Source organism: Cetorhinus maximus, chromosome 16 (genome assembly GCF_964194155.1).
Source record: "Cetorhinus maximus chromosome 16, sCetMax3.hap1.1, whole genome shotgun sequence".
Taxonomy (NCBI): Eukaryota; Metazoa; Chordata; class Chondrichthyes; order Lamniformes; family Cetorhinidae; genus Cetorhinus; species Cetorhinus maximus.
The window spans coordinates 59341039-59413127 of NC_135894.1; positions in this window are offsets into that span (position 1 = coordinate 59341039).

Sequence of the window (72089 nt, forward strand, 5' to 3'; positions counted from 1 at the left end):
CCGTACATATGAATACATCAGGCTGTTGCTCTAATAGCCTGTGGCTGACCCAAACTAGTGCAAAATCGCACAAGAAAACATCAGGCGGGTGTCCCGACGTCATAGCGACGTCACTGCATATCACGGTCAGTGGGCGAGCACAGGAGGCGGAAGCAAGCCCGTCGACAATCAGAGTTCCAATTAAGCCAGTTAAAGCCCCAATCGACCGGGATTTTTAGTGGCTCTTGTGCTTTTACACTTGGCACATGGACCAGGCGGCATTTACATGTTTGCATCATTCTCAATACAGGGTGTGTTAAAATGTCCAGAAGGTGTTTGAAGGTTGAGGAGTTATGTCTATTGCTGTCAGTTGTTTGTAGTTGCGTTAGAGGTAGTTTGTGACATTTTTTGCGTGCAAATATCCTTTGAACAATACTGCAGCTCCCTGAGGCAGCTCTACAGTAGTTGTCAGCCTTCAAGGAGCTCGTTTTAAACTGCCTACCTGCACCCTCAATTGTCTCGGCACCCGCCCTGCGCGCCCACCCCCACCCTCGACAGCGCTGACCCTCTCTCAGCGCACATTTCATGCTGGCTGCCAGTTAAGTGGCCAGCCAGCATAAAATCATGTATCAGTTGCGATCACAGCTGGAAGCGCATATCACTTCTGCTTCCGGGCCTGCCAATTGCAAAATTCAGGCCTACATTTTTATTAATTGAATTTAAATTCCACCAGTTGCCATGGTGGGATTTGTACCTATGTCCCCAGTGCATTAGCCTGGGTCCCTGGATTATTAATCCAGTGGTATTGCTACTACGTCACTGCCTCCCCTTGCTGTCTAATGAAATGCTTTTGTTCTAACTATCAAAGACTATTTGCGAATTAGAATGAGAGATCTAGAAGACATTTACCCTGGCCATATCTGTGTCCTTCAATGCCCTCTTCACTCTCATAAGATCCACACCAGGGTACATGATCACCACTGCAGTCTGCTTGTCTGGTCATTATCACATTGTATTTGTGCGTGTTTGGTATTCACAAATTTGCTGCTGTGTTTCCAACCTTACAACGTTGACTTCAAAAGCACTTCATTAGCTGTCAAGTGCTTTGGGATGTCCTATTGTTGTGAAAAGTGCTTTTTAAATGCAACCCTCTTCAACATGTTTTTCTCTGCCAAGCTCTCTGATGCCTTTCATGATGATGATCCTGGCATCGAGATCAGATATCGAATGGATGGGAAGCTGTGCAATCTGAGACAACTCCAGGCAAAAGACTAGTGTCTCCCAGGACACATTTCATGATTTCCTATTTATAGATGACTGTGCACTAGCTGCTGGTTCAGAGCTGTATGCAATGTAGCATGCACTTGTTCTCCAATGCATGCGACAATTTCAGCCTCATGATCACAAAGAAAACTGAAACAACGTACCAGCTTGCTCCAGGAAAAGCTCTATGTCAAGATCAAGGTTTCAGTCCATGACCAAAACTGTCAGCAGGGAGAAATTCAGTTGTCTGGCAGCACATTCTCTCAAACTGTCTATATTGACGATGAGACATATACAAGAATTGCTAAAGCAAGTGTGTCCTTCAGCAGACTTTGAACATCCATATGGGAATGAAGAGGAGTAAGTCTGCCTACCAAACTGCAAATTTATAGAACAATAGTCCTGCCCACCCTGCTCTATGGAGGCAAGGCTTGGACTGTGTACCGACATCATGCCAAGAAGCTCAACCACTTTCACTTGAGCTGCCTTCAGAAGCTTCTGAAGATCAGATAGAAGGACAAAATACCAGACACTGAGGTGCTCACCTGAACTGGTATGCCAGTATCCACATCATATTAAGACAGTCAAAACTGAGTCACACTGGTGATGTAGCCAGGATGCCTGACATTTATTTACCAAAGCGAATCCTCGATGGAGAGTTTGAGTATGGGGTGCACTCTCATGGCGGTCAAAGGAAGCCTTACCAGGACACTGAAGGCTTCATTTAAGGGTTTTGATGTCGACTTTGAGTCCTGGGAGAAGCTCACCCAGGATTGCTGCACCTGGTGCAACCAGATAAAAAATGGTGCATCCTCCTACAACAGCAAGCGCATATCAGAAGCAGAGAGAAGACACAATGAGAGGAAATCCTGAGCTTGCAATTTGTTCAAACTTAATCGTCTGGGGTGTCCTGTCCTATTTGCTGCCGGGAGCAGATCAGCCTTAGCAGTCACCTACATATTCACTGGAACCCGACTAAACACCACAGACGATGAACATGGTCAACTTCACCTGAAAGGACAAACAAGATATAAATTCAAGACTTCCTTTCTTGGATACAGTTGTTGACAATAAACATTGCAAATGTTTCCTCATAAAAATTGAGGGCTGTGCTGAATTTGATAGCCACTGGATGTAACTTGAAGCTCTCCCTGAAGATGATGTCACAGCTGTGTCACTGCCTTCTTGTTATACCTTGATCTATTTAAGCACATAGCTGCCGTCATTACCAGGTAGCTGTGCCTGGAAAGAGCAGACCAGTTGTGTAATAGAGAGGCAGTGTTGTTTGAATTTTTGTGTGTTTGTTGACATCATGGGCAGCCCTTTCCAATTCATTTTGAACTAGGAACTATGTATTTCTTCATATTGGGCAAAACCTAGAATATAGAAAAAAAAAATTTCAGCAGCTCACCTTCAAATAACCGGTTCACTCATTTCAATCTTTGTAACAGCTGATGTTTCATTTAATGGATTGTATAAGCAATGTGTTAATATGGCAACATGGGGCACATCGCTCAAGTGTCTATACTGCTTGGATAATTACTCAAAGTGATTATATTAGCACTCAAACTAAAAATTATTTCCATGGTAAATGTTGCAGAGGACAAGAAGTAAGCACCAGACTGCACCACCAATTCTGCAGGCCACCATTGTACATTTTCTGCTGGTGCTAGGCTTAATGCCATCAGTAATTTCTGGGCTTTGCTTACCACAAAACTATACAGCAGCAAATCAGACTGCATAATCTGTAACATCACATGCAAAATAACATTGATGAGGTAATGTTTAGATAAAAACATACAAGGCTTTTCAGATAAATCAATACCTTTACGTCGAAGGCCTTGTGAGTTCATAAATCATGTAGAAGATTTAAATAAGCAAGATGACCCGAAAATGATAGACAATGATAGTTATCTTTTCTGTATTATAGGTTCACATTTTCTTTAGTTCAAAGGAAAATAGAAAGATGCTTGGTTTAAGATACCTAGAAGAAGAGAACATTTAGTGGTCTGATAAAATGGAACTTAAGGATATAGATGTATAATAAGCAGTGTCACTTAATCAAGACCTCAAAGGAAGGAAGCATATGGTAACTCCTCAGGTCATACTCCAATCTACTCCAAAGCTTTTGCTAATGGTACTGAGAAAACAGAGTGCAAACTGTACACAAGTTTAGTTTGCTAACTCTTTCCTCAAAACTTTGTGCCTTCCTTAATGGCCTGGCTGGGAATAAGAGTTTTCCATTGTGGAATCCGGGGCAGAGTGTATTGTTGGACCACCTGACACAAGTATTGCTGCACCAAGGCACCAGGTTTCTGCGCATCTTAGTGTGTTTTCAATTTAGAACTTGAGGCATAAAACAAACCCGACAAATGGCAGCCTGTTCAAAAGAGAATTAGGCAGTCTATCAAACAGCAATTTGCACTGAAAAAAGGCTCTCAAATTTGCAGGGCTGTAAAGTATATGCTTTTTAAAAAAACTTTTGGCTTGCTGCGATTACGAAAGCTGAAGGCACATGTCATGTTTTCCATCTGTGTGTGCAGGTAGAGAAATTTGTTACCTGAATGCAGACATGAACAAATGGATCTCACAAAGAAAGCCATGATGGCAATGTTCTGCATTTTGTATTAATCCATGAAACAGCTGGAAGATTTGGACACTTCTGAGCTACCATGCCATAGTTAGAATCACTTGAGTGCTAGCACATGCCCAAGAGACACCAAACGTGATTCAGCTGAATGAACAATGGCCCTGAGTTCCCTCTAACACTTAACTTTCACTATTAATCTGGCCTTGTTGGCAGCCAAAAAAAGATTAAAATTATTATTGCGCTGGACACCTTGTATTGAGCTCAAAGGGGACTTGACTTCGGTCTTGGCAAAGACAAAATCCTTGCATAAGCGCTGGAATCACAACAGCAACAAATACCACTTGTATTTATATAGCACCGTCATGCAGAAAAATGCCCCAATCTGCTCCACAGAAGTAGAAGCAGGCAAAAATCAAGCTGAGACAAGGAAAGAAATGGCAGGAGGAGAACCTCTAACAGCAAGTGAGAGGAGTTCATGAACTTCTTTGAGATATACCTGAGAATATCTGGTCAACAGTGTCTGTCGCTTCTCTTCCATCTTTCCCACCAAGTCAAGCTTCCTACAAGTTCCTAGCTGTTCTAGATCGAAACTCACATCTTCCTTCAGCTTTTCTCTGATCTCCATTTATGCCCTCTCTCTATCTGTCCATGTGACCCATCTCCAAGCTCTTGACTCTATTCCCATTAAGCTGCTGATCATCTAACTTAACTTCCTGATCACCATACTAGCTACAATTGTAAATGTTTTCTCTCCTCTGCTACTGTCCCCCTCCCCTTCAAATCTGCCCTCATCAACCCCCTCCTCAAAAATACCACCCTTACAAGCTCCTACCCTATTTCCATCCTCCCTTTGCTCTGCATCATTTTTGAAGGTGTTGTTGTCACCCAACTACATCCCCAACAATTCCGTGACTCCATGTTTGAAATGCTTCAATCTGGTTTCCACCCTTCTCACAGCCTTGAAAGAGCATTTTTCAATGTCACAAATGACTTCCTCTGTAACTGTGACCATGGTGCGCAATCCCTTCTCATCCTCTCCAGTCTTTGATAGGGTTGACCACACCATCCTCCTCCAATGTTCATCATCCAGTCTCCAGCTGTGTGGGACTACCCTCCCCTGTTCCACTTTTGCCCACTCAGTCATAGCCAGAGAATCTCCTGCAATATGGCTTCTTTTCCCACCATAGCACTATTGGCTCTGGGGTCCCCCTTAAATTTCTTATCAACATGCTTTCCATCAGCAATACCTAATGAAGACCTGATATCAGGTTTCACATGTGTCCTGAGGATGCGCAGCTCTTTCAATCCCCTAGTTTCTCCGTGTTGTGACACTGATTGTCTGACATAAAGTGCGAGTTGAGGTCCAAGAACATGAGGCCAGCCAGGAAAACTTTGGCATAATCAAGTCCAAAATATGATTTCAGTAGCAAATGCATTGAGGCAGAGGCAGAGACAGGCAATGTTAGGGAGGTGGAAGTAGGCAAATGGAGAGGATATACGCCTGGAAGGTCAGCTTGGGGTCAAAAAGGATGCCAAGGTTGCAAACTTTGTCATTCGACCTGAGACAGTCTAGATGGAAGTTCTCCCTCAGATTGTCAGTATTCTAAATCATCAGGAGTATAATTGCTTGCTGGAGCTTCACAGATGTCTAATATTTACACATTGTGATGTTTCCTCTACTAATAATCTAATTTACACTGTCCCTATGATTTTGAATTTTGAATAAGCCTGCTCTTGTTATTGCAGCAAACAGAGGTATAATGGCCACAGAAATATCCAGAATTGATGATTACATTCATTGATGTTCATTCTCTGCCCAGTAATTGCCATCAATAGTGATTCTTCAAATGTAAATACTGAAAAAGCCATTATAAATAGAAAGATAGAAATTAAAAGGTTATAGTTATAATTATGAGCTACATAAAATTATTGTATTTAGAGTAAGTGAAGTGTGTCATGTGACCTGTTCTGTCTGACAGTAAGCTTGGGTTGTTCAATTGTCAGAGATCAAAGGAAGACTTAGATTGTTTTACTAAGAAGAAGGCATTTATACTTGGAGCCAATGGCAGCAGTTCATTCCTACAATGAATAGACTCTAACGCTCCCAAAGTCCCAGAAAAGTGTTGTCAGTACCAGGTTGTAAACAATTGTCCTGAAAATTGTCCATTTATTTCTAAAATGAAAGGGAGTTAAGCTCAAAGATAGCTAATCAACATTTCTACCTGGATGTAAAGTTAATTCACGTTGCCTTGGGAAAGAAGGCATGGGAAGTCATTTGTAAGATCAAGTTACAGGTTTCATACAAATTCATGAATATCACAGAAAGATGGCAGTTTTGTTTGGATGTGTTCTGCAGCCATCTGAGAGACAGAGAGATAGAGGCAGGCAGTTGAAACAGAAAAGGTGCTGAACAGAACATGGCTGGGAGTCCACAGATTTAAGAGACCAAGTTTGTGAGGATTTAAATGAGACTGGAAGGTTTGCCTACCTTGGATTAGAGGGAAGGAATCTACAGTTAAACTCAGTTCTTGGGTTAGAAGCTACCCAACTGGTAAAGTAAAAAACAACCAATCCATTGGAAGTTGGGAGCAACCGTGAACTATTTGCAAAAAGAACTGTGATTCCATGGAGAGTACTATAAGTGCTAAGTGAAAAGGGGGAATTCTCTTTCTGGAGTTTAAAGTATAATTTGCCTACAGAAGGAAAATAGTGTTTGGTCAATAGTGTTTTTAGTCATTTGTTACATTAGAAGTATTAACATGTGAAATATTGGTGTGTCATTCTTTTAGCTGTTAACTGGAGGTTTGAAATGATTTTTTAAAGTTATCATTGTTAACAGCGATTGTAACATTATTTGCAATCATTTATTTTGAAAAATAGCTGTCATGGTGACATTTACTTTACAAGTAGTTCAAGTGAAGAGAACTTGTTAATTTGTCACCATGATGCTTTCTTCCTGTTCCTATTAATATTCTTGGGACTTCCCAAAAGGATTGGCCTTTATCCTGCTGTGAATTGTTTCAGACATTTGGTCCCCAATAGATACTGCACTGGGATTGACTGCTGAGCAGTCATATTTCCTTCTGCCATATAACCTTCTTTATTCAAATTCGTTTTCAGGCTTTTTTTAAACATGGCTCTGTGAATATGCTCTCTCAGCACAGGTTCTCCGAATGCCAGTTCTGAACACACAGAATCTGCCCAACGTGACTAGCAGTAAGTGTCCGATCAGGATGCAGCTCCATTTTCAAGCCTTTTTTACACATGAAACAGCTGATGGGCTGCTTAACCCGTCTAAATATTGTGCAGCTGTGAGCCGAGAAAAGCAGACCTTTAACACAGCGACTGAGTGTTGCAGATGGCAAGCAATGTTTCACTGACAAGAGAGCTTGAAATGTTGTTGGACAGCAGCAATTCAAAACAAGGGCAGCTGTTTGGGGCTAAGAGGAAAGCAAGAAAATTGCTTTGTGGAAAATGATTGGAAGCATCTAAAACCCAATCCACGGTAAGAAGAACTTAGAAAGGAATAAGATACAAGGTCAATTATTGAGAACTGTCACAAAGGTCAGTGAATGTTATAAACCTGTTGATAGAGTGTAGGGATGACTAGCGAATATATTTAGCAACTTTAAGGGAGGTACTTAATAGAAGCACAAAAAGGAATATATAGAAATGAAAATGTTAGAATTATGATCATTATGTTAGGTTGGTATCATAGTACAATGGAGTAATTAATATTATTAAAATGCCATATATTCTACCGTTCCTATGTACACCACTGTTATTGAATCACAGAATGGTTATAACACAGGAGTCCATTTGGCCCATTGTGTCTGTGCTGGTTCTCTCAAGGAGCAATTCACCTAGTGCCATACCCCCACCTTCACCCCGTAGCCATGCACATATTTTCTTTTCAAATAATAATCCAATTCCCTTTTGAACCTGCCTCCGCCACACTCTCAGTTCCTAACCAGTCGCAGCATGAAGAAGATTTTCCCCATGTCGCAATTTTTGTCAATTATCTTAAATCTGCGCCATCAGTTCTAGAAATTTCCACCAATGGGAACAGTTTTTCCCTATCTACTCTCTCCACACCCCTCATCATTTTGAATACCTCCGTCAAATCTCCTCTCAACCTTCTCTTCTCTAAGGAAACAGTCCCAACTTCTCCAATTTATCTACATGACTGAAGTTCCTCATCTCAGCAACCATTCTCATGAATCTTTTCTGCTGTCTTCCTAATACCTTCACATCCTTCCTAAAGTATGGCACCCAGAACTGGGCACAATACTTCCCGTTGAGGCTGAACCAGTGTCTTACACAAGTTCAACATAACTTCCTTACTTTTGTACGCTATGCTCCTATTAATAATGTTGTATGCTTTGTTATCTGCACTCTCAGTCTGTCCTGCCACCTTCAATAATATATGCGCATATACACCAAGGCCCCTCTGCTCCTGCACCCCCTTTAAAATTGTGTCCTTTATTTTATATTGTCTCTCCACATTCTTCCTACCAAAATGAATCACTTCAAACTTCTCTGCATTAAAGTTTATCAGCCATTTGTCCGCCCATTCCACCAATCTGTCTAAATCCTTTTGAAGCTCTATACCATCCTCCTCACAGTTCACAATACTCCCAATTTTTGTATCATCTGGAATTTTTTAAATTGTGCCCTGTATACCAAGGTGTCAATCATTATGTATACGTGTATGTGTGTATATATATATATATATATATATATATATCACGAAAAGCAAGGTTTCTAACACTGACCCCTGGCGAACACCACTATGTAGTTTCCTTTCAGTCCAAATATCAGCCATTAACCACTACTCTCTGTTTCCTGTCACTCAGCCAATTTTCATATCCATGTTGTTACTGACCCTCTTATTCCCTGAGCTCTAACTTTGCTCACAAATCTGTTGAGTGACACTGTATCAAATGCATTTTGGAAGCCCACATACACTACACTACATCAACAGCATTATCCTCAACAACCGTCTTTGTTACCTCATCTAAAAACTCAAGCAAGTTAGAATTTAAACACGGTTTCCCCTTAACAAATCTGTGCTGGCTTTCCTTAGTTAACCCACATTTGCCCAAGTGACTATTAATTTTGTCCCAAATTATTGTTTCTAAAAGCTTCCACACCAAGAAAATTAAACTGACTGGTCTGCAGTTGCTGGGCTTATCTTTACACCTTTTTTGAACAAGGGTGTAGGATTTGCAATTCTCCAGTCCTCTGGCACCACCCCTGATTCTAAGGAAGACTGGAAAATTATGGTGAGTACCTCCACAATTTCCACTCCCCTCAGTATCCTTGGATGCATCTCATCCAATCCTGGTGCCTTTAAGTACACACAGCCTATCCAATACCTATTCCTTATCAATTTGAAACCTTTCAAGTGTCTGAACTACCTTTCCTTTCACCAGGACTTGAGAAGCACCTTCTTCCTTGGTAAACACAAATGCAAAGTATTCATCTAGTACTTCCAGCATGCATTGCCTCTACGTGTAAATCCCTTTTTGGGTCCCTAGTCCACCCTACTCCTCCTTCTATCACCGTTTTACTAGTGGAAAATATTGAGATCCACAACATTATAAAACACTTTGAGCAGAGGATGACTGCCTACTTTACTGTGGAGGTTGTCATTGGTGCAACCTGGCAAGTGTATAAATTCATTGGCAGACAAAACAGTTTGGATGATGTGTCAACTACCTGCAAGGGAGGTATGAGGGAGTACTAATTGCACGAGGTCCTGATCAGTTCCAGGGATAAGTTTTCCTAGTGAATTGTAAGGGGCCATCCCTAGCTACCCTAGTAACCTGCTGAATTTGTATGTTTAAAAACAAGCTGCCACAATGAAACAACCAAATCTTCTTTTGCACAAGGAAGTGAAATACACAAGTGTTTCTGAAGTCCCCACACCCCTACTACTGTCCATTGAGACATGGGAGAAGGCAGTGAATTGGAGCAAGGACCTGAAAAGCGTGATATTTTACCAAGGCACACCAGTGCATAAATTGGAATTGTCAGATGTAGAGGGAGTCAAGATAGAAGGTAGCATACAGATTCTGAGGGGGCAGAGTAGATGCTGTATTATGAAGGGCTATATAGTGTAGCTTAATGAATGTGACTTGTAAGTTGGATCAGGACCATGTTCTGCCTTTCCAGGTAAGGATTATGCAGGATTGGGAGCAATCTGAAAAGAGCATTTGAATGGTGTTTTGATGAAGTTTACTGTGCACAGAAGAACAGATTGCCTGCCAACTGCAATAACCACTTCAGCAACACAGGAGCAGAGTTGATTGGAGAATGATTGAAGGCGGCCATTGCAAAGTGATTCCAGAACCTCACAGAGGAACTGTGCTCTTTGCTCATGTGCAATGTTGCATGAGTGCAGAATCAATAGTCTGCAGCAGTGGCTAGGATACAGAGGCAAAAGAACAGTCAAGTCAGTGGCAACTCTGTGGCAGCATAAGGGTATGAATGAATTTTCATTACAAGGCCTGAAAGCACAGGCACTAGCAACTAAGGCAAAGGATACCCCTGGTAATCACAAAGGCATCAGGAGCTGTCATTCATTGAACCCTGGGTGATGCTGTGTCACAAAGTTATTTGGTGGAAAAGCTACCAACCACTTTTTCTCAATTATCTAGCAGAAATATGAAAGTAACAGGTCATGGGCTGAACACAATAGGGATTAGATTGAAAAAGTTCAATGCGTTCACTGAGGGAGTGCATCAGCTTTGGGCACAATACTGAACAGGAAATCAAAAATAAGTACGCACAATTGTCATTATGGAGCCAATAATATGACCTTTGCCTGTATAGTTTCTGTGCACCACACAACAGATTGCAGTATTACAAAGACATGAGGTACTCTACAGAGCAGATGCACACAGTGCTCAATAATGCAACACTGAAATTCCTTAGAGTGAATTTTCATCAGTTAACACCTCAATTTTAATGAAAATGAGGGGAGAGATCCATGATGTGAGGGAGCACCTGAAACAAATGTTGCAAGGGAGGGTCTTTCTTTCAATTACTCTTAAAGAAAATTAAAGATTGCAAATTATTCTCTTTGCTGTAGTGCTCTTGAACAAACAAACATAAAATAACTTCTTGGAGCCTTTCTGAGAGTTTCTTAAAATACAGGGTGGAATCTTAACCACCTTAGTATTTGGTGAAATGTTGGGCTGATCTTTTTGGTTGGGAATCCAAATTTCAGAATAATGCACCTTCCAGTAACTCTTTCCAGAAGGCAACCATCTCTGGGCACCCTGACCAATTAGGGAGGAGGGCAGGAATATGCGGCCATTTCGTCAGAGGAACAATTTCATCTTAGAGGGATTTGGTATGTTGCATAGAAGCTTCCAGTAGTTTTTTCTTAGACTGAAGCACCCACAGAAATGCTGAGGAGACCTGAGAAGGCTGCTACCCGGGACTCTCAGTCTTACCTGGAGGTCCTGCTGAGGTGCTGCAGTGAAGGACATGAAGAGGATGACCTCTCCAAACAAGTAGGCGTGGTGGAAGTGGCTGAATAATTGAGAAGCAACTGTGTGTTCCCTCCAACCTGGTGCAGTACATCAAGAGGATCCAGTGTCTCAGGAGAGCATAACAGCTGAGTGTATAATACTTCCAGGTGCCAAGCCCACACTATGATTACCCAGCAGTCACTTGCACAGCATTCTTCAGACCAACACACCCTGCAGCTCCACTCATTCCTCTCTATTTAAGCACCTCATATCCCTATCTAAGCAGCCAATGCTCTCACACACCTTCAGGCTACTGCCCTCTCACAATCGTGTCTCACTGATACCATCCACATATGGGCCAGAATTTTTCCCTTGTCGGGTGGGCTTGGTGCGAGCGGGTCAGGGGCGGCCGGGAAGCTGACCGCCGCCCGTGATCGGCTCTGATCCGCGATTTCACGCGGGTGGGCCAATTAAGGCCCGCCCTGCGTGGATTGTGAGCAGTAGCGCTGTGTGCTGCCTGTGTGGTTGTGGGGGAGAAAGGGAGAGCAGGCCTGGCACGCAGTTCGCTCATGTGTGTGAAAGTACTGCCTCAGGGAGATTGAAGTGCTTTTTAAAAAAATTAATAATCACAGTAAAAGTTTAAAAAACATGCCCCCACTTGTGACTGTGACAAGTTTTTAATTTCAAAATAAAGTTTTTATTTAATGTGTGGACCCGCTCGTGGATGAGGTTTCTTAAAAAACGTAAAGGCTGCTTGACCTTTTCGCCTGCCCGCCAACCGTTAGGTTGGACGGTGCGTAAATTTCAAGTTAATTACCATGTTAATGGCCTTAATATGCCTTTCAATTATCGGCAGGCACGCAGCCGACTCCGGTGCGCGCCTGCCAAAAGAAATTTCATGCGAATGCGCGATGACGTCGCAACGCATGCCTGATGTCATCGTGCATCATGTTACGCTCGGGCGTGTCAGGTCCGCACCCGCATGCCAAATGTAAAATTCTGGCCATGGTTGCCATCATTTCTCGCACTCAAACCATCCTGACCACTGACACCTCCCTTAAAGGAGAATAAATCACACAACTTGGAGATAGGCAGAGACACATGGTAGGGGAGGCAATGGGAGCGAGCCTTGGCAGGCACATTGATAGCAATAATTCACTCTTAGTCCACTGGGAAGGTGGTCGAGCACCATGAGGATGTAGATGTCCGCTGTGACCCAACATGAGAGCCTGAGGCTCCTGACACACTGGTATTTGCCCATATTGGGATAGCTAGTCCTCTGACTTTAAATCCTCTGTGGAGGGTCTTGCCTCCTTCCAGGTGCATCTCAGTGCCCATCACTTCTTCCATGTGGAGGTGCAGTTACCATGACTCGATGAGGATATTTGACCTCTTCAGGGACATTTCCACTGTCCTCCTTGGAGTCTCCAGTTGTGATCGAATTCCGAGTAGAGCAGTTGTTTCAGGAGTCTGGTGTCAGGCACACGAATGACATGTCCTGCCCAGTGCAGCTGGTTTTGAGTGATTAGCACCTCAATGGTGGGCTTGTTGACTTGGGAGAGAACGCTACTGCTGGATTGCCTTTCTTGCAGGATCTTGTGAAGCCACTGCTAGTGCTACTCCTCCAGTGCGCTGAGGTGGCAGCTGTAGGTCGTCCAGGCCTCCGAAGTATATAGGAGTTGGGGATCACTGCTACCCAGTAAACCACAACCTTAGTCTGAGGTTTGAGATCTTGGTCCTCAAATGCTCTGTTCCTCAGATGGCTGAAGAATGAGCTGGCACATTGAAGGGAATGATGAATTTTGTCACCTATGTCTCCCTCTGTTGAGAGTACTCTCCAAAGATATGGAAAATGATTCACATTTTCCAAGATCATGCCATTGATCTTAATCAGTGGAGGAAGGTGTTGTGCTGTGGGAGCTGGTAGGAAGAGGACCTTAGTTTTCCAGCTTTTTAGTGAAAGGGTCATTTTTTCATATGCTTTGGTGAAGGAGAAGACAATGACCTGGAGCTCAATTTCTGAGTGAATGTACATACAAGTATCATCTGCATGCTGAAGCTCTGTGACTGAAGTTGGATTGGTTTTGGATTGAAGGCGACATAGAATGAACAGTTTCCCATCTTTTCTGTACATTACCTCCATGCCTGTGGGTAATTTACTAGTGGTGAGGTGCAGCATTGCAGTGAGGAAGATGGAGAAGAGTGTTAGTGCAATGACACAGGATCACAGCTAGTATGTCATTGTGGATAGGCAGAGGATGGTGACAAATTTCTGAGGGCAGCTAAATTTGAGGAGGATATTCCATTAGCCTTTGTGGTTGGCAGAGTCAAAGGCTTTTGTGAGACAAAAAAAGAAGGCTATATAAAGCATTGGTGCTGTTCTGTGCATTTTCCTCAGGTTTGCTGCGCAGTGATGATCATGTCATTGCTGCCTCTCGATGGGCAAAAACTGGAATGTGACTCTGGAAGGAGGTCTTTGGCCACTGTGATTGAGGAAGATCCTTGCAATGATCTTCCCTGTGGCTGTCTAGTGTTAGGAAATAAAGATAATTTAAGTAAGTTATATTGATATTTGTAGGTGTTAGGAATGAGTTTTAGCTTTAAAGTTTAAGTTTGATTTGTATTTCTGTGTCTGTGTGTTAAGAAAGGTCAATTGGAGTTTTAGTTTCACTTTAAAAGGGTGCTTGCATTTCTAATGAGGTTTTTTAATGACTGTTGCATCTAATGTAAACAAACAAGGATAGAAGAATTGGACTGTTGCCTAGCAACAAGGTGCCAGAGAGGCAGGTCCCTCCCATAGACATACACACACAGCAGAAAAAGAAAAAAATAAGAGAAACAGCAGTTTGAGTTGGAAACAGTTAGAGTTCAGCTGGTTTGGAAGACAGCTGCCAAACAGAAGCTACCTAGAAGGGACAGATAGGAAGTCTCAAGCTAAAGAAAACCCCAAAACCCAGGGAAGTGGAAGTGGGGAAAGTTCAAAGCAGACCTTCTAGTCAAAGTAAGGACAGGAGTCTGGAAAAGGTCCTATTAAGTGAAGTTAAGAGTGATGGGCAGAGAAAAAGGCTCCAAGCTTCAGATTTAAAGAGACAAAAGCTGCATAAAGCAGATTTAAAGCGAAAACAGCTTGCAAGAGGCAAGAAGGTCCAAAGAGACAACGGAATGCCTGTAGCTCTTTGCTATGGGTATGTGAAGCAGTGTGTACTGTTGTCGACTGGGTGGGTGAGAGAGATTGTGTGGAAGACGGTTTAAGTGCATGTGGTGACCTAGGGAAGAGGAACATCGCAAGGAAAGTTCGAAACCCTGGAGGTGAAACCTTGAGGAAGGCTTCTGAGAGAAAGCATCAGTTTGGGAGAAGATTCCAGGGCGAATTCTTGGAGAGTGGAGATTGGAAACCCTCGTGTGAAAGACGGAGTGCAGTGAGGCATGGTGTGACAAGGATCTAGGGGAGCTGAGGAGAGATCCATGGTTGAGGTAACATCTATCACTTGGTTTTGGAGTGTGGTGTGTCTGACCACAGGTCGTCATAGGTGTACATGGACTGTGTACTTACTGTGGACATTAGAGTATAAGATAGCTTTTGTAACTTGTGTTATCCTTACAAATCTGTATATATCTGTAACAGTATAGTTGTGGGTGAAGGAATATTGTAATATAGTTCATGTTTTCTTGTTGAATAAATGTTTTATTCTTTTGTTAAAAGTTTATCATCTTGTGATGCTGTTCAGTAGCTATTCTCCACTATCTAAATAAACAAATAAAAGTTAGGATCTATCAAGCTGGGTTCCACTCTGGGATCAGGCTTGTCCAGCATCTACGAGGCACAAGTCAGGAGTGTGATGGAATACTGTCCACTTGCCTGGATGAGTGCAGCTCCAAATAACTCAAGAAGCTTGACACCATCCAGGACAAAGCAGCCTGCCTGATTGGCACCCCATTTTTAAAAAATTCATTCATGGGATGTGTGCTTTACTGGCTGGGCCAGTATTTATTGCCCATCCCTAGTTGTCCTTGAGATGCCTCCTTGAACTGCTGCAGTCCCTGTGGTGTAGGTACACCCACATTGCTGTTAGGAAGGGAGTTCCAGGATTTTGACCCAACGACAGTGAAGGAATGGCAATATGTTTCCAAGTCAGGATGGTGAGTGACTTGGAGGGGAACTTCCAGGAACTTCCACTTTAAACATGCACCCCCTCCACCAAAACATAGTAGCAGCAGTGTGTACCATATACAAGATGCACTGCAGCAACTCACCAAGGCTCCTTCGACAGCACCTTCCAAACCTGAGACCTCAACCACCAAGAAGGACAAGGGCAGCAGACACATGGGAACACCACCACCTAAAGGTCCCCCTCCAAGTCACAACCATCCTGACTTGGAAATAAATCGCTGTTGCTTCACTGTCGCTGGGTCAAAATCCTGGAGCTCTCTCCCTAGCAGAGTGGGTGTATGTACACCACATTGGCTGCAGCAGTTCAAGAATTAGGCTCACCACCACCTTCTCAAGGGCAATTAGTGATGGGAAACAAATGCTGGCCCAGCCAGCGATGCCCACATCCTGTGAAAGAATAAAAAAAGAAGCTTTGTTGTGTTTCAGATGCTGGATGGGTTTTTTTCAACTTCGCTCCAGACCAGGGTGGTGCTGAGGCTGAGCCAGATGGAGTATTCAGTATGGAGTTGAGGGCATTCAAGTCGAAGATAGAGCCTCAGTTGAGGGGTTCTTAAAAACATTCTCTCCAGCAAGCACCACCTCCCTGTCCATGATGAGCTCCACTCCATGCTTGGCGTACAGCTGATAGGCCCTTGAGTGCTTGGACCAGACATAGGCCAGAATTTTATATGCAGGTGTGACCCAAGTGCACATGAAATTGTGGGAAATGTTGTCGGCATGTGTCCAGACATCATCGCGCACGTGAGCAATATTGAGTTCGATGGACGGGCACGGGAGTCGGAGCCCCGCCCGCTGACAATTAAAGGGCCAATTAAGGCCATTAAAAACCCTATTGTCACAATTTTACGTTGCCCGTGTGATTTTGCGTTTGTCGCTTGGGCAAAACGGGCAGGTGGGCAGCCTGTTTTTAACGAAACCTCATCCAAGGTTGCGATAAAAAGGGTCTGGAGCATTGCCATTGTGAGTAGTGAGGAGTTTTGGAGATACTTTGCTGCTGGTTGCTTTGTGAAAATTGAAAGCCTTATCCCTGTTTTGAACTTCAGTCTTTGCATTGCTAGCCTTCATTTCAGGACTCATTGGTGTCTCCAAGTCTCCTGGAGGATTTATACCATGTAGACTCTTCCACTAACCAGGCAGCCTTCTGTAACCCCGGTAATGGGGATTGTCTACTCCATGGAGTGGTCCCTCCTCTGAGGAGGAAGAGAGTTGCAGAAGGGAGAGGAGGCCAGGTATCCATAGGCAGTGTTCAAGGGAGCAACCTGTGGGAGGAGAAGCGCAGGCACAAGGGGCGCGGTGCCAGTAGCGAGTCCAAGGTGGAAGGGGCCGCAGAAGACGCCATTATCCTGCTGCCAGGGTTTACAGGCAGCGATGCAACTACCTCAACATATCAGAGGTGCAATGCTGAAGGAGGGTCCGTCTCTCCAGGGAGACTGTGACTTCCAAATGTCAGATGATTGGACTGTAGATCACCTCCAACTGTATGGGTAGCCACTCCATGCCATTGGCTCTGAAGGCCAGAGTGGCCCTCAACTTCTATGCTTCCGGCTCTATCCAGGAGTCAGTGGGGGACCTTTGTGGACTGTCCCAATCAGCTGTCCACAGTTGCGTGAAGCTGGTGACTGACGCCCTATTCAGGTGGGTCATTACATTTATTCATTTCTGGACAGACGAGGCCAGCCAGGCTGAGCGAGCCAGAGGCTTTGCTGCAATTGCTTCATTTCCCTGCATCCAGGGTGCAATCGACTGCACACATGTGGCCATCAAGGGGCCAGCAGGTCAGCTGGGTGCCTTTGTCAACAGGAAGGGCTTCCACTCCATGAACGTCCAGATAGTTTGTGACCACAAGACGCAGATTCTGCAAGTCTGTGCAAGGTATCCTGGCAGCTCCCATTATGCTTACATCCTCAGACACTCATAGGTGCCAAGGCTGTTCATGGCTCCAGCTCGACTGGATGGGTGGCTGCTGGGTGACCAGGGCTATCCATTGAAAAGGTGGCTCATGATGCCTCTCTGGCACCCAAGGACAGAAGCAGAGCAGAGGTATAATAGGAGCCATTCCTCCACAAATGAGGTGATCGAGAGGACCATAGGTCTGCTGAAGATGAGATTCAGATGCCTGGCCCATTCAGGGGCGCACGACAATAACCTCCAGAGCGGGTGTCACTGATAGTGGTTGCATGCTGCACTCTTCACAATCTGGCACTGGCAAGGGGGCATCCACTGGAGGAAGAGGATCTTGAGGAAGCTCCACAGGCCACAGATGATGACTCCAGTGGTGGATCAGAAGAGGAGCTCCGGAAAGAACATGGTGAGGACATGGAGGCAGGCCTCTGGAACCTTCAGGGAGGCAGGGACACTATTGATACAACGCACCCTCAGCTAGGCTGCCAAGGCTCTGCTTTCATTTCCTTACCAAATGTTTGAAATGAAACATTCCAAAGTTCACTCAGTGCCTGTGCAATAAAGTTTAGAGTCCCTCATGTCCAGCATGAGATACTGGCATGCCCTGCACCTATAAAACAAGTGAAGGATACTCAGGCCATTAACACACCAGAAAACAAATTAACAAAAAAAGGCAGAACAGAAGATCATCCGTGAAAAGTCTCTCTCGTGCTCACAGAGCCTTAAAATTACAATTATCAGTGCTGCGTCTTAGTGCACCCCCCAACAGCCCCTCCTCCCCCCAAACCCACTGCTGGTACTGGCATTGGAGGCAGCTTGCTGACTGTGCTATCCTGCTGGCATTGGTGACCTTGGCAGTCATCCTCTGGCCAGTGGAGCCTAATGCTGGCCCCGCCCAAGAGGGAGTGTCCAGTGCCACAGCTGGGCACTCCTCAGTCATCGCAGCCTCATCAGATGCCACGGTCGCTGGCAGAGGGGCAGAGGAGCTGGTGCCGCAATCCAGAGCGCCCTGAGAGGAGCCCGCAGAGACGACAAGCAGCTCGTGCGCCAAATTGAGGCTGGTCTGGACCTCCCTGCACACCACTCATGGATAGGCATCTAGCAGAGATACTAGGTGCCTCATCCATCTCTCACATTGGCACTGACCTCCTGAGGTCATTGCCTGTGTGAGGACTTGCAGGTCCGAGCGCAACTCCAGGAACCTCTGATTCTGTTCCTAAGCTCCCTCTCCATGAGAATCACCACTCTCTCAATGGAGCAGGCAGTGCACTCCTGAGGGTCAAAGCAGTTCTCATGCCCCACATAGACTCCTCCACAACAGAGACCATGGCACGCAAACACTCCAGAATCTCCGCCAATCCACCTGCGCATCTTGCTGGACATCTAATGGACAACTCTAGAGGCTCGACATCTGCCTCGGATTCAACATGGTGCTGGTCTCCAGCAGTCCTCTGGCTGTGGCCAGCCTGGGCACACTCTACCTCCACCTGCTCCTCATGTGAGTTTGCTGTGCCCTCACCGCTGTGCACCGACATTATAGCCAACGATCTAATGCCCACTGAAGTGCTGGTATCTGCGCTGGTGCCTGGTGCAGAGAATGGGTGTGATGCAGGTGCACCTGACTGGCACTGGTGTCAAAGGTGGCTCCTCGGGATTCTCCGCTGGCTGGCTGAATAGCAGTCCTAGGGGAGAAAATCGACATGTCATTAGTATTAGTCATCACACTGTCACTGTGCATGCTAGGCAGGCTGGTGAGACAATGGAGAGCTGTATGATGGTGCCATCATCTTTCAATGAGCAATGGGGACTCCAGGTTTGATGTTTCCATTACATTACATTGCCCCTGGCACTGACCTCCTCCAGGAGGATTCCCAGGCACCCATCTGAGAGCCGGGGGGGGCTGAGTGCCCAATGGACTTACCCTCCTGCCTGGCATTCCCAGCAGGTGCAGATGAGACAACACAACAACGTTTACACACTCTGACACTCTCCCATCTGTGCACTGCACTCTTACCTTCGTCAGAGATCCCTGCCACTCCACGCCCGGTGGATCAGGCTGGGCGCTGGCACTCCATCTGTAAGGCTTCCACCTTGTACCTCGTCAACATGAGCAGTTTTGGGGGGCCTCCATCTGTCCTTGATCTCTCGTTGTTGTTATGGCTTCTGTTCTCTTGAAAGGACAGAGGAGCATTTATTAGTCCACTCTCTACCTGCAGCACCATTGCAGCCTGGCCAACCCCACCTGAGGAACACCTTGCAGGGCACATGTGAGTTATGGTCCTTGACCCACAAAGCAATGAGGCCAAGCAGCCAGAGCTCACAGCGCTGGCCGGTGCCAATGTCATTGACAGTTGGCACTCAGACCCTTACACCCCTGAGCACCACAGGGAGACAGCTAGCCATTAACACTTCTCCACACTGATCCATGCCAACTCGGTACTCACCTTTGCCAAGCGCAGCAGATCATTGAACCTATTGTGGCACTGCACCCATGTGCGCCACACAACATCATGGCCACTAATCTGGGCTGCCACCTCTGCCCATGCTTTCTTGGTCAAGTGCAATGGCCTCCTCTTGCAAGCCCTGGCAATGAGGGTGATCCGCTTGGCACTGACCTCCTCCAGGAGGATTCCCAGGCACCCATCTGAGAGCCGGGGGGCTGAGTGCCCAATGGACTTGCCCTCCTGCCTGACGTTCCCAGCAGGTGCAGATGCCATTGTGACTGAAAAAGAATGCTTCAGCAAACAACTCCAAAGCTGCCTCTGCTGCTTTTAAATCCCCCACCGGGTCACCATTGGATGTGGCGCCCGACAGGCTCCTGCCCCTGCCCAGCCCTTCCGACCATTGATCAGATGCGTTTCATGCTGGGCGGCCCTTAATTGGCCACCCAACGTAAAATTATGTTGGAAAAACGATCTCGCCCGGGAGCAGATTATCCGTTCTGCTTCTGCGCCCGCCGACTTGGCGCACACGCCAAGCGTGAAATTCAGACCATAATCTTGACAGTGCTGAAGAAACCGTGCATGTTGTTCATGTCAGTGAGTTGTTGGATCTCCTATGCTCTTTCTACCAACCATTTGTTCTTTATGTCATCGGTTTTATGCCGTACCATTGCCTTCAGATGCCTGTAAGACTGTTGCTTTACTCTTGAGCTGTGGTGAAGTTTCTAGCCTGTGAAAGCTTTTTCACTTAAGACCTGTACTTCTTGGCCATTTTTGTCAAACCAGTCATGATGTTTCCTGGTAGAGAGGCCAAGGACCTCTTGGTAAGTGCTTGTTATGGTGGACTTTAGGTTGACCAAGCACTATGGATACATTGTCACCCCAGTAGCTGGAGAGTGAGAGGTTGACAGTGAGGCACTGACTGAGAAGGGCTGCCTTGTGGAATCTTTGAGGCCTTTGATGTTAATATTTTTGCGGCATTGCTTCTGTTGACTCCGTTGTTTGGGGGCCAGACTGATGGAGATGTTTGATTGGATAAGGCAGTGATCTGTCCAGCAAGTATTGATACTTGCTCCATGGTGTGGGTGATGTGAATACCTCTGTGGTCCCTTGCTGGAATGATGGTGCAGTTGAGCAGGTGCCAGTGTTTGGCCTGTGGGTGCTGCCATGAGGTCTGTGCATCTCTCTCTGGCTGAGCAGGTTAGGAGAAGGTCATGTTCTCGACATTTCATCGAGTGGAGGACTCCATTGGAGTTTGCTTTCCCTACTCCTTATTGACCAACCTCACCCTTCCAGAGATTTGTGTCCTTCCCCACTGTGGTGTTGAAACCTTCAAGAAAGATCAGTTGGTCAACTGTTAGGCCTCAGGCTCAGGATTTCTCAAGTTTGGTGTGGAGTCCCTCCTTGGTCTCATCTGTTGCCTCGAGTATGGGAACCTATACACTGATGACAGTGACACGCCGATTCCTCATTGAGGTGCCTGCGTTACTGAGCTATGATGGTGATGTGGCACTCAAGTCTGCCACTGTTGAGTTGTCCATTAGGGTCCTGATGTTCCAGGTGCAAAACTTCATTTTGATGAGTGAAAGATGTATTTGTGTGATTTTTTAAATATGGAGTGGTCGTTGCACTCTGACCACCACACGGTATCGACAGAGCCGGGCCTTGGTCCAATAGCAAGGGGGTTTCCAAATTGATTGGAGGCCAGGCACTACTGCGAAACATTAACACAGTCTGAGAATGATCATAAATGATTCATATCAAAATGCATCCTGTGCAATCAGCTCCCTAGGGAAATCCTCATTATATCCCTCTAACCATGGCCATCAGTCCTATCCATTGCTCTTTCTTCCTTCTAAATCTTCACTTCTGCTGATTCAGTTCCCCTGATTCTAACAGTGGCTGCATTTTAACCCAGGTTAACTTCAATTTAACTGTTAGTTTAAACAGTCTCTGTTCAAAGATGATCCCACAACCCATCTTGTGAGCTCTGGTCAAGATCTGGAAAAAGCCTGGCTGTGGGTTCTTAAATCTGGCTTCAAATTTCTGGACTTCATTGGACATCTAGGCCACATTTCTGCACTGGACTACATTGGAAAAAAATGTAAGACTCTACTTCTGTTTAGAAGATGCTGCTTTTCTTTTGACCTGTGACCTGTGGGAAAGATCTGGCAAAATCTAGATCCATATCACCTTTCAAGCTTAACTTGAAATTCCTAAACTCCTCTTGACATCAAGAAGATGTTTCTGCTCTGGGCTACACTGGCCATATCGTAAAATTCTATCTCTGGCTTAGTGCTCTTTTGCAAATTTTTTTTAAGTCATTGTTTTAATGTAGGAAATACAGCAGCCAATTTCCACACAGCAAACTAGCACAAACTGCAAATTTTTAATGACCATTTAATCTGTTTTTATGATGTTGACTGAAGGATAAACATTGGCCAGGAAATTGGGATTAACTCCCCTGCTCTTCTTCGAAATCCTGCCATGTGATTTTTTATGCTCACTTGAGAGGGCTGATGGGGCCTCGGTTTAACTTCTTATCCAAAAGATAGCACTCCCTCAGCTGCACAGAAGTGTAAACCTTCATGATTTGGCTCAATCCTAGAATGGGATTGAAACCACAACTTTCTGACTTAGAGGCAGGAGTGCTACTAACTGAGCCATGGCAGCTTTCTGTGTACACAGCAGAAATCCTTCCTGCTGTGCTCTTGCCTTCTCCAATCTGTTGGGTTGGAGTCATTGTGGGGGATCAATCCCTTGTTGGGAAAGAGGGCATCTATCCTCAATTGCCTTCTCGCCTCAAACACAGGGGTTCCCAACTTCGCTCCCTGCCCACACCTGCGAAGATGGAAAGAGACAGAAGTAGATCAAGAAATTGACCCAGCAAATATTTTTTTTTAACAATTTTCCTAGCTTCCCCTGCCTCCAAACCTGCCTCCACCTGTCTAGGAATATTCCCCCCACTGTGCCAGATTTCTGAGTGCTATTTGTCCATCAAATTGTATTTGTGGGCTAATTTGTGAGGTGCAATGGGTATCTTGAGTAGTCATACCTCTTTCTTTTGTAGGATGTGGAGCATCGGTGTTTATATATCAGACAAGTGCAGTTGCACCCAGCACTTCATTGGAAACTATTTGTAACACTGTTTGTGTATCTTGCTACTCTTTCGTAACTGCACATGTCCAAAGACACCTTTCTGGCGAGGCACACTTGTTGCGTCAGTAAACAGAGACCATTACCAAGATTGCTTTAGATTTGAACTTCACAATACTTGATCATCTGGCACTTTACCATAAATGAAAGATATCCAATTTTCCTAAAGCAATATTTCAGAAAATTTCAAATCTTGCCTGCTTTGCCATTAAATTTCCAGTTCAGCCCTTTCTACAATGTTTTTGAATCTGATCTGCAAATGACTGTTCATACTGTGGTCTGGATTCGATAGTTCAGGAGCTTGATTTCAACAGCTAAGTGTGATTGGCATTCAGCCTGCTGGCATGTATACGCCAACTTCTATATTACACCAGAGTGGAAACCGCCACATTGTAGTGCTAAAACTGAATTATAAATGCTTCTTAAGCTTCCCAACGGAAGCCAACACACTCCTGCGCCTGGACTTGGGATTAATTTCTAGAACAGGACAACTCTTTTTATAGCTGTGATTGGTGTAACTTTGTTGTAAAGGAAAGATCATATTTTTCCCTAATATTACTGTGGGATACTTAAAGCAGCCTTGTGGGGACTGTGTTGTGTGTATGTTTGTGTGTGTGTGTATAGTTTAATTAAACTGCAGACAGTCAGATTGCAAGGTTTGAATCATCAAAAGGGGTTAGGTTTAAAACAGGCATTTGAAATGAAAATGGGTAAGCTAGGACGAGGTCTCAGCAGATAGGGTGTGAATGGAATTTGCACTTTTAGATAAGTTGAGAAGTTGCTTGATTTTCAAAGGGACATGATAAGATGTTTACAACTGGCAAGATAAATAAGGCAAAGTTATTAAGTTTATTTTTCCCGAAAGTGCTGCCCCTAATGACAACATGAAGGATTTTTATATTCTGGGAAAAATAACTTCCAAAGAAAGGTTGAAACAATGGGATTTACAGATCAAAAGGGAGAAATATGTTTAAAGAAAGATGGAAAGCTGTGTGGGGAGTGGCCATGTGAGATCTGGAAAGGTGCACTGTGTGAAACTACCTGTGGGATAAAATCTCTAGAAAGCAAAATTTTGTTAAAAGCTTTGGAATTCCATTGTCGAGTGAGGGAGAAAGAAGCTGTGAAATACCTCCTTTACAGCAGCAATGGGTGCTTGTGGTAATATTGCTGGGTATTTTATAGATTAAGAATCTATTTGGAGTGTTGTCTGAATGTAGTTCTGAGTTTAGTTAAGTAGAAATCTGGAGAGAACTGTTAAAAACTAAATGTAACTGTGTAACTGTAGCCCTGTGTGTTTAAGTTTTTGTAAATAAATGTTTTAAATTAATCTTTAAAATCTCTAAAAGTGGCAGTGGACTCTTTGCTTCTGACTTCAGTGCACAAACCTTCTTGTAATAAATATAAATTGCAAAATCGTTGTGATAGCTTAGCCAAGTTTCCTTTTGGGATTTGGTCAGCCTGGCACATACCGCCTGTCATATCATAATATTGTTGAATTTTCATATGTTAGATTCCTTCAAGGCAACCAATGGAGATTTCTCACACATCTCCCAATCTTGCATCATACAAGGTACGGAGGAATTTTTTGCCAGGACCAATGAATCATCAATTTCCAGAAGCAGGAAAGAGCCTTAAGAGCAATGCATTTGGCTGTGTGTGTCCCTGTGCTCAGTCGGGCTACATTAATTAATATAAAGAGCCAACACTATATAGATGTGCAGCCAATTGGCAACCAAAGGAGAGAGAGACTTAAACTCAATTACCTGTCCAATTTTTAATTGTTTGTCTGTTTGTTAAACAAAGGAAGTTGTCTTTTCTCTCCTAAATATTCCGAAAATTAACATAGGAGGTCACGTGTACAGGAAGTAAATGTCAATCAAGTGCCAATGCATTTATTTCACAACTGTTCTATAAAAATTAATATTATCCATTTGCTCATCTCTAAAAGTAGATTGTAATGAGCATGTCCTCTACCTATTTGCTTGTCTGGTTATTGGAGGCTTCAGTGGTTCCATGTGGTTCTGTTCATTCATGCCTTGCAGCTACAGCTTGTCCCTGAAGCCCATTATAAGATCCCCATTAATGGTAATGTAACGTTAACAGGGAGTAGATAGATAATGTTTTCTAATCTTTAACGAACATTAATCAGAAAATGCATCTGAACTTTTGGTTCACCACAAAACAATTTTGCTCTATGGTGACCTTGGTGCTTGCATCTGCCTTGCTATTCTTCTGTATGGTGTATGGGCTTCATCAGCGAGATGGGTCACCATGGCTTCACTGCACATCCAGATTAAGAAAGCACTCAACAATTCTTCCTTCTCCTTCAAACAGCTGGGTTTCATTTTATTGGTGCATAGAGGTTGGAAATATAACCTTTTAGATGGACATAGGTCTGAATTATTATTTGGTACTAAATTAATATATACGTGGATTCAATTATGTCTTGGACTGCACGGCAACTAACTCCTTATTTGCCTCTGGTAGCTACCTGTAATGTAATAGTATCACAAAAAAAGTATACTGCATTGACTTTCACCTCCGTTAAAAGTAGTGTTGATTCTTGACTGTCAGTCGATGGACAAAGTCCTCTCCTTGCACCTTTCCTAAGCCTTGGCCTTGTAATGTATTGCTTCCTTTTTAGCTTCAGGAACTTTTTCCTTGGGATAGTTGTGCCTTACCCAGGTAAGTTTCTAATAATGATGATATATATTTTTAATTTCCAGTAAACTGTTAACCACCCAACTTCATTTCCTGGCCCTTATCCGATGTTCTAATTAGTTGCCTCTCACTTTCAAAACCACCTTCAATATCCCCTCATCAAAAAAACCCTTGAAACCTCTGTCCTTGTAAACTACCACCCTTTTGCAAAGTTCTTGAATATGTTGTTACCTCTTAAATCAATGACCATCGTTCTGACAGTTCCAAGTTGGAATCTCTCCAATTGGGTTTCTACAGCATTGAAACAACCATAACCAAAGTCACAAAAGACACCTTCTGTGTCTCTCCATGGTGCATTACCCCTCCTTGACCATCCTGCAGCCTGTGACACATTCAACTACACCATCCCTCTCTGATATCTTTCCTCTGTTGTTCAGTTCAGTGAGATTATCCTTGCTTAGTTGTCAAAATATTGCCAGAGCATCAATATCATTCCTTTCTCTTCCTGTCCCTACACCATTATCTCTGGGGTCCTCCAAGATTCTGTACTTGCTGCCTCTTCTTCCTGAGCTACATTCTGCCCCTTGGTGATAACTGCTGCAGGAGTCAGCTTCCACATATATGCTGATGGCACTGCACCACCTCTCTTGGCCCATCCATTGTTTCAGCGTGGTCAGGCTGCTTGTCTGATATTCAACTATAACTTCCTCCAATTGAACATGAGGAAGCCTGAAATTAATGTCTTCAGCCCCTGCCACAAATTATGTACCTTCGTCACTGATTGCAATACCTTTCCCATCCATTGTCTTAGGCTGAATGTATTTGACCCCATGCCAATGTTCTGATCCCACATGTTCTTCATCACAAAAAGCATCAATTGTAATATTACCTGCCTCTGCCACTCCCTCAGTTCATCTGACATTGAAATTTTCATCAATGTCTTTGACACCTCTAGGCTTGACTATTTCAATGCTCTCCTGGATAGCCTCTCAACCATCCCCTTTCATAAACTTCAGCTCAGCCAAAACTTTGCTGCATATCCATAACCTCAACAACTTTATTACATCACCTTTATTGTGTAAAATGCCTCCCTCCAAAAACAACCTCTTGTTTTATTTTGTTTCATTACTGATACAGAGTTAGGAACTAACTATTATGGAAATCTACATCCATGGTGCTATATTTACTGCTGCACTGCAGCCAGGTGCCAAGGAGCAATGTATTAGTTTACCAGCCACATGGAGAGCTGAAAGAAATACACTTGAGGAAGCTCCAACATTTTGACTCTAAAATTGAGATTATTTCAAACTCTGGAAACCAGAAGACATAAGGAATCTTTGCCAAAACTTGAGCCTCTTCATTTTGGTCGGTATCTTAGATGCTTCCTCCTAGTACCCGCTCCTGATCTCAAAGTCTGTTGGGATTATCAGAAGAGGTTCCCAGAAGACTCATCTCACCATGTACTTCAGAATTTTCCAGAGCACAGATTTTTGAGACCTACTTTTTTAATATTCTAATATTGTTTGCATCAGTTGCCTGAATCATGCTCCACTTAATACATTATCTAACATTTAGTAACATATTACAAACAAAGTAAAATATCACTCTTGGACTTTAGTGTTGTTGCTTTTAAAGATATCTTCCCAATGTCTACTGACCCAATATATAGGAGTCAAGAGTGGAGGGGTTCTATTTTTATAACTCAGAGCAACACATCCTTTGTAATGCATCCATGGCCATTCATTATGCTATATATAATATTCCAGTGGCTGGTTATTTATGGTATCCTCAATACATACCACATGCATTTTTTAAACAGTAAAATGTTTGGCAGGTACATTACACAGGTTATCGAACCACAAAGCTATCATACTGAGGCAGGGTGGTACATTCGGTAATGGAACATTTGGCTCTTAACACCACAGTTTATATCCAAATCTTTACTGGCAGTCAAACTCTGCAAGTTTTCCCATTCATTATTTATCTGCCAGATAGAACCATATTCAAAAACAAAGTTTTCCATCTTTAGAATAGTTCACAGAATAGGAACTGGAAGAATAAGTCACTCTTTTGAAAAGGTCAATATATATTAACTCATTATGGAATTTTGAAGGGTCATTCGGACTCGAAACGTTAACTGTGTTCCCTAACTCTAGTCACACATGAGATTCTTCAGCCATTTACAAGGAAATAATAGCAAAAGTGGTTTTCTGTTGCCTTACCCAGGTGTTATAAAAATTTTTTGCAGTGCCTTTATTTGGTATCAGCTGTAGCTCAGTGGGTAACATTCTTGTCCCTGAGTTAAAAGGTTATAGATTCAAGTCCCACCCCAAGACTTAACTGCAAACATTTAGATTAACATTCAAGTGTAGTAGTGAGGGAGTGCTGTACTATCAGAGGACAGGTTAAATTGAGGCCCTGCCTGCTCTTTTAGGTGGATGTAAAGGACCCCAAGGCATTACTTAGAAGAGCAGAGGAGTTATTCCCAGTGTCCTGACCAATATTTTATCCCTCAATAAACATCACAAAAATTGATTATGTGGTCATTAGCACATTGCTGTTTGTGGGAGCTTTTTGCATGGAATATGGCTGTTCATTTGCACATTACACCAGTGGCTACACTTCAAAAGTACTTCACTGGCAGTAAAGTGCTTTGGGGTGACCTGTGGTTGTGAAAGATGCCACATAAATGCATGTCTTTCTTTTCTTTATGCTCTGCAACCAAAGCTAAAGAGCTCACCTGCGTTTTACAGTTTGGAGGGGGCCATCTACACCTGCCTGATGTAAGTAACCCCGATGGCCCCCCCAGCAGAGTGTTCACAGCTTGCAGTCTAGTCTCTACTCAATGGAACTCTTTAGAGTGTTGTCCAAAGCCCAGCACTTCTGACTCACAGGAGGGAATATTTTCACTGAACCAGTGACTGCCCGAATGTGAGAACCCCACAGAGGTGGCAACCCAGTGTTTAGAGGCTATGTTTTCACCTCCATTTGTGGGGGAAAATTATGTTATTGAGAAATAAAATGGCCAGTTATTTATTTTTACAAAACAATATATGGGGAAAAGCCAGCTGGTGGTCAGATTTTGTAATTAGAAGTGACTAGTTTTTAGATAATCTATTATAAAGATGGACAGATGGAAAATAGCTAACATGTGGTGAAAGTAGTGGCAAGTATTAGAATTTTTAGACAGGAAATATTCAAGGGCAGAATATTTTTAATAAGAGAGAAATACATGCAATCTTCCTTTATTTTTTCTTCCCTCTCACCCTATTCTTATCAGTTATGGCTATTTTTCTTAGTCACCTTTATTTCTCTTTATCTCTTGCAGGTAAACTCCAAATTTATTGCTGCATTATTTCCACAATATTAAATTCCCAGAATTTTTATGCTCTGAAAGCCAATTTACTTTTGGCTCTTTAAAGTTGGAAGGTGTCCCTCGATACAGGATTCCAAGCCACAGGAATGGTGAAGGAAAATTCAGGAGAAATAACTTACCCTCACTGTTATTTAAAGGGTAGAGGTGACATGCAGTTTGACATCTCGAGCAGTTTTTGCTTTCTGATGTGTATTAAATTAATCAAACCTCCAAAATCACCTCAGCTCCTGAGGCCTACATCTGCGCCCAGTTGAACAGAGCTGTGTTTGTCCTCCTTCCTCCGAAGGGGACTGCCCACAGCTCGTTGACACCTCCTCCGCACACTCGTGCCCTGCTCCTCACCTAGTGCCAGACTCTCTAACCCACCAAGGTGAGAGTATCTGCACTGGTGGATGGTGCATTTGTACGGTGTGACGGTGCTTCTTCTGTTTTTGCTGCAACTCTCGGGCCACTGCTTGGGAGGAAGAAGATCTCCTTGGGTGACACTTGCACCTGCGGGAGACACAAAAAAATATCATGAGAATCAGCCTTGGAGAACGGAAACCTCTGCAGTTCTGAGGCTTCCCAATGCATGCTGGCATGCTGTCGGAAAGGGTGGAATGCGATGTACTTCCTTAATGAGCACATTGTCCTCTGTAATCATCATCTCCACCACGATCACCCATTTTGCCAAGGCTGATGTCCTCCTGGTCAGTAATCCTGGCTATTTCCGTTGCTCCCTCCTCCATGGGTATTATCATGTGAAAATAGGGGAAACCTCCTCACATTTGAACCCTCTCCTTTGCATTGTGTACCTGTTTCTCCTGCATAGACAAAAGAGAGCAAGATAAGGCACTGCTGTGCCCTATGGCAAATGCCAGCTGCTCCTGTTCATTAACATCTGCATGTCTCAGTGGAGGCATGTCCTCTGTAGAGCTATGGCTCTGAGCCAATATGAGAGGTCATCAAGTGCCTTGAGCACACATCCCTCCCAGGTGCTGCATGCATCTTCAGGCTCCTTATGTGGTGTGTCTGCTGGAGAGTGAATAGATAGGGACCTGTCCTGATGGTTGGGGGTGGCACTTGCCTTGCCAGAGTGTATGAGGTCAATGAACCATTTTTGGCACTGGATCCTGGATCCAAGTGGATGCTTCTGCCACTCGCAATGGCAGCTATGTCCTGCCAGACCTGTTTTGTCTTTATGGATAGCCTCCTGCAGCCATCCTCTGGGAAGAAGACTCTCTCACGGCCTCCAACCTAATCTCAAGGTCTATATCAGAGAAACGAGAGACCGCCCTGCCCTAGAATCCAAGCCATCGGCTCTCTTGGGACACCTTGGAGGCAACAGCAAGTTGAATTAAACAGCAGCCATGGTAATGGCCAATGGGGATGGATTTGCGACCCAGAAACCCACTCCAAACATGAAAATTCAGCCTTTGAAGTATAAGTCAAATCACTAATTGTGTTGGTTGCAAATGCAGAGAATACAACAGTACATCCTGTCGAGTAGCATGTCTTGCGGACAACAACTTCCAGACTTCTGCGCTTTGACTGTACATGAGGACCCGAAACATTGCTATCGGTTTTCTGAAGAACCCTGCTTTGGACACCATAAAGTAGGCTTTGTAGTTTTGAGTATGTTAACAGCAGGTCTTTATTAACAACTCATAACTATATAGATATACACATTAGAGGGTACAATATGGAGCTGACCCCATCCTAGGTCTTTATACATTTCTTTCTATCTCTAGAGTAACCCTGGCTCTGGGTCATGTGCCTTCTTACATCATTGTGTGGGCAGTACTGTACTCAATCCCACATTAACCCTGCATGTACCAGACCCTACCACTACACCTCCCCCAAGTCTTTATCCCATGGATATAGAGTTACTTTCATTTACTTCAAGTCTTGCATTGTTATAAGTCTTGGACACTGACCTTATTGTTACAACATTAATGCTAATCCAGCATTATTGCTATTACAGTATTAACATTTACAACATTCTCACTACCCCACCTCCCCCTTCAACTCCATGAGGTTAGAAGTTCAGGCAGTCTGGAGGCCTTTTAACCCTTCCACATCTTGTTCGCTGTCCTGTCAGGAGAGTGGGAGGCTCTAGTTCTTGTTGTTGGCTTGGAGATCGGATTGACATCTGGGCATTTTCATCAATAGTCCTCCATCGTGCAATGGAGGGAGCCTGTCTTGGGAGAAGGTAGAGATTCCTCCTGCTGTGTCTGACTGTGCCCTCTAGCATGCCAATCTAGTAGGAGCAGGGTTGGTCCTCGTGCTGGTGGAGAACTGTCCCTTGTCCCCTGAAGTCTGGGACCCAGACCTTGTCACTCTGTTGCAGCTGCGGCAAGTGTCTAGTGTGGTGCTGTCTGTTGTAGGAAGAAGCTTGCTTGTTCGGCCTGGTAGTCTTTGGCTACCAGCCCTGGCTGGAGTTTTCTTTGGCAGGGTTGGCAGTTGGGTACGAAGTTTCCTGCCATCAGGAGCTCAGACAGAGACAGGCTGCACTGTAAGGTGGTGGACCTGTAGAAGAGCAGTACAATGAGGAAGTCCTCATTTTACTTCAGGGGGGCCAACGCCATGTGGACTTAGCGTTTTTCTTCATTGTTTGACTGCGCGTATCTTGGGGAGCTGGTGCAGTCATGGAAGCTGGCTACAAGTGCAAAACATGTGAAACATTCATTAGAGAATAACATCCGTTATCTGATAAGAGCTCGGCCGGGATGCCATGGCTTGCAAACATCTCCTTGAGTGCTTTGACCATCTCTCTGGTGGTTGTATGAAATTGTTTTACTTCCACCTATCTGGAGAATTAATCTACGATGATGAGGAAGGACCTAACAGTGTAGACAGCAGGTCTACGGCCAGCCTTTTCCACAGCATTTTGGGGAATTGAGTGGGGACGAGTGGCTCTCTTTGGTCTTGGTGGTCCAACACACAAACCTGACAATTTGCGATAGTGTCTTCTATTGCTTTGGAGATACCTCGTGTTACAATCGTAGCTGAGGTTATTGCTGAGCAAGCCAGGCCCCAGAGTGAAGCCTGTCTTGCTGATCATAAACCATTTTTTTATTATGAAAATGAGGAGGAAGAGCTACTGACCTCAAAAGCATAGAACTCCAGTAACCCCTGTAGAATTTTAAAAATTAAAAGGTTTTTTAAAAAGGAAAGAAAACTTAAGCACAGGTAAAAGTTACACAGTTAAAACAGTCTCACAGAACAACCCCCCAAAAAACATGCTTGGTCAAAAGTACACAATTAAACTACCTTTCTGGCAACAACCCCTTATAGATTTTTAACCGCAAAAATTTAGTAAACATTACCCAAATTAAGGGATTCTTGTTACTTTAACAAAGGTACACCTCATGACTTCTCAGACACTTACATTCTGATGTGGAATTCCAAAGAAACAAACTGTTTCCTAAAGCAAAGACTCTTGTGGCTTAACACTGGGTGGCTGCCTCCAATTCAAAATGTTCACAGCTTCTCAGCAGCTCACACACAGAGAAGTTGCCCTTCAGTGGGTTACCCTAAAGCAACTCTCAACAGTTAAACACCCCTTTCCTTAAATATCTTTTACCCTTTTACCTCAGGTTCCATTGTCCTCAAACCTTTTTGAAACTCCAATTCTCCAAACATAAAAAAAATCTTTCATGTTTTCTATTTTCCTCTACTTTCAGGTCAATAAAATTTAATATACCTTCCTCTGTTTACTCATGGAAGCCCTGTAAGATGCAAATGCTCCTTGGTACCTCTGAACTCCCTTTTGAAATTGAACAGCTGAAAAACCAATTTCTCCACTTATCTCACAATGCAAATTTCAGATCCAATCGATTTACTTGTAACTCAAACTCACAATAATCTCTCACTATAAATGCACAAACCTAAAACCTTTAACTTTTCATCTCTTAGACCTCACAGATAACCTGCCTCTAGTAACTTTCCCTCTTTTAATTAACCCTGGACACATCCCCATACCCCAACAGCTTTCTACACAGATGACATAATCACAAAGATATACATCTCTCATCATATTGGCCATCAGCCAGCAGATTGGACCCATGCTCTGCACTTAGAGATTCCCAGATAACCCTGGTGTATCTTCTGAAGGACATCTGCCTGCAGAGAGGCTGGAATGACCAGCCGTTCATCATAGGCCAGGAGGTCATCTATGATTGTGCAGTGGCTCTGCTGTCTGAACAATGTTTTGGCTGAACCGCTGCTTGGTCTCTGACAAGGCCATCCCTGTTAGCAGTAGGTGTGGATATTGGCACATTCTTCATCGTGGAGCTTCTCTTGGGGGATCTGACCGGTAGGTGCCTGGCAGGGGTCTGAGAGTAAGCCACCAGCGCAGTGACAAAGGCGACGTTGTATTTGGTCAGGAGTCCCACAGTGGCCCTTGAAAGTGCATCTCTGTAGTCTGATACTTTCCCTGGTCATAGACGGTCTCATATGTGAATCTCGTGAGGCATAGGCAAAAACTCTGGCTCTGAGGGGATATCTTTGCGATTTCCTTTTCATTTAACAAGGAGACCAGTGCTTTATGGTCTGTCTCGATTGTGATTTGAGGCCGATGATGTAGTTGGCGAATTTCTCACAGGCCATGTGACCGCTAGTGCTTCCTTCTGGATGAGAGCATACCTGGATTCCGTGTCTGATAGTCCTCTGGAAGCATAGTAGACAGGTCGCAGTGTGCCGTCCAATTGTTCCTGAAAGAGAGCCGCCCTGAGGTCTGTGGATGCAGCATCAGCCGCCATGATGGTGGGCAGGGCCGGGTCGTAGTGGGCCAGAATGTCGGTGGAGAGTAACATCTCCTTGATACGATCGAATGCATGCTTTTGCTGGGAGTCCCAACACCACACATGGTCTTTTTTGAGCAGGTGTCTCAATGGTTCCGTGACTTGAACTAAGTGAGGCCAAAACGTCAGCAGTTGGTTTACCATCCCTAGGATACGCTGGAGGTTGGGGTCATGTTACTGACGACGTGGCCCTGGGACTGGATGGAGGTTTTGGTGAGCTCACATTTATTGTTCAGCATCAGCCCTGCCTCTTGCAGCTGCTCCAAGACTGCCCTGAGCCTTTCGTTGTGTGTTTCCACTGTGAGCCCATGCATCAGGACATTGTCCATCTGGCAATTAACCCCCCTGAAGACCCCTTTGAAGAGCAGTGTCCATTGTCTTTTAGCCATGGTTCCTTATCTGACAGGACTGTTGTGCTGGCTCCTAAATCTCATTTAAAATTTGTTAGGTGACCATTTACCAGGATGTCAGCATTCCAAAATGAAGAACCTCAATCTTTGATCTCGCTCACGAAGTATGGCTGTGTGTCCACAGGGTTTTCGATCTCAACCTTGTGGGATTATCCTTTTGCTATCTGTGCGGTGCTGGGGTTTTGACTTATACAGTTTACCAAAGTGTCCCTGGTGGTTGCAGTGGAAGCTTTAGGCTGTACTCGCAGGACATTGATCTCTCCTGTGAGGGTGCTTCACACCGCAGCACTGGCACGGCCACTCTGCTGGGTGGTTCAGGAGTTGCTTTCCCTGACTTGGATTGTCCCTGTGTCTTTGTGGCCTGGTAAGCTGGACTAAGGGTTTGTTTCCAGCCCATGTTGTATTCTCTCCCCTTAGGATGCTCCCGAATTGTTCACATAGCTCAGGCAGTCTAACTAGCCGGATTGCCTTGTCTAGACCAGATAGCCTCTCACTTGCAGGTCTGCAGAATTTTTACTGAAGTCTGGAGCAACGCCGTCCCATAAAAATATTTCCCTCTCGGGACACCAATTCTGTGACATGTCTGGGACATGGGTTAATCCCAGTGGAGCTGGAAGTGTGGAATTGTGATCCATTTTGAAGATTTTTAAATGTGTGGGCACAGCTTTAAGAGATTACCAGCTTCCAAGATGGTGTCGCGGCTCACTGCCGAACCAGGGATCTTCCCATGCTTGCCAGCTTTTAGCAGGTTTTCCAAAATGGTGGTGGCGCACTTCTGCCTGAAGAAGAAGGGTCTGCAATGGCTGCGTGGGTTGGCCAGTTGCCAACGTAATTTAATCAGCGGTATAGCGTTGCAAGTTGGGATGCGTAGAAAAGATGTGTAGGCTTGCTGTTTAGGAAATTGGACTGTCACGAGGTACCCGAAGTAGACGAAGGGGAAGGGGGAGGAGTGTCCTGAGGCAAGGAAAGAGGCTGTACTGGGGAATAGGGGTATCCCAGTGTGTGGGGGCACAAGTTGATCTGTGCAAGTGGCCTCAAGATGGTTAGGGCTGAGTATACAGTCTCCAGAGGAGATGAGGCCAGATGTGACCATGTGTGTGAGAATGGGTGGTGATGTCCCTTGAGTTGGCAGTGAGTGAGATGCCAGTGAATGTGTGACGGGTTTGAGTGTGTGAGTTTGGATTGATGAGATGGCTGCCTTGCCTTGGCAGCACAGATGAGATAATTCATCCTCTTCCTACATTGAGTGGCAAACCTCTTCTGTGCAGCACTGGCACAGATCACCACTGCCATCGCCTACCAAGCCAGAATGTTAATGTTGCTGCCCCTCCTGTGGTCAGAGCAGGGGTAGAGGACATCATGGAGGGCCTCCACATCGTCCAAAATATGCTTGAGGGACATGTCACTAAACCATGGGTCTGCAGTCTTCTTGCCTTTTGGGGCCATGTCTTCTTAGCAGCAGTCCTGGGCTGGAAGCACTGGAGGTGTGCACAGGCTGGGCTTTAAGTGTGGCACCCGGCATGATAAAGCGGTGAGGTGACAGTGTGGCGGGCAAATCGGAGCCACTCCTTCATCGAAACAGCATGTTTCCTGGGAATGCATGATTAATGAGGCAGGATTGAGATGTTACAGCGTGAGAAGCCGCCATTGCGGCCGATGGGTAAAACATCCTTTTTCTTATCTGCTACTGCACTTAGCACAAACCTGGGATGATTCTGCCCTCAGAGTCGGGGATTGAGATTAGCAACAGGTTTCTTTCAAATGGCTTTTCTGACTGAATCAATGCAAAGGGGTTTCTCAAGACTTGCTGACCTGGAAGTTAAAAAAAAATCTTATCCTTGCAGTTAGTGAGCTCTGCTTGCTGAAGCTAGACTTCCAAGCGAGCTTCAATGGAGTCTTATGCTAGCGTAAAACTTCTATCTCTTTGCTTCCAGGCTCTGAATTTTCTCCACGTCTGTAGCTTCAATTGAGAGTCTGCTTCAGTTCAGAATCCGTTGAAGGTGTCTTTTTTCCTTAGTTTTTCTGCATTCTTGTGAGGATAAGAGTTTTTGTCCCAGACTCTGCCACCAGGAAGAATCCTGCTTCGGACACATGAAGTAGGCTTCGTAGCCTTGAGTATATTAACGGCAAGTCTTTGTTAACCACTCATAGCTAGATACATATATACAGTGGAGGGTACATGTATGGAATTGACTCCATCCTCGGTCTTTACACATCTCTGTCCATCTCTAGACTGACCCTGGCTCTGGGTCATGTGCCTTCTTATATCACTGAGTGGGTGGTACTGTACTCCGTTCCACATTAACCCTGTATGTACCAGACCTTACTGCTACATTTTCCACAGAAATGACAGTGGGCACTGATAGCTTTTGCCATCATTACAGCCCCAGATGCTGGGACATTGGTACCAGGAATTATTATACAGTTTGTAAAAGTTTTAATTTTCTTATGTCAAATGCATTATAAAACGTTGACTTGATTTTTTCCAGACTTTGGTTTCAAATCATAGTATCTCCCTGTAATCAGAGTTTGCAGTTTGACACTGTAATGTAATCAGATTAAGCTGCATGTGCTATTTAGCTTTAATTAGTATTCTTTGGTATTTTGCCTTTCAAGCATTTCAAACACATCTGCAAGTCTTCACAGGATAGGACTTTTGGAGCGTAAATCATGCACGATGAATTGTGCACAGAATTATTGGTAAAAGTCTTTCAAATTAATTGAATTTTAACATGGAAGTTATGTCTAATATAGTCTGTTTAATAGGCTATTCCTTTTAGCACAATTTTTAAAAATCTGTACAAAGTTCTTAGGATATAACAATATTTGTCCTCATACACTTTTTCCTCTGCCTTCAGCTCCTTGGTTTACCAAAATCAGACTCCTGTCCACCAGCCAAGTAATGAGTCCAACCAAGAGGCTGGGAGGCTATGTGTAAATGAGGCCCACGGCAAGGAGTTAGGCCCATTGCCTGCCTTGGATGACTCTTCACACTAACCATAGCCCCCAGTTAAAATTGATCCACTAGAATACAGCTCTTGATATCTATTAAAGTCTTGTTGAAGACTAAACGTGCCTACAATTCGCCAAGTATGACAATACAGCGCATTTATTGATGCAGTATATCAGCAAACTAGCTCAAGTAAAATATTAAATAACTTCCAAGTACTGAAAGATACAGGCACATCAGATATAATAATTACAAAACTATTTGTCAATCATTTCTCAAAACCTGTCTAAGGCACAAGTACCTGTTTTAACCTGTGCAAGTCTCTTATTTCCATTTATTTTAAACTGCTTTGAGTAATTTTATCCTTCATAATTCAAGATCTTGTTTTCAGTTTAAAGGTAATGAATGATATCCTTATTTCCATGGTAGATTTATAGTTCTTACTGGAGCTGTTATCGATCTAGCATTGAGCTGGGAGGTTTTGAACTGGGAGATTTTCCGACTGTCAAGTCTCTGCTGACCAACAGGTGGGCATTTGCCACGATCAGATTTTGGCTGCTTGCAGCTGCACTATTCAAGGCCATGCCTCATAAATATTCCTTTCTTCCTTTGTGCAAACATCAGTCCTTACAGCAGCACAAAACAATCATTTCAAAAACTACACCAGCGATTGGACACTTTTGCCTAAATGCTTTTGACTGTGCCAAAGATCTGCAAGAAATTAATGGGTAAATTCACCAATTCCACACTCTAAACCGGAAGCTGTGAAGTCAAATGGGCATCGGAGATAGAAATACAATCTGATTTCTGCCTTGTTCTCTCTTTGAATGCAAATTGATTGCCACATCAATGAATTTAGTCTTGAAATGTTTATTTTTAATTCTTTTCCACTCCACTTGGCTCTCAGAATTTAATTAAGTTATTGTCATAGTGCACAGGGGTATTGCAGTTCCGCAGAAACAACAACTCCCATGGTGCATCCTTTGTGCACAACAGGCTTGATCAATAGAGGTAAGGGCTCCCTCCCTTTTTTTTACTCATTCTCGTGTGATGTAGATTGTCACATGAGCTGGGTAAAAATTATAAATCTGGTGAGGCATCTTTCTTGCATAATGATTTTCTTTAATACCAGCTTGTCAACAACTATTAGGGCTTGGATGTAATTCCTAACTCAAGCTCTAGACTCCTAGAAAACAGTAGGCCCTTGTGGGGGAGTCTTCTTGTAAGCATTGCTAATACTGAATAAGGCATTCCAGGGTAAGATTAATGATCTTCTTTTAATATGTTATTTCTAGTTGTATACACTAGATCAAATTATTTGAACAGTTTGCTTGATATTAAATTGCAGCATTGAAAAAGAATTAGGATTTGATTATTTGGTTTTACTGCTGGTTACTTGTCACTGTTACCTTTTTATGCTTTTTGATTAATTTACAATTAGCCATTTCGATATTTGCTTACTTAAGTTGGTGCCCTCTTTAGCCAGTCATTCATTTTTTCATAAAAAATGTCTGAAGTGTAGTGTCTTGAGATGTGATACCTGAAACTACATTTACAATTGTGCCGTCCTTAGATAGGCACGGCATGAGGTATACTATATTGCAAGATTTGAGCATTTTGTTATATTGCCCACTCTGTGAGGGTTAAATAAAGTCAGTTCAGTGATTGCTGCCTGCAGTTGAGCATGTGTTTGTCTTCATGCAATACACAACAGAAAGATGACGACAAGGCGAATGGAATTCTTTTCTACACTCAATTTGAGAAATAAGGACTGAAGAACATTGTGACGCATTTTTGGAACTTCTAAAGTTGATTTTGAGGAAGTTTTCAAGTGATTTATAATATTGCTTCATGTGTGCACATTGTATTCAGGTACACAGTGAGTACGTGCAGTATGTAATTGAAAAAATGGCAGTGAAGGCATAATTGGTGACAATGAAGAAATTCAACCCAACAAAGAGGACTGGTGTAATTATGTTACACATTTGGCTGGAAGTGAATAAAAGAGGAGCTGAGGATAAAATAAATGTTTTCCTCACCATTATGGGACCAGATGCTTTTGAGATGATGTCTAACCAATGTTGCCCATGAGACCCCTGTACTATGGACTGATCCGAAATTAATGAGATTCTAGACTCATATTATGGCATGATTGAGAATGAGATTGCACTGAGAGTTGCAAGTGAGGCTGTTGTAGATTATGTTCTTGGAATTAAAGAAACTCTCTCGTCACTGTGGGTATGGCATGAACTTAGAAATCAACCTAACAGACATAAAAGCAAAATACTGACGATGCTGGAAATCTGAAATAAAAACAGAAATGAGTCTGGCAGCATTTGTGGAGAGAGAAACAGAGTTAACGTTTTGAGTCTGTATGACTCTTCTTCAGAGTGTGTGTGTGTGTGTGTGCGTGTGTGCGTGCGTGTGTGCGTGCATGCATGTGTGCGTGACAACCCCTTGCCCCACCCACTCCCCCGGGTTTGAATGTCAATAACTAACCTTTTGCGTTAATGGTAACGTGAGTTTGCTGCAAGCGATTATTAAATTGCATCACACAAACTCAGCGACTGGGGAAACACACCACAGCCTACTTTAAAAATAATTTTAAAAACGCTCCTGCTTACGGACACACAGGGAGAGGATAAGGAAGTTCATTCACTCTCTCTCCTGTCCATAACAACTAACTAGTGATGCTGTTTTGACCCACTATGATCCCAAGAAAAAATAGGTTTTAGTGTGTGATGCCACACCGCAGGGATTAGGTGTGGTTTTCTCTCACATATTGGAAGACAGTGTGGAGAAGCCCATGCTTCACTTACTTTAATGAAGGCAGAGCAAAATTACTCACAAATTGGGAAATAAGCATTAGCAATCATATATGGCGGTACGAAGTTCCACAAATACTTGTACGGTTTTAAAGATGGGTGTTGTTCTTTCAAGATTTCCTGTGAAGACTGATTCATTTCTAGCCACTGAGTTCCCTGCGAATTACTTTACACACAAATGACATGCTAGTGTCTGCTAGTGAAATTAATGAAGAAACTCACAAGGATGTGGTGTTCAATAAAATGCTCAATTATGCCAGTGAATGGCTGGTCTAATGAGTGTGATGATGAGAAGTTGCACGAGTATTTCACATGTAGAAATGAACTTGAGCGTAGATCCAGGCTGTCTCTTATGGGATTTAGAGAGAGATTGTTAGAGGAACTTCATCAAGAGCATACAGGGATAGTCCGTATGAAAGCAGTAGCAAGAACCCATTAAGGTATCCAAAGTTAGATATTGAAGAGTTGGTGAAATGTTGTGGTGTGTCTCAGAATGAGAAATGATCCAACCAAAATTCCTTTCATTCCGTGATCAAACACAAGAAAATGGTGGAAACGAGTTACATGTTAAAATCTTTGAAGTGGAAGGGAAAGAGTTACTTGTTTTGGCAGATAGCTGTAGCAACCGGATAAATGTTGAGTCTATAACACAAGAACCAAAACTATTGAGGTTTTGAGAACTAGGTTTTGTGAAGTTGGATGTAATTTATGGGTAGCCAGAGGTGTTGGTGTCATTTAATGGTCCACAGTTTACGTGAGAAGAGTTTGAAATATTTCTGAGTGAGAATGGAGTCAAACACACTCTAATACCATCATATCACCCAGCATCGAATGGTGCTGCAGAAAGGAATGCACAACTTGTGCAAAGGTCTTTGCAGAAGTATTTGCTGTTGACAATCTAGGCAGTAATTTCCATGTTTCTCTTCCACACAGGCTAGACAACTTTCTGTTCTCTTACAGAGTAGCCACACAGTCTACAAAATGTTGCTTGCTGTATGAGTTAGTAAGCACAATTCTAGGACAAGGGTTAGTTTGCTTAAGTCTGACATCAATAGCAAAGTAAGAGAAAAGCAAGAAAAAGTGAAGATGAATCGTGCTACCCCAGGCATGAAACTTAGAGGTCGAAATTTTACGGCAGCGGGATTTTACATTCCTGCTGAAGCCAATGAGGTTTAGAATGTCTCGCCGCATTTTATGGCCCCGTCCTGCTGAAATGAGGCCGTAAAATTCTGCCCAGAGAGTTCAGTGCTGGTCAGATGGTCATGGCGAAAAACCATTGAGTTGATAAGGAAAATTATGTGATTGGAGTTGTTATGTAGGGCTGAATGTTTTGCCTGTCGGGCGGTTGGGCCCAACCCAATCTTCAGCGGGTGGGGGGGCCGATCCCTGCTGGATAAGTGGGTGGGGCAATTAAGGCCCACCGAGCGTGACGTCCGATGGGAAGCGCTATGTGCTTCCTGTGCGGGCGGGGGGGGGATTCCCCAAATGCGAGAGTGCGCTCTTTCACACATGCACACAAAACAATGTACATCTCCCTGAGGCAAAGTGCTGCCTCAGGGAGATCGCTGAAAGGTTTTCAAACTTTAAAAATAGAAAAATAAAAAAATCATTAATATGTCCCCCTCATGTGACAATGTCACACAAGATGGGACATGTTAATAAATTGCACAAAAACTTTAATAAACTTTTTAAAAACCGACATGAAACCTCATCCCGCCATTGGATGAGGTTTCATGTTTTTTCAGAAGCCCGCTGGGGCTCCTGGCCTGCCCACCAACCTTAAGGTTGGACGTGGAGGTCCTTTAATTATTTTAATTATCCTGTCAATGGCCTCAATTGGCCATTGACAGGTCGGCGGGCAGACAGCTGATTGCGCTGTGCCCCCGCCTTCCTGAAGATTTAAATGGGACGGGATGATGTCGGGGATTCCCCCGATGTCGTCCCGCGTCAGCGAGTGGGCCCTGCCCCCTTCTAGCCGATGGAAAAATTCAGCCCATAGAGACTAGGTGCACTCCCATGGCTAGTGAAGATTGAAGAGAGACTCTGTCAGTGTCATGTAGATCATTTGCTTCAAAGTGGAAACCTGGCAAGAGTTGTGCCATCCTTTAAAATGGATGGCACAAGGTATCTGCATTAGACGTCAGACCTATGTGAGACAACCAAATTCCCAAGCATTAAATACATAATTTGGCATGGTATTGTTCTTCAGACCAGGTTAAGTTAGCAGATCCCTGCAAGAGTGGAATTACCACAGCATTCCTGGGTTAGGAGAGGCAAACTTCAGCCACAATTTTGTGGCTGATCATTACTAACTAATCTCTGCTGGAAAGTTCTTGCGTTCCAATTTGTGGGACAACATCACTGAACTCGACTATAATAGTTACTTGATTAAATAACTGCTAAGTTCTCTAAGTTCACACCTAGAATGGCCATTTGAGTGAGATGCCGGTGGAAAGCAGTATGCCTGTGTGATTCACCACTTTTGGAAAAGGGTCAGAGGAAAATTTTGAGAACGAAAATTAAAGAGAAAATCTTTCATCTTAAGAGAGCTGCTATTCTTTTTGTGATTGATTGCATTTCTGTTGCAATGATGCTCTGCATAACGCCAAGAGTTGCACAACGCCAAGAAATAACCTTCCCATCCTTGACTGCCATCTGCATGGAAACAAATGCTTAATGGAAAACATCTTGCTTGAAACTTTTTATAGATGATTGGGGTGCCAGATAATTCTCCTGCTTTGAACTGTTGGAAAATAAATCGTCAGCAGAGAACAAAGATCAATTGTGGAGCTGTTATGCAGGAAATATGACATTTCTGGTATTTGAAACATTTGGTGAGTGTTGGCTTTGGAAGAGTACCCATTTTAATGTTTTTTTTAATGTGGATAATATTAATTTGTATTATTTGGTTGGGCCACCTTATTTACAAAGAGCTGTATTTAATAGGACACCAATATTTCGTCCTTTAGTTGCTTACACTGGCAAATCTCCTGTGGCTTCATTTGTGTGTTGAAGGAAATGTTGTTTATGTAATGAATCAAATATCAGGGCTAATAAGCATTAGAGAATGCATTGTTTTTTGCAGCAGTGATTGTGTGTCCATTTTTTTTGTGGAAATTATAAATTGGTGGTCCTGTTTGATCATTTGGATTTCAGACAGAAAATGGTAGAACCCCTAGAGAAATGGTGTTAATAGCTTAAAAATAGTCATTTACACTGGGTTGCAGGGTTTCTGATGAAGTTTGAATAGGAGGTTGAGGAATCTTGCAAAATTCAGGACTGTAGTGAATTTCACATTTTTAAGTGCACGTTTCAGAGGATGGTAATGGGGCTGTTGCTTTAGTTTGTTGGTTGCTAGTGGGAATATGGACATGGTATGGTTGTAGTAATATTGAAGGGGTGGTCTAAGCCACCTCGGGACATGACTGGGATTAGTTGAGGGAAAATTTCACCTTGGGGCAGGTGGTCAGATCAGTATGAAAGTTGGAGGGAGGGGCAGGAGTTGGAAAGCAGCAGGAGGAATCATTATGCAATAGCCTGAAACTACAACCGCTACAATGCCACCTGCATAGCCGGGAGGACAATTGGGAAGCAAGATAAACGCAGGTAAATTCCTGCAGGTAAATGACGCAAGGAAGTGATTAATTGTGCTCAGTGAGAAGTGTACACAAACGCAACACTATTTGTGCTGTGGTGTTGCTCACAGGGATAAAGGGTAACTAATGTATGGTGAGTAATTTCATTTTTAATAGCTAGCACTTTGGTGCTTTGGGAATTGATCTGTCCATTACTTGGCGAGAAAGCTAAATGGGTTGTCTTAATTTTATAAAATAGTTGATCTCCTGTGGTGCGACAGAGAGTCAAAGCTTGTAGAATGTGAAAAATAGTTTCTAGATGTTCCCAAAGAATGTGACAGTGCACCGCAAAACAACGGAGGAAGCTGCAACTGTTGGAAGAAACTAAACATTGACAGAATAAATTGGAGAAATTAAGTGAAAGCAATTTTTTTGCACAATATATTTACAACAAGAAAACTCAACCCACAAAAACCAAAACAAGCCATATTCATCACCATTCACAGAAAGATGAAAAGGACATTACAGTGGAGTTAAGTAGGCACCAGTGAATTAACAAATTAATAGAGGACTGGCTGTTCCTTAAACAATAAATTAATAGAGCAGCGGGAACCAGAAAAATAATAGACACTGCAGATACACCAGTGAATTAAAATTTAATGGAGCAGTCTGCATTGATAAATAAATTCATTCACCATTTAGCCTAGCAACAAAATTAATAAAGTAATGCAATAGCAAGTGCCAGTGAATTAATAAATTCATGCAGCAGACACACCAAAAAATCAATAAATTAGTGAATTGATATGGCCTTCCTATCTTTGCTGCCACAGCTGCTAACAGGATTTGGTAGGCGAGAGGGAACAATGAGAAAGCAGGGGGAGTTAGAATGTTTTCACCTGCCTCATTAGCATGGATATATTACTACTTCATCTTGTGTAGTTCCACTTCCATAACCCAAGAAGGTTTTCCTATTTTGCTACTTTTCTAATTGTCCATACAGGTACAGTGTCTCAAATTCAGCTGTCCAAAAATCAGACATTTTTAAAATGTTCCATACATCAATTTTAATTCAGTAAAATTAAAACAAACACTAACTAACCTGGACAATTCGGCTAGGCACCGCAATGGTGCGGCCTGGCGCTAGACCTGCTATCTACTTTGCCACTTGTGCGTCGGTCTATTCCCATGCTCCAAGCGACGCTTGACTCCCATCTAGCCCTGAACTGCCCAGGTCACGAACCACTCGACCCAAAATCCTGCAAGATACGAAATCCAGCACGGATTTGGGACACTGTTCTGTAATTGCTGCCAGACCGCTCCTGATCTCACTTCCATTCTTCGACTGAAAGTCCTATTGTGGTTTATCATTGGTTTATCGGATGCAACCCAATTTTCTCCTTTAACCAGTATAATTTTAAGACCTCCTTCTGCATACAAAAATTGAATAGGTTGAGTGAGGTGACCAAATAACATTCCCAGTATGAACCGCCTGTGTGGAGTTGGACCTGACACTGATATGTTAATGAGTTGTCCCATGCTTTCTGATGGGGTCAATTGACCAGCAGGCAGAAATCATCATTCGTAAAGCCCCAAGGCAATCTGCATTCTGTGTGTTTAAACAGGTGTTATCTAAAAGTCACATCCTCACAATTAGTCTTTTTTTGAAGTCTTCTGAGCTATCTTAAATGCTAGATCTGCACAATAAGTTTGCCTGAGGAGAAAGAATTATTAATTTTTAAGGTAGAAGCCCTGATCACTTTTAATGCAGATCCATACGAATAATTGACCTATTGTGATCCACTTGGGCCAGGTCAGGCAGAGTGCACCTGCAGTGCTGCCCACCTAACCTGGTTTGCACCTGCCAGTATTTGCAGCGGTGTATCATTTAATTGACCTAGAAGACCTCTGGCGCTGGCCTGCCCTTTGGCAGGATCCTGCACCTTATACAGGAGCCGAAATCTAGTCATTGCTGCAATCTGGTGGTACTTATTCCTGGTGGTATTGAGCCTTCTGGTTGATGCCCCAAAACAGCCAAAAGGCCTCCAGGCCTGATTCATATCGTGCTGTTCCAATGGAAGGAATCGGCTTGCCTTCTGGCTGTTGACTTAATGGCACCTATGCTCAGTGCAACAAGTAAAGCAGTTATTTTCTGGGTTCCCTTTGAAATGCTTTCCTCCTGGCATACCTGGAGAAAATAAGGTGTGAGGACTGTAAATGGCCTTGTGTGCATTGAATGGTGCTGGATTTCCCCTACTCTTTAGATCTACTCTTTAGAGATCCCCAGAAAATTCCTGGGTAGCATAAAGGAGACAGAGACTTGGGCCGGGATTTTCCATTCATCAGGCAGGTGCGGTGAGGGGGCTTGGGAGCGGCCAGGAAATGGTCCGCTGCCTATGATAGGGTTCCAACTGTGATTTCACACTGGCTGGCTGATTAACGGCCAGCTAGCGTGAAAGACGTGCTGAAATGCTCAGGGCTGCCGAGGTGGGGGTGGGAGGAGCGTGAGTGCTAAAGTCTGCGCAAGTGTGGGGGAGTGCGCACTGAAAGCTCCCTGAAGGCACAGAGCTGCCTCAGGGAGCTGAAGAGTTTTACAATTAAAAATAAAGAATTTAAAAATAAGGGAAACATGTCCCCACATGTGAGTCAATCACATGAACAGGGACATGTTAAAAATGAGGAAAATGTGCTCCATTTTTCTTTCACAAATTGTGCATTTTGACCATTTTCTGCTTGCATTTCAGATTCAAATTTTCTTCTTCAGCTTTGAGTTGTGAAGTAAAATGGTGTGTTGTGGGGAAAAAGTACCAGTAACCGAGGGACTTCAGTGTATTCCCCACTTCCATATTGTGTCGCTCAGACCTTTTGTTCAATAAAGCGGGCCAAGAGCAAGTTAAAGATTTCAGAGGTTATTGTGTGTCCAGGTCATGCCCCAGGACTGGATCTCAAGGTTGGGCCTGAATACATTTGCCATTCAGTAGACAGATATGTCATCCTTAACCCTGCATGCTGCCCTCACAATCTCAGTATCACAGAATTGTTCCGGTGCAGAAGGAGGCCATTTGGTCCATCATGTCTGCACTAGCTCCCCAAATGAGCAACTCACCTCGTTCCATTCTCCTGCCTTCTCCCCGTAACCCTACACATTCTTTTTAACAATTGAAATTCCCTTTTGAATGCTTGAATTAAACCTGCCTCCACCACACTATTTGGCAGTGAATTCCAGACACTAACCACTCACTGCATGAAAAAGCTTTTCCTCATATCATTATTGCTTCTTTTACTAATTAAATACGTGCCCTCTCATTCTCGATCTTTTCACGAGTGGGAACAATTTCTCCCCATCTACTCTGTCCAAGCCCCTCATGATTTTGAATACCTCTATCAAATCTCCTCTCAGCCTTCTTTTCTCTCAGGAAAACAGTCCCAACCTCTCCAATCTATCTTCATAACTGAGGTTCCTCATCCCAGGAACTATCCCCATGAATCTTTTCTGCACTCTCTCGAATGCCTTCACATCCGTCCTAAAGTGAGGCACCCAGAACTGGATGCAATACCCCAGCTGAGACTGAACTAGTGACTTATATAAGTTCAACGTAACCTCCTTGCTCGTGTACTCTACGCCCCTATTAATAAAGCCAGGGATACTCTATGCTTTATTGACTGCTCTCTGTCACCTTCAATAACTTATGCACGTATACATCCAGGCCCTTCTCCTCCCGCACACCCTTCAGAGTTGTACCCACTATTTTATACTGTCCCTCCATGTTCTTTCTACCAAAATGAATCACTTCGTACTCTTTGCACTGCACTTCATTTGCCACCTGCCCGCCCATTCCACCAATTTGCCTATGCCCTTTGGAGTTCTAAACTATCCTCCTTCATAGCTCACAATGCTTCTGAGCCCTGCCAATTTTACGACAGGTGTAGGATGAGGATAGCCCCCAATCCTGAGAGCCAATACACCCTGGTGATGGTCAACGTCATGCTGGTAAAGGTAAGTGGGCTCTGTTTTTATTTTTAAAAAGAGGAAAAACCATGGAATAATGGGCACTGTGTCCTCTCAAAACGATTGCCAGAAAGTTGGGTGACTTCTGTTTGTGGTTTCTGGACAAATAGAGGCAACGTGTCTGGGAGGTTACTTAAAAATGCAATGACTTTTCTATGTGCAAATTGATCACCCTCACCAGCTGAATGGAAGAGATTAACAGACAAAGGCTGCCAGACCGGTTGGGACCATAAGGATGGAATATCAAATAAAGACTTTCAGTGAGCTAATCATGACTGGTATGATTGATGAGATATCAATAATTCCTCCATTGTGTATCAATCACCTCAGCTCCAAGCCATATGTAGACAATGGGTACAAAGATGCATATTTTTTATAATAAAATAAAGGGAGAGACTCTGAAGGAGGTGAAGGAACAGAGGAACCTTGGTGTATACATACATAGGCCATTGAAGATGGCAGGGCATGTTGGAAGAGAAGTTAACAAAGCATATAGTATCTTAGGCTTTATTACTAAGGCATTGAGTGCAAGAGTAAGGAGGTCATGTTTAACTTGTATAAGGCACTAACTAGGCCTCGTCTGGAGTGCTGTGTCCAGTTCTGGGCGTTTTATGTCTTGGGTAAATGAGTTTGTTGACCAACTGAACTCTAACTGCATGCCTTCCTATGTTCTCATCAAGTACTGCTTGCAATCAGTAACGGACTGATGTAAGAATAAACAGGGATAGTTTATTGAGACACAGGACAGAGCACCAGATCATATATGCTCACTCAGAAACCTCCAGAACTAGACTTGCAGTTCCCAGTTGCCCGTGCTGTACAGTGATTCATCAGTGCTGTCACATGATCAGTACACTTGCATTCTTTTAAAGGGACAGGGTAGCTCACTTTATCACATCCCTCTTCCTTTACTTAAAAGTACAGCTAACAAGCTTAAAACACATTAACTATTTGCACAATAATTATTTACAGGTCAAGGCTCTCAGGAGGCTTTCTCAGACGTGTTGAGTGTCTCAGTTCAACAACTTCGGCTGGTATATTCCGAGGCCTCCTTTTCAGGGGACAGTTGTCCACTAGGTGCCTCAGTGGAAATTGGCAGGTTTGTCTCCCTGACCCCCTCGGGACCCACAGGCCCCACTGGTGCTTCCAAATCATGTGGCTTTTCCTCTACATGCGACACAAACTCAAGCGTAGATGAAGACTGCATTTCTTCTTGTGGGACTGGTGTTCTTTTGCGGGGGTGATCGACATGTTGTCTAATTATTTGGCCATTTACCGATGCTGCACTCACCTCACCTAACAGCCTATTGGGCCCACCTTCAAAGTTCTTCGCGAGGACCGCATCTCCCATCGTGTAAGTTCTTTTGCAACCATGACCATCGTGCTTGGTCTTCTGTGCCTCTTGGCTTTTCTCCACCTTCCCCTCTAAATTCAGCCAGATAAGGGTCAGGCAGGTGCGGAGATGTCTCTTCATTAATAGTTCTGCAGGGACAATGCCGGTCGTCATATGTGGCGTGGTCCAGTATGCGAACAAGAACCAGGATAATCTCATGCTGATTGAATCCCCTTCCAACTTTTTCATCCTGGATTTAAAGCCATGCTGTTAGATTCTGGGTGGTAGCGTGAGGTTTTGATATGGGTAATGCCGTTATGGGTTGTGAACCTGTGGAACTCCCCGCTGGTAAAAGCGGTCCCATTGCTGGACATGAGGGCCTCTGGCAACCCATGCACAGTAAAACTCTGCCACAAATGGTCTATGGAGGCAGCCGACATGGACAACTGGACTTCATAGACGTCCATCCATTTGGAGTGGGAGTCAATCAGTAAAAGGAACATTGTGCTCAAGAAGGATCCCGCGTAATCGATGTGGAGATTCACCCATGGCTGCCTTGGCCATTCCCATGCAATGGAGCTAAGGGAGGGAGATTTTTCACCTGCTGACATTGAGGACAGCTTTTGACCAGGGTTTCTATATTCAAGTCCAAGCCTGGTCACCATAAATACTCATTCTGCTAATGCCCGGCTGAGCGTTATTTAGCTCGGCTAATAATGGCCTTCGCCCCCTTGGGGACACGATAACCCTTTCTACCTGGAGTACTATGTCGTCCTGGCAGGAGAGTTCATATTTGTGATCAGAATAGGGCTTCATCTCGTTGGATTTAGATCCACCTGACCAACCATTCAAGACCTGCCCTTGGACGTTAGACAATAGTGGTTCCCAGCTTGTCCACTCATGGATTTGTCTGGTCTGAACAGGGAGGCATCCAGAAAATTTAGCACTCAGACCAGTTCCTGGGGAATTGGAGCCTTCCCGTTATTAGCTGGCAGGGGAGGGCGGCTTAGTGCATTGGCATGTGCGATTTGAGTTCCCGAACGGTGAGCAAAAGTATAATCGTAGGGGGCTAATATTAGTGCCCATCTCTGGATGTGAGCCAAGGTGATAGGGGGTATCGCTTTATCTTCTCCAAATAATCCCAATAGGGGCTTGTGGTTGGTTATAATATGGAAATGTAAACTGTGGAGGTATTGATGAAACCTCTGGATGCTGAACACAAGAGATAAACACTCCTTTTCAATCTGGGAATATCATTGCTCTGCAACACTGAGTGTGAGAGATGTATAACCAATGGGTTGTTCAGAGCCATCCGCCATCCGATGTGAAAGAACAACCCCTATTCCATAAGGGGATGCATCACATGTTAAAATTAATTCCCCCTTGAGATCAAAGTGGACCATCAAGGCAGACGATCTTAACAATCGCTTCACTTTCAGGAAGGCATCCTGGTGTGGGTCTTGCCAACTCCATTTCTGATTCTTCTTAAACAGGCCGTACAATGGGGCCAGCACAGTCGAGAGGTTTGGGAGGAATCGGCTGTAGTAGTTTACCAAGCCTAAGAAGGCCTTAAGCTCTGCAGCATTTCTTGGGGGCAAGTGCCTCGTGAATGGCCTGGACTTTTTCTTCCACAGGATGCAGGCCCTGCGCATCAACCTTGTGGCCCAAGTAAACTACCTCCTTAGCTTGGAACCGACACTTCTCTCATTTTAAATGTACCCTGGCTTGTGCGAAGTGTTTGAGCACCTCTCCTAGATGTGCTAAGTGTTCATTGTTGGTCAGTCCAGTGACCAATACATCATCCAAGTAAATGATAACATGGAGCAACCCTTGGAGCAAATTTCCCGTCGTTCTTTGTAAAATAGCACACGCCAAGGAGACCCCAAAGGGCAGACGTGTGTATTGATACAATTCTCGGTGTGTATTAATGGTGACGAATTCCCTAGAGTCCTTTTCCAACTCTACCTGCTGGTAGGCATGGCTCAAGTCTAATTACGAATATGTGGTTCCCACTACCAATTTCGAGTTCAATTCCTCAATCTTGGGTATAGGGTGTCTATCCAGTTTGACCACCTTATTGACATTTAGTTTATAGTCACCGCATAAATGGTCCGGCTTTGGTCCATTAACTGTATTGACTACTTGGATTGGCACGGTTCAACCCACTTTGAGGTTATACAACGAATGGATGTCTGATTCTATTTCTTCTGGCTCTTCCATGAGGCATATTCCACGATTTTTACTTCTGCCATTATAGTGTTGTTTTAGCCTTTCTCTGCAGTGCCACTCAACTTATTAGAGTTGTTTGCTCACTGGAGGGCTGGGTGCATTTCTCGCATTCATTTTGTGGACTTTCACTGCAGTATAGTTGTTGTTTTTCAATGGCCGGGAGCTATAGAGCGTTTCCCGCCTTTCTGTGGAGTCCAAAGATTGTGTGCCTTTAGTTGCCGGATTCTTCCTCCCGACCAGATGGACGCCGCCATTTTGTGTATCTTTTATAATTTCGGAATTTCTAACAGCACTCTCCATTATGGTAGCTAATTCTAATGCCTTATTGAAGTCTAGACGAGGGTTTGGCTAGTAAACGCCTTTGGATAATATCATCCCTAATCCCACATATCAGCCGGTCTCTCAACATATCACTAATGGACATTCCGAATTCGCAATGCTCAGTTAATGCCTTTAAAATGGCCACATAGTCAGCTATTGTCTCCTCTGGAAGCCTGTTCTTTCAACTGAACTTGAAGCGCTACCTAGTGACTGAAGGTTTTGGTCTCAGGTGGCTCTTTACAATTTTTATTAACTCGTCGAAAGTCTTCGAGTCCGGGGCGCTAGGTGACGTGAGGCTGCAGATCAGCCCATACGCTTTGCTCCCGCAGGAGGACAAAAGAATCGCCCTCTTCTTCTCCTTTCCCTGCGATGTCGTTAGCGGTAAAAAAGAACGTGCCGCATTTGACATACTGAGACCAGTCATCTGAAATGGAGTGGAATGGATTGACACACCCGAACTGCGGCATTATGAATGACTGCAAGGGATCTGCGCTTCCGAAAGGCATTCCAGGTAATAATGAATTTAAGTGTTTGGCTTACCATGGAGTTGCCCTATCTCTTGGGTCTCTTATAATTTTCTATCCACAGCCATTTTCCATGTATTTATCCTTTTAAATGTATTGCCGCTTTAAGAGCAGTCACTTTTTTAACTCTGTCTCTGCAGCTGTCGGCTTTTCTCTGCTGGGTATTCCGCTCTTTTTGAGTTTTGGTGGGATCCTCACGATCACGATTCTGCAGGTTTTTAAAAAATGTTAAACTGCGGCACTGTTTTCTGATCCGATTGCCGACTGTCACCTATTTTACAAGCTAAGTACAGCTACACTTTCCAATTATTTGCTCACCCATCTTGAAATTTATTTCCTTTTATTCTTCATCCTCATCATCACTTTTATGTCTTGGGTAAATGAGTGCATTGGCTAACTGAACTCTAACTGCACGCCTACCTATGTTCTCATCAATTGCTGCTTGCAACCAGTAACAGGGAGACACTGATGTAAGGATAAACATTGATAGTTTATTGAGACATAGGGCAGAGCACCAGATCATATATGCTCACTCAGAAAACTCCAGAACTAGACTTACAGTTCTCAGTTGCCCACACTGTACAGTAATTCATCAGTGCTGTCACATGATCAGTTCACTTGCATTCCCTTAAATGGACAGGGTACCTTGCTTTACCACAGGGCGCCATACTTGGGAAAGGAGGTAAAGGCATTGGAGAGAGCACAGAGGAAATTCAAAAGAATGATTCCACAGTTAAAGAACCGTAGCTTTGAGGATAGATTGGAGAGGTTGGGACTCTTTTCCTTGGAGAAAAGAAAACTGAGAGAAGACTTGATAGAGGTATTCAAGATTCTGAGGGACATGGACAGGGTAAGTAGTGAGAAACTGTTCCCACTCAAGAGAGCATCAAGAACTAGAGGGTACAGATTCAAAATAATTGGAAAACCGAGTAAATGTGGTGTGAGGAAAATATTTTCACCCAGTGGGTGGTTGGAGTTTGGAACGAACTTCCTGAAAGGGTGGTGGAGGCAGGGTTGATTGAGGTATTTAAAAGGCAATTGGCTTGCTACCTGAAAAGAAATAATGTGCAAGGTTGCGGGGATAAGGCAGGGGAATGGGACTCGGTGGAATGCTCTTTCAGGGAGCCAGTGTAGACTCGATGTGTCGAATGGCCTTGTTATGACACAACAGTTGGTAAAGACTGAGTTGTTTAAATCCCAGAGGGAAACTTGAACAGCTGTCATAACCTATATTTTCAATTGGTATGTTTGAAATGCCTCTCTGAATTCAGGAATAAAACTGCCAAGCCTCAAGAGGTTTTTTTGATATTAAATTAAATTAAACATTTATTAATTTAACAACTAATTAAACACATACACATGTCTACAAATTACTACCACGACAACTTTAAAACAAATCCCCAAATGAATCACTCCCAGGTAAATCTTCACCAAGGCAACAATAACCCATAGACTTTAAACAGACACCAGGCAAAGCACATTTGACAATACAAATTCAAAATGAGGCTCCTTTCAATTTGGTTCCTTTTCAGAAACAGTTGTAGGCTTACAGGCTGGTTAGATGTTAAATGCCTCTGACCTACACACACAAAACTCCTTTCTGTTTATACCTAGATTTCCCTTTGAATGTAAATTTTCCATTGTATTACTGGGTTATAATTTTACCTCTCCTAACAATAATCCTTTCATTCCACCAATTTTATTAGTGGTGTCTCCCAGTTAGGTGCAAGATTTTACCCATTCTTTTGAATGGTTTATTCAACAAATACAAATGCACTCTTTACCTTCTATCCTTATGTTTATCTAATTACCATCTCAAACTACTATACATCAAAGCACCCAGACTAGCTGGCTTTAATCCAGTTAAGCCACACACAGACACACACAGAGGTACAGACCCTATTACAAGTCCAATTTAAAAATAATTTCCAATAACATTATACACATCAATATCTCTTCATGACATCCCCCTCGGTATCAAAAAATGAGCTGTCGTACTTTTAAAAGGTGGCTTCATTTTTTAATAACCCATCTTACACTATCTCCTATACTTATAACACTATTACATTGCCAGATGCATGCATTAACATAACAATATATATATACGCAAGTCCTTGGTATCAACAGAAATCAATCCAGTTCAGTGTCCCTGTTTGTTTTTAATGTCCAATCTTCACTTTAAATTTCAAAATCTTGATAACACATGTGCGTACAGATTTTCTCTACCAGCAACAGGTATAATCTGTAGATTAAATGATTGTAATAATAGACTCCACCTGAAAAGTCTTGCGCTTTTGTCTCAATACTTGTCTAAAAACATCAAAGGATTGTGGTCTTAAAAACAATTGATTCTGATGAATTGTTTGCAACATAATTTTCAAAATGCTGCAATGCTAACAGCAAACCCAAGGTCTCCTTTTCAATCATTAAATACCTTCTCTGTTGTACATTCAGCTTCTGTGAAAAATACCCTATTGGTTTTCAATTCCAGTGTCATCCTCTTGTAACAGTACGTCCCAATGCCTATATCGCTTGCATCAACGGCCAACTTAAATTGCTTGGCAAAATTAAAGTACTTTTTAAGCATATGTACACATCACACCCCCTGCTTCTTTCTTCTATCTGGAGTATTTATTAAATAATTTACTTCACTCGATTTTTTTTCAACCCTGTATGGTCCACTAACCTTGCATTTAATGAATCACCTAGTACTGGTAACAGAACTAGCACTTTCTCTCCAGAAACAAGCCTGGTGTCATAGTTAATACAGTTTTCAAACTGTCAAATGACTTCTGACACTCCAGTGTTCATTGAAACTTCTTGTTCCTTTTTAATTGTTCAGTCAGTGGAGCAACCACACTGCTACAATTTGGTACTAATTCCTGATAAAACCCACTCATGCCCAGAAATCTCAAAACTTCTTGTTTTGTTGTAGGCACCGGGAAACCCATGATAGCCTTGACTTTCACATCTCTTGGAGCCCCCTTACCATGTCCAATGGTATGGCCTAGATACGTAACTTACACTTTTGCAAATTCACTTTTAGCCAAGTTCATCACCAAATTAGCTTTTTGCGATTGAAAAAATAATTATTCCAGATGTTGTAAATGCTCCTCCCACGTCTGACTGAAAATGATCAGATCATCAATATAAACAGCACAATTGCTTAGACCTGCAATTACTTTGTTTGCCAGTCTTTGAAATGTCGCAGGTACATTCTTCATACCAGATGGCATGATTTTAAACTGATATAGTCCATTTGGCTTCACAAAAGCCGATATCTCCTTTGCTCTTTCTGACAACGGTACTTGCCAATATCCTTTTATCAAGTCAATCTTTGTGATAAATTTCGATTGTCCCACTTTCTCAATACAATTCTCTAACCATGGTATAGGGTATGAATCTGTTTTTGTCACCACATTCGCCTTTCAATAGTCCACACACAGTCTTTGTGTTCCATCCGGTTTTGGTACCAGTGCAACAGGCAAACTCCAGTCACTGCAACTAGACTCGATGATATCATTTTGAAGCATGAAATCAATTTATTTTTGTACTTGTGATAACTTTGCCAGATTTAATCTATAAGGATGTTGCCTTACTGAAGATGAAACCTGTACAGACACATCATGTATAGTAAATCTGTCTTTCCCAACATATTCCCACAAATTGTGAAACTGCAATAGCTTTTCCAAATCACTTTGACACTTGTTTAGAAGGTAACTCAATATTTCATTTAAATTTTCAAGTACTCCCTCATTATCCAATTTGATTAGAGGAAAATCAATTTCAGAGTCCTGTACTTCTACCTCTTTCTCATCATCCACCATGACTTTTTGTTCCTCTTACATAAGAACATAAGAACTAGGAGCAGGAGTAGGCAATTCAGCCCCTCGAGCCTGCCCCACCATTCAATATGATCATGGCTGATCTCATTTTGGCCTCAATTTCCCGCCCTCTCCCCATAACCTTTCAATTCATTACTAATTAAAGATCTGTCTAGCTCCTCCTTAAATTTATTCAGCGTCCCGGCATCCACTGCACTCTGAGGTAGTGAATTCCACAGATTCACAACCCTTTGAGAAAAGTAATTCCTCCTCATCTCTGATTTAAATCTACCACCCCTTAGCCTAAAACTATGGCTTCTCATTCTAGAATGGCCCACAAGGGGAAACATCTGCTCCACATCTACTTTGTCTATCCCCATTAGCATCTTATATATCTCAATCCCTCTCAAAGTACTTTTTAAGCATACTTAAATGACACATCCTCTTCTTCTTTCTCCTATCTGGAGTATTCGTTAAATAATTTACTTCGCTCAATTTCTTTTCAAGCCTATAAGGTCCACTAAACCTTGCATTTAATGAATCACCTACTACTGGTAACAGAACTAATACTTTCTGTCCAGAAACAAAACTGCTTTCTTATCTGCCTTCACTTTCATTACTTGCTGTGATATCTTTAAATGTTCCCTAGCTATCTCACATGCTCTGTTCAATCTTTCCCTGAAACTTGATATGTAATCCAAGAGAATAGTTTCTGAATTTTGACCCACCAATTTCTCATGAATCAATTTCAGTGGCCCCTTTACCTCATGACCATAAACTCGTTCAAAAGGACTAAAACCAGCCGATTCATTAGGAGCATCTGTAATAGCAAATAACAAGAAGGGAATTCCTTCATCCCAATCCTGTGCATAACCATGACAGTATGCTCTCATCATAGTTTTTAAAGTTTAATGCCACCTTTCCAAAGCTCCTTGTGACTCTGGATAATAAGCTGTTGACTTAAACTATTTTATCCCCAAACTGTTCATTACTTCCTTAAACAACTGTAACATGAAATTTGAACCCTGATCTGATTATATTTCTTTAGGTAAACCATTTATTGTAAAACATTTAGTTAACTCTTCCACAGGTCTTCTTAGTTGTAATATTTCTTAAAGGTATTGCTTCAGGAAACCTGGTAGACACATCCATTATTATCATTAAGTACTGATGTCCACTTTTAGTCTTAGGGAGGGGTCCTACTGAATCCATCATGGTATTAGTTAAAGGTTCTTCTAATGTTGGTATTTGGATTAAAGGCACCGGCTTAATCACTGCTTGTGGTTTCCCTGTTACCTGACAAGTGTGACTGGTTCTACAGAATTTGACTGCATCCCTATGCAACCCAGGCCAAAAAAAAAAACCTCTGTATCTTTTCCTGTGTTTTCCTAATTCCTAAATGTCCCCCCATTGGAAGTTCATGAACAATTCTCGGAATCTGAGAACTCTTTTTTTAACTTCCAATCTTTTAAGCAGGTATTCTCTTTCTCTTTTTTTCTCTCTTTCCCTCGCCTCTCTCCCCTTACCTTTCTTTCTTGCCTGAAATTCCAGTTACAGCTTCCTTTCTTTCTCCTGCCTTTCTGCTTGCTCCCTTTGAAATGTCCTTTCTCTGTCCTTTGCTTCTAATTCAAGGTTTTTTCATTTCCTTTGCTTGTTCAAGTTCAAGTGTCTTCATTTGTAACTGAAATCTCACTACATCCAGCTGTGACTCAATAGTGTCAGGTAGCACTTCCAACTGTAGATGCTGTGCTATACTTTTAGTTATATCTGATTTCTTAGTCCCCGCAGCTAACCCTAATTTTAACTTATCCGCCAACTCTGTTAACTTACTCTTGGTTATTTTTTGTAACCCAAGCAGAGTTATATCTTTTACTCCCAGACAAGTCTTAGCAATTGCCAAAGCCATCTTGCAGTCTCACCATTAATAAAAATACCCCACCAACTCCTGAATTCAAAGTGCTTCTTGTACTCGTAACCTTAAGATTCACCAATTCCAAACCAATCAAGGAATTACAAATATTATCTTGCCAAGAGCCCCCAATTGTTATGACACAGCAGTTGGTAAAGCCTGATTTGTTTAAATCCAAGAGAGAAACCTGAACAACTGTCATAACCTATATTTTCAATTGGTATGTTTGAGATGCAACTCTGAATTCAGGAATAAAACTGTCAAGCCTCAAAAGGTTTTTTTTGTATATAGAACTAAATTAAACATGTATTAATTTAACAATTAATTAAACACATTCACATGTCTACAAATTACTACCATCATACATTTTAAACAAATCCCCAAATTAATCACTCCCAGATAAATCTTCACCAAGGTAACAACAACCCATAGCCTTTAAACATATACCAGGCAAAGCACATTTGACCTTACGAATTCAAAATGAGGTTCCTTTCAATTTGGTTCCTTTTCAGACATAGGCTTACAGGCTGGTTCAACGTTAAATGTCTCTGACCTGCGCACACAAAACACCTTCCTGTTTATACCTAGATTTCCCTTTGAATGTAACTTTTCCATTGTAATACTAGTTTTTAAAATTTTACCTCTTCTAACAATAATTTTTTCATTCCACTAATTTTATTAGTAATGTAAACACATCGCTTGGTGTCTCCTAGCTAGGTGCAAGATTTTACCCATTCTTTTGAATGGTTTATTCAACAAATGCAAATGTACTCTTTACCTTCTACCCTTCTGTTTATCTAATTAACATCTCAAACTTCTATACATCAAAGCACCCAGGCTAGCTGGCTTTAATCCAATTAAGCCACACACAGACACACACATAGACACAGGCCCTACTACAAGTCCAATTTAAAAATAATTTCCAAAAACATTATACACATTAATATCTCTTCATGGCAGGCCTCCTTCTGCACTGTAAAGATTTTGAGGACGGAATTGTCCCATATTTGCACTAAGTGCGTAGCAGGCAGGTAAAACAAAGTTTTATCTGTCAGCCGCAGTGGCGGCTTTTCACGCCACATCGTCCCAAACCCACCACATTAATTATGCATTCCTGGGAAACATGCCATTTCCATGATGAGCGGGCTCTCATTTGCCCACCATGCCATCAGCTTACCGCTTCAGCACGCCAGGTGCCATGTTTAAAGTGCAGCCGCACGCACATCTCTCAGTACTTCCAACAAGGACTGCTGCACAGAGGACAGGATGGCCCCAAAAGGCCAAAAGACTTCAGGCCCCAGGTTTAGTGATGTGTCCCTTGATCACTTTTTGAATGCCGTGGAGGCATCTACCCCCACTCTGGCTGCAGGGGGCCACAGCAACCTTGCCATTCTGGCTTGGTAGGCGATGGCAGTGGTGATCAGTGCCAATGCTGCACAGAACAGGTTGGCCATCCAATGCAGATAGAGGACAAATGACCTCATTCATGCTGCCAGGGTAAGGCGACCATCTGATCACTCCAAACTCACACACTCAAGCACACCACACATGCAATGGCATCTCACTCACTGCCAGCTCAAGAGACATCACCATTCATTCTTTCACACACACTCTCACAACACCCTCTGGCCTCATCTCCTCTGGAGACTGTATCCTCCGCCCTCACCATCTTGAGGCCACTTGCACAGATCAACTTGTGCCCCCACACACACCCTGGGATACCTTCCTTCCCCAGTACAGCCCTCACCCTGCAGCCTCTTCCCTTGTCTTAGGCCACATCTCCCTCGTCCTCAAGCAAACCCTCGCCCTGCAGCTGAAAAAAGCAACCCCTGCCTTACGGCTGGTCAGGTAGGTAGAGACCTGCCTGTGAGCCTCCCTAAAACTGCTGCCCGAAGTAAGGTAGGCAAATAAACCTCAAAGTCCTGAGTGAAGTGCAGCTCGCCAGGTGCACATCGCTTATATGCTGTTATGAAACATAGCATGCCGAAGTAGGCAGGCAATCCAGTATGGAGGTCTGAGTCCAGTGGGCTAACCTTTTAATGATATGCAGATGTATTACAATGAGGTTCCCAATATCCGATGGTGGGTGATGCAACTTGCCATTGACAGGCTGAGCGGACAATCGCAAATTGGTTTCATGGCATTATGAAACCGATTTTTGGCCTTCTTGCCATATTGTCCGTTCACGACACCAGTCATGCCCGATGCCAGCGGACATTGCATGAATTTGTAATGAGAGGCTATGTGAAGTTGAATGTGCAAGTGAATAGGTTGGGTTTTAAAAATTGCATTAGATGATAGGTAGGGATTTGACTTTTCAGCTGTTAACTTTCAAAGGGGGGTTGAGAAGTGACAAGGGGCTTTTACAAATTACAAAGGTTTCGTAAGTAAACAAAGGAAGATTATTAAATTTTATTTGACCAGAAAGTGGAGGCAATAGAAAAACATGAAAGATTTTATAATTTGAAAAAGTTGAGTTCAAAGTGGTGCTGAGGACCATGGAATCTAAGATGAAAGGAAAAAATATATTTAAGGAAAGATGTTTAGTTGAGTTGAGATGGTTGTGTGGGGAAGATGTCCTGAGACCAACTCTGTGCTGAGAAATATTGTGAATTTGAAGCAGCCATCCAGTTTCAAGCCAGAAAAGTCTTTAGGAGGAATCATCCGGTCCCATTGACATCAGGCGTCAAGGCAGGGGGTGGAGGAGAATTCGGTGTGAGGGAGAGAAATCGGTTTCATGCTGGTTCGAAAGCACAGTGGGGTCATCCGATGGTGTTCTCCATCCTGGAGGCCTGGGTGAACCCGATTTTCATCCCACTAATGGGATGCTAAGTAAGGCCCAATCGGAATCATCCCCCCACGCCAGATTTTCCGTTATGCCGGTGGAGAAACACATGGCCGAGAGCACGTCTGGACAAGTGCGATGTGCAGAAGTCGGTGCTTACTTTTAGGGTCTTGCTCAGATCATGGACATCCAAGGAGAACAAGATGCTGGAGCCCTACAGCTACTGGACCCTGGAGGAACACATACATTCTCATGCACATGGCTTCACCACGAAGCAGCTCAGGGAAGGTGGGAGGCCTACGTTGATGTCTCAGAGCTCTTCAGAACTTGGCCATGGGTTGCTACAGATGATCGGCATGGTGGGGTTGCGGGGGAGAAGAAGAAGGTCGAGCTACGAGTGGGAGAAGAAGGTGTAATTGGGGGGGGCAGGGTGGGAGAGGTAACACTAGGTTTGGCTAGGAGAAGGTGTAATGGGATGAGAGGGGTGAGGTCGGGGGGCGAACGAAGGTGTCAGAAGGGGTGAAGTTGGGAGGTGGGACAATGGGATCGGGGAGGAGGGTGTAACGGGGAGAATGCGGCAAGTGGGGAGGTCGGTGTAAGGGGAGAGGAAGGCATAAGTAGTATTGTCACTGGACTTGTATGGTGGTATTGTCACTGGACTTGCACCTCAGAGACCCAGGGTAATGCTCTGGGGTTCTCGGGTTTGAACCCCGCCACAGCAGATGGTGAAATTTGAATTCAATAAAAATTTGGAATTAAAAGTCTGATGATGACGACCATGAAATGATTATTGATTGTTCATGAATGCCCTTTAGGGAAGGAAATCTCCTGTCCTTACCTGGTCTGGCCTACATATAACTCCAGGACCACAGCAATGTCATTGACTCTTAAATACCCTCTGAACAATGGATGAACAACTTAGGGATGGGCAATAATAAATGCTGGCCTAGCCAGCGTTGCCCACATTCCATGCCTGAATAAAAAAAAAATCTCACCACGACTCTGCAAAAATCCTCCTTATTAACATCGGGGGGCTTGTGCCAAAATTGGGAGAGGTGCCCACAGGCTAGTCAATCAATTGCCTGACATGCTCATGGAATCATACCCTACAGGCACCACCATCACCATCCCTGTACATGTCCTGTGGGACAGGGCCAGAGGTGGCAGCACAGTGGCATACAGGTGGGAGGGAGTTGCCGTGGAAGGCCTCAATGTTGACTCTGGACCTCATGGTGCCTCATGGCATCAGGTCAAACCTGGGCAAGGAAAACTCCTGCTGGTTACCACTGACTGCTACCCCACCCCCCACCCTGCTCAGTAGATGAATCAGTACTCCTCCATGTTGAACACCACCTAGAGGGTGCACTGAGGGCACTCTAGATGGGGGACTTCAATGTCCATCACCAAGAGTGGCTTGGTTGCTCCACTACTGACCGAGCTGACCGAGTCCTAAAGGACATAGCTGCTAGACTGGGTCTGTGGCAGGTGGTGAGGAAACCAAAAAAGAGAAGCCTACTTGACCTCATCCTCACCTACCTGTCTGCCACAGATGCATTTGTCTATGACAGTATTGGTAGGAGTTACCACTGCTCAGTCCTTGTGGAGACAAAGTCCTGTCTTCATATTGAGATACCCTTCAATGTGTTGCCATTTACCATCGTGCTAAATGGGATAGATTTCGAACAGATCTAGCAACTCAAAACTGACCATTCATGAGGCGCTGTGGGCCATCAACAACAGCAGAATTATAGACAAACACAGCCTGTAATCTCATGGCCCGGCATATCCCCCACTTTACCATTACCATAAAGCCGGGGGATCAACCCTGGTTCAATGAAGAGTGCAGGAGAGCATGCCTGGAACAGCACCAGGCGTAGCTAAAAATGAGGTGTCAACCTGGTGAAGCTACAAACGAGGACTACATGCATGCCAAACAGTGGAAGCAGCATGCGATAGACAGAACTAAATGACCCCACAAGCAATGGATCAGATCTAAGCTCTGCAGTCCTGCCACATCCAGTCATGGAAGGTGGTGGACAATTAAACAACTCACTGGAGGAGGAGGCTCCATAAATGACCCCATACTTAATAATGGCGGAGTCTAGCACATCAGTGCAAGAGACAAGGTTGAAACATTTAAAGCCAACTTTAGCCAGAAGTGCTGAGTGGATGATCCAACTTGGCCTCCTCCAGAAGTCCCCAGCATTGCAGATGCCAGTCTTCAGCCAATTCAATTCACTCCACATGATATCAAGAAACAGCTGAAGGCGGTGGTTACTGCAAAGTCTGTAGGTTGTGATAACATTCTGGCAATAGTACTGAAGTCTTGTGCCCCAGAACTAGCTGCACCCCTAGCCAAGCTGTTCCAGTACAGCTAAAACACTGGCATTTACTCAGCAATGTGGAAAATTGCCAAGATGTCCTGTCCACAAAACAAAGCAGGACAAATCCAACACGACCAACTGCTGCCCAATCAGTCCACTCTTGGTCATCAGCAAAGTGAGGGAAGGTGTCGTCGAAAGGCACTTGCTTAGCAATAACCTGCTCACTGATGCACAGATTGAGTTCTTCCAGGGCCACTCAGCTCCTGAGCTCATTACAGCCTTGGTGCAAACATGGACAAAAGAGCTGAAGAGGTGAGGAGAGAGTGACTGACTTTGATATCAAGGCAGCATTTTAATCAACAAGGAGCCCTAGAAAAACTGAGGTCAAGGGGAACCAGGAGCAAAACACTTCATTGGTGAACACAAAGGAAGATGGTTGTGGTTGTTGGATGTCAGTCATCTCAGCTCCAGGATATCACTGCAGGAGTTCCTCAGGGTAATGTCCTCGGCCCAACCATCTTCAGCTGCTTCATCAATGACCTTCCTTCCATCATAAGGTCAGAAGTGGGGATGTTTGCCGATGACTGCACAATGTTCAGCACCATTTCCAACTCCTCAGATACTGAAGTAGTCCATGTCCAAATGCAGCCAGACCTGGACAATATCCAGACTTGGGCTGACAAGTTGCAGTAACATTCGCGCCACACAAGTGTCAGACATTGACCATCTCCAACAAGAAAGAATCCAACCACCGCCCCTTGATGTTCAATGGCATTACCATCACTGAATCCTACACTATCAACATCCTGAGGGTTACCATTGACCAGGAACTGAACTGGACTAAACATATGAATACTCTGGCCACAAGAGCAGGTCAGAGACTAGGAATCTTGCAATGTGTAACTCACCTTCAGGCTCCCCAAAGCCTGTCCACCATCTACAAGGCACAAGTCAAAAGTGTGATGGAATACACCCCACTTGCCTGAATGAGTGCAACTCCCACAACACTCAAGAAGCTTGACACCGTCCAGGGCAAAGCAGCCTGCTTGATTGGCATCACATCCACAAACATTCACTCCCTCCACCCCCGACGCACAGTAGCAACAGTGTGTACCATCTATGAGATGCACTGCAGGAATTCACCAAGGCTCCTTCGACAGCACCTTCCAAACCCATGACCACTACCATCTAGAAGAACAAGGGCAGCAGATAGTTGGGAACACCATCACCTGGAAGTTCCCCTCCAACTCACTCAACACCCTGACTTGGAAATATATTGCTGTTCCTTCACTGTCACTGGGTAAAAATCCTGGACCTCCCTTCCAAACAGCTCTGTGGATGTACCTATACCACATGGACTGCAATGGTTCAAGAAGGCAGATCACCACCACCTTCTCAAGAGCAATTAGGGATGGGCAATAAATGTTGGCCCAGCCAGTGAAGATCTCACCCCATGAATGAATAAAAAAAAACAATTGAGCTTGATGGAAATTTGTGCAAAATTGATTTTTGTTTTGGTAGGCTGTCATGCAGACATGAGTTTTCCCTTCAATAGTTCAAGGTGATGGTCAAGAAAGCATTTCAAAAGAAATTAATTGTTGAACAGAATTGTGAATGATATGGCCAAAGTGTGGTTACATATGATAAAATTCTCTTTGGAAAATAAGATAATGTGGAAGAGGGTAAAAAATTCTTGGAGCAAGGTTGGTCACGTACAGTCACTGGCTGCTACTGTTTATGAAAATTTTATGTTACAATGCTTGTAGAGATCGATAACTTTTAGAAATATATTTGAATTCTCACTGGCTAATTGGAGGAATCACATGATGATATTTCAAATTTTCAGACTTTTACTTTACTAAACAAACCAAAAGCAACAGTGACTAAACACTATTGAATAGACAAATTATATTCTAGACTACAGAAAGGACCCTCCATTTAACTTTTAAACTGACAGACACTCTCCCTCCATGGTTATATTTTACTCTGTCCCTTAAGTGGACACATGATTCTTCCAGAATCAATCCAAAAGTACCTCCTGAGAGCTTGCTTCCTTTCTTTTCCTTTCCAGGCAACTCCTAATCCCAGAACTGACTTCCACAGTGAGAGATGAATTGGAGACTCTTCCCTTTTGGAACACTGAAGTAGGCCGAGGACAGGGATGTCAGCATGAGAGTATGGTAGAGGATTAAAATGATAGGTGCCCAGTAGCTCAGGGTCACACTTATGGACTGAATGGAGGTGTTTTGCAAAGCAGTCAACCAATCTGCATCTAGCCTCCCCATTAGCAGACCGTATTGTGAACGATGAATATGGTATAATAAATTGAAAGAAATACATGTAAAATGCTGTTTCTAGGATGGAGACTGTAATCCCTGCCTCTGTTTTGTTTCCTTTTCTTTGCATCTGCTTTCAGACAGCAGCATTCCTGCTCTTGGCACATCTTTTATTTCTTAGTTTCTTTTCTTACCCCATCACTACTTCCTTTGGCCCTGCACAACTGACTCTTTTTTATTCGTTCGTGGGATGTGGGTGTCGTTGGCTAGGCCAGCATTTATTTCCCATCCCTAATTACCCTTGAGAAGGTGGTGGTGAGCTGCCTTCTTGAACCGCTGCTGTCCATGTGGTGTAGGTACACCCATAGTGCTGTTAGGGATTTTGACCCAGTGACAGTGAAGGAATATATTAAAATAAGGAAGCGATATATTTCCAAGGCAGGATGGTAAGTGGCTTGGAGGGAAACTTCCAGGTGAAGATGTTCCCATGTGTCAGCTGCCCTTCTCCTTCTAGGTGGTAGTGGTCATGGGTTTGGAAGGTGCTGCCTAAGGAGCCTTGGTGAGCTTCTGCAGTGCATCTTGTAAATGGTACACACTGCTGCTACTGTGCGTCGGTGGTGGAGAGAGTCAATGTTTGTCGATGGGATGCCTGTCAAGTGGGCTACTTTGTCCTGGACGGTGTCAAGCTTCTTAAATGTTGTTGGAGCTGCAACCATCCAGGCCAGTGGGGAATATTCCATCACACTCCTGACTTGGGCTTTCTAGTTGGTGGACAGGCTTTGGGGAGTCAGGAGGTGAGTTACTCGTTGCACGATTCCTAGCCTCTGACCTGCTCTTGTAGCCACAGTATTTATATGGCTAGACCAGTTTGGTTTCTGGTTAATGGTAATCCCCAGGATGTTGATAGTGTGGATTTCAATGTTGGTAATGCCATTGAATGTAAAGGGGCAATGTTTAGAGTCTTTCTAAAGAGAAGGAAGTGGAGGTGGTCAATGTCTGTCACTTGTGTGGTGCGAATGTTACTTGCCACTTCTACCATTTAACCTCTCCTGTCTTCCAAGTGATCACAGACTTTCCCTTTTGTTCCTCTCCCCACAATTCCTTGCTCAAACCTTATTACATTTCCGACTTTCTCCAGTTCTGATGAAAGGTCATCGATCTGAAACAACCGGCAGAATCTTGTTGTGGCAATGGTGGTCTCGCCTTCCGGCTGGAGAGTCAGCAAGAGATCCAAGGTGCCTCTTTTCAGGAAAGCCCACCAAACCACACGACAATCAGGCAGCGATGAGGCCACTGGCAGACCTTCTCCTGGAATCAAAGGCCCGGGGTTGGAAGTCCACCTAGTGAAAGCTGCCAGCCAATCAGAGGCTGGCAGCTCTTGTGCTCAGCAGTGCCACTGAGGAAGCTGTGGCTGCTGCCGGAAGGACACCTATGGGGTCCCAGGATTGCGGAGAACCCAGGCTACAGCGAAGTAATGTCAGGATGGGAGGAGGGCTGTTTTGCTGGGTGGGGATCACGGGGAGAGGGGGCAGGGGCTTTGAAAGCAAGGGCAGGGTGGTGGCTCTCAGCTAGCCTCCCCCCCCACTTCCTGATGTCCAGTCCCTCAATCAGGCATTTATTGTCTTTAATTGACGGACCCCTCCACTCCCACCCCTGCACCCCGCCGCCAAAATGACTAAAGTCCCACACAGATCCTTCTGTCACGCATGCCGCATTGTGACAGGCCCCTTTGCAGCTGGGATCATCCCAGCAGTGTTGGATAAGAACCTTAAGTGGTCATTAATTGACCATTAAGGGCCTCAATTGGTGACAGGTCAGGAATGTCGACCATGGGCCTTCCTTCCCAGAACTTAATTTTGGTGGAGGTAGAAAGATAGTGTGGTTCAGGTACCAACCCACCTAAGTAAATACCTTTCACACTTCCAATTTTGCCACCTGTGAGACAGAGGATCCTGTCCATAAACTTTGTTTCTCTCTCCAAAAGATGATGCCAGACCTGCTGAGTTTTTCCAGCATTTTCTGTTATTTCAGATTTCCAGTATCTGCAGTATTTTGCTCTTCTATCATCTTAGTAAATTTACCTGGCGCTCTACCCAAAGCCAAAAATCCTTTCTAAGATGTGTGGCCAGAACTGCTCACAATACTCCAGGTGTGTTCAACCAAGGCTTTGTGTAGCTGCAGTTTGACTTTAACCCCTTGTATTCTAGTCCTCTAGATATAATGGCCAGTATTCCAGTAAACCTTTAGAATTTTTTTTTGCCCCTGTCTATGACATTTCAATTATCTATGTACTTGGAACCCTAAATCTCTTTGGACCTCCACTGTTTCTGGCTTTTCATCATTTAGAAAGTGCTCTGTAATCTCCTTTATGATTAAAATGGATAATCACATTTGCCTGCATTGAAATCGATTTGCCACAGTTTTGCAACAATTGAGGTCTACTTTGTAGCTCTACAGGCTGATTTCTATCAAAGTTACAGGGGGAAGTTGGGGGGAAGTTAATGGGTGGGCGTGCAGAGGTGCGCTTCCGATCGGCGCCCCTGACCGGAGGTGCGGTGCCATTTTACGCGGTAGGGCCAATTAAGGCCCGCCCAGCGTGACCTCTGCACAGAAGCACTATGCGTTCCCTGTGCGGGCGGGTGGGGGGGGGGGGGATTCCCAAAATCGAGAGTGTGCTCTTTCATGTGCATGCGCATGAAAGTGCGCACTCATCTCCCTGAGGATAAATGCAGCCTCAGGGAGATCGGCTCAAAATGTTAAAAACCTAAAAATAGAAATGTAAAATTTCCCTAACATGTCCCCTCATGTGACAATGTCACATGAGTTGGGACATGTCCATAATTTTCCCAAAAACTTTTAAAAATCCCGCCTGTGGATGAGGTTTCATGTTTTTTCTAGTTCGCGCCAGGGCTCCTGGCCTGCCCGCCAACCTTAAGGTTGGACGGGCAGGTCCTTTAATTGCATATTTGACTCTGTCAATGGCCTCAATTGGCCATTGACAGGTCGGCGGGCACACAGCTGATTTCACTGCGCCCCCGCCTTCCTGAAAATTTAAATGGGGCGCGGAGATATCGGGCATTTCCTCCAGTGTCACCGCGCGTCATTTTACGTGTCGGTGAGCGGATCCCGCCCCTGCTCGTCGACGTGTAAAATCCTGCCCACAGTATGAGTGTACAAGAAGCACTGTGGACATTTGGAGCTCTTTATGAAATGTTAAGGTGTAATATTTTTGTATAAAAGAAAAAAATCATCTAAGATATTATTTAGACAAGAACCAATTAAGATGCTTTTCCATGTGTTACTGTACATTGACTTGCTCAATTTCTAGGTATGTAGTGCTTAATTTTCTGTACATCTACAAATTTGAGTATAATTGGGTTTCCATGTTCTGTTGCATCCTTTCAACTATAATGAATAATTATCTCAGAGCTGCTCCCACACTGATGCTGTAACTTTACCGGAACTTCAGTGGAGAGCAGTGTGGAGAATCATACAGATCTAAACTAGAAAGTTTGTAGAATTACATTCAACCTTCATTGAAATTGTACACATTTCAAACTTCCATTTCATCTTACAGACTTGGTGTTGTAAGTCTACAGTATCCCTTGCATTTCTGTCACAACTTAAACCAACAGTATAATTGAAATGTATTTCCAAATGTTAACTGACTTCATTCTCCCAAAAAATTCCTGAGGCTAAGCCCAATTGTTCACAACTTTAGTTCTTATTTGACCGTGAGATGAGCCTCTGATACACCTCCATGCTATGTCAGGAAGATATAATGTTATTGGAATTTATTATAAAATAGCGGTGTTTATGTCTATATGTGTCTGTGTGTGTGTGTGTGTATGTGTGTGTGACTTAATTGAATTAAAGACAGTTGCTCTGAAGGCTTTGTTGTATTAGAAGATAAGCTAAGTTTGAAATGTTAAGTAGGTAAACATGGGGGAAGTTTAGAATTTAAGGTGTAAAAGAACATTTGCATTTTTAAATAAACCAAACTGGATTGTTTTCTAAGGAGCGATGAGATGTGTTACCTAGCCAGTTGAAGTTCAGAAACAGTGTTTACTTTTCCCAAAGATTACTGGCAAAGTTGGTACTATGATTTTTTTTTTAATGATCAGGGAGGTAAAGTCAAAAGACATAGTGAAACAATGGGAATTCGCATTCAAAGGGAAAAATATGTGTAAAGGAGAGAAGGCTGTGTATAAAAGCAAACATTCTAAGATCTAACAAATGTGAAATGCCTTCAGCATCTAAGTCTCAAGATGCTGTCTACAAAGAACTGAAGTTAAGGAAACCCACTTTGAATTGGATTGTTTAGGGCTTCATGTTTATTTGCCTGGGTCTTTTAAGATCCATGTGTCTTCCTGTTGCCTTAATGAAAGTGAAGCTGGGAATTAGATTAATTAGGGGATTTTAAAGGTATTATAATGGTAATTTGTAGATGTATGCATGTTCTTAAAATCATTTTTCTTATTAATAAGTGTTTAATCTGGTTTCGTAAAAATCTACAAGGCTCAGTTGTCTTATTACTACTGAATTCAAAGCCCACATCTCAAAACATACAAATTGCAAAAATAGTTGTGGCAGTTGTTTCAAGTTTCCCTCTAGGATTTGAACAACTCAGCATTTACTATCAGCTGTGGCATAACAGCCATTACTAGGATTGGTTATTTTCACCTCCTCAACTTCACTGACTCTGTCCCTTCTTCAGCTCACCTGCTGCTAAAACACTCATCTATGCCTTTGTTACCTCCAGAGTTGACGATTTCAGCACACCCCTGGCTAGCCCCCATCTTCCATCTTCCATAAACTTAGGGTCAGCCAAAATTCTGCTGTCCCTATCCTAACTCACATCTTCTTCTGCTTCCGTTTTAATTGTGTTAGCATCACAGACTAATATCCATATTCCGCTTTAGTAATTATGATTTTATTTAGTGTGTAATGTACCTTTTAAGAATAATACTTGTTAGGAAAGATCATATGATCTATAATAACCAATAGGAGAGTAGCGCAGGCTACCTCAGGAGACAGTGTAGAGAAAGAATTGGAGTTGAAAGCACATGTGTAGCTGCTGCTGAGTACATTGCAAATAAACTTAATGTTTCCACTTAAGAAGTGTCTGCAGTTCAACTCTATTACTAATAGTACAACTTGGCCACCCTACAGCAAACTGGCGATGAGGATAAAACATGATTGAACAGAAGAAATCAAGTTAAAAAGAAATCTGCACTGTACCTCACCCATTGATTGTTAGTCACAAGCTCCATTAGAATTGAAGAAGTTATCCTCTCTCAAAATGCCACAATTTTGGAGAAGTGATCCTTTTGAACCAGCCACGGATGATTGGTCTCAATACATCAAATGCCTCACGTGTTTTATTCAAGTGAATGAGATTATGGGGGCAGAGAAGAGGCAAGTGATCCTCATGAGTACTTGTGGGAGCAAAACCTATGGTTTGATTCAAAGTTTGATGGCACCTAGTGCCCCAGATTCAAAGAATTTTAATGAATTGGTGGACACTGTGAAGGGTCACTTTCAACCCAAGCCCTCAGTCATGATGCAGAGATTCAGGTTTAATTTGTGAAATGGAGCCCTGGATGAGACAATTGCATGCTATGTGGCAAATTTGAAGCAGCTAACAGAGCATTATGAGTTCAATACGGCTCTGAACACAGGCTCAGAGATCGCTTAGTGTGTGGTGTGAGAGGACACAATTCAGAAAACGTTATTGTCCGAAGTGAATCTGGAATTCAAGAAGGCACTAGAGATAGTGCTGGCCATGGAAAGTACTGTAAGAGAATCGCATGCAATACAGGATGCACAAAATACACAATGTCCTCCACATCGGGCGGGAAACCTCAAGCGAAAGTGGCGCAAAAAAGCGAGACTCTGCCGAGAAGTGGGAAATAGCCCTTGTTAGCCAAAGAATAAGGAAAATAACTTAGCAGCAAAATTGAAGGATAATTTTAATAGAAGTGGAAACGATCAGTCTTTTAGCGATTGGCAATTTAAAAAAATCGAATGTTATTATTGTCATAGAAATGGACATATAATGAGGCAGTGCAAGGAAAGATTCAGCAGTCTTGTAAACAAAAGTAGAAGCCCAATGAAATTTACAAAGTAGAAGAGCCTGAACCAACAAATTCTGACATTTACTCATTGTTTAATTTGAAAGTTGGAAAGACAGAACCAATATTTGTCACAGTGAAAGTAAATGGTAAACCTTTTAAAATAGAAGTAGACACGGGAGCTTCCACTACAGTAATTGGGGAACATACCTTCAGATATTTGAATAATGGTGAACGTCAATTATGTTTAGAACAAGCAAATGCCAAACTAAAAACATATACGGGTGAAGACATTCAAGTAAAAGGCATAAGCAGAGTAACTGCCTATTATGGATGCCAATCAGCACAGTTGCCCTTGATGGTGGTAGCAGGTGAAGGGCCAAGCCTCCTGGGGTGAAATTGGTTAAAGGAGATTAAGTTAGAATGGGCTGAAATTTTCCAGTTGAAAGAAAGCAAGTGGGCTACCAGAGCTACTTAGAAAGTACACCACCATCTTCAAGGATGAACTGGGGAAAACCTAGGGCCTGCAGGCCAAGATTCATGTGGATCCAGAAGCAACCCCTCGCTTCATGAAGGTGAGACCAGTGCCATAAGCCCTGCGAGAAAAAGCTGACGCTGAGCTGGACAGGCTAGAGAAACTGGGCGTTATACAACCTGTTCAGTTCTCAGAATGGGCAGCACCCATGTCCCCCGTCCTTGAACCTGACCAAAGCGTCCGAATTTGTGGGGACTACAAACTGATGGTTAACAAGTAGCCAAGCTAGACAGGCAACCCATTCTAAAAATTGAAGACCTGTATGCCAAGCTGGCAGGAGGGACAATGTACACAAAACATGACATGAGCCATGCTTACCAACAACTAAAATTGGATAAGGCCTCCTGGGAATTTGTCACAATTAATACCCACAAATGGTTGTACC